We start from the raw sequence: 72,089 nt of genomic DNA on the forward strand, positions 1-72,089 counted from the left end.
AATGAGAGGGTTAACATATGAGGAACGTTTGTCTGCTCTTGGACTGTATTCCTTGGAGTTTAGAAGAATGAGGGGTGACCTCATAGAAACATTTCGAATGTTAAAAGGCATGGACAGAGTGGATGTGGCAAAGTTGTTTCCCATGATGGGGGAGTCTAGTACGAGAGGGCATGACTTCAGGATTGAAGGGTGCCCTTTCAGAACAGAAATGTGAAGAAATTTTTTTAGTCAGAGGGTGGTGAATCTATGGAATTTGTTGCCACGGGCAGCAGTGGAGGCCAAGTCATTGGGTGTATTTAAGGCAGAGATTGATAGGTATCTGAGTAGCCAGGGCATCAAAGGTTATGGTGAGAAGGCAGGGGAGTGGGACTAAATAGGAGAAAATGATCAGCTCATGATAAAATGGCGGAGCAGACTCGATGGGCCGAATAGCCTACTTCTGCTCCTTTGTCTTATGGTCTTCTTATGGTCTTAATCAGTGAATGTTTAGAAGGAGTTGTAAGTGTGCCACTTAAAGAATTTCTAAATGAAGTTGGGCTACATGGGTCTGGAGATAATATACTTGTGAATATTGAAGATGGTTTTCTATCCATTAACCAATCAGAATATATGGTCCAATTTTTTTGAATTGGTAGCCTGGAACCGGAGAGTGGATAATCATAGTGGTCGGAGTCACAGGTTTTCAATGAGCATTATTGGTTTAGAGTCATAGTTATACAACTTGGAAACAGGCCCTTCAACCCAAGTTGTCAATGCCCACCATGCTGGTCTCTACCTGAACTAGCCCCATTTGCCAGCGTTTAGCCTTTTCGTGTAATAATAACTGTCTCTACTACTTCTTCTGACATTCCACCCTCTGTGAGGCTACTCTCAAGTTGGAGGATCAGCACCTCATATTCTGTCTGGGTACCCGCCATCCTAATCTTGAACATCAAGTCCTCTACCTTCAGGTAATCTTCGCCCCCCCCACCCCGTTTCCTCTTCTTCCACTTCCCACTCTAGCTCTCCTCTTGCCTTTTCTCCTCACCTGCCTTTCATCTCCCTCAGTGCCTCTCCTTTCCTTTCTCCCGTGGTCCAGTCTCCTATCAGATTACTCCTTCGGCCCTTTGCCTTTTCCACCTATCACCTCCCAGCTTCTCCCTCCCCCATCCACCTACCTTCCCCCTCACTTAGCTTCACCTATCACCTTCTGGCTTGTATTCTAGCTTCTTCCCTGTTTCCAGTCCTGATGAAGGGTCTTGGCCCAAAATATCGACTGTTTAATAATTTCCACAGATGGCGCCTGACCCGCTGAGCTCCACCGACATCTTGGATGTGTTACTCTGGATTTCCAGCATCTGCAGAATCCCATGTGTTTAGCTGTATTTCCTTATTTTCTCCACCCTTGTTGCTACTTCTCATGCACGTAGGCCCATCAACATCCCCTTAATTATTTTTGCTATTAACCTACGCTAAGGTGTAATTTATAGTGACCAATTAACCTGTATGACTTTAGGATGTGGATGGAAACTGGAGCATCTACACGCTGACCATAGAGGAATGGACAGAACATACAAACACTGCACTTCCAGCACCTAAGGTCAGGATCATATTAGGGCCTGCAGAACTGAAGTCCGGCAGCAGACGTGGTTGGGGAATTGTCCCAGTGGCACAGCATCAATCTGCCTGCAGTTAATGTCAATGCATAATTTACAGAATAAAGCACATCATTTATTTAGAATATTTAATACTGTACTACCAAATATTGCTGCATACATCATCAATTCTCAGTTTTCCCTGTTTAGCTTACCCTGCTTTGTATAAGATGCTTTCAAATTGCTTTTAACTGTTTTCTCAATAATTAAGTTAGCTGCATCTGGACAGCGCGATTACACGCAATGCTGGAGGAACTCAACAAGTGAGGCAGCATCTATACAGGGGAATAAACTTGATGTGGGTCCAGACCCTTCATCCGTCCTGTACTTTGTGTATGTTGCACAAGATTTCCTGTATCTGAAATCTTCTGTGTTTGGCATAAACACAAAATGTGTACAAAAGTTCAAAATTCAACAGTAATTAATGGCATTTGGAACATTGCCACTGATATTACAGTCACAGTTGACTTGTAAAAGCAGTACACACAATGCAAAGATATTTCACCCACAATCTTTTTAATACATGATAGAAAAACCATTTAAAAATTACATTATATTGTCAACATAAAAGTTTCATTCTTGCTTACTGTTACAGAATATCAAATCATTATTTCAGTGCTGGTAAGCAAGTCAAACTAATTTTAATTTTTTTTAGAAAGTAATGTAGACAGAGCACAGACAGTAAAAGAAATAGCGCCTCAGTCAAAATACATCCTAAATTTTTCTCATAGTTGAGATAACAACCTTTCTTTTCAACTTCATACAACACTCCTTATAACCTTATGACTGAAGTCTAACCTAGTCATTCTAATGAAATTACAGTTGCATTCATGAAATGTAATACTTTGAGCATAGTCAAGCCATTTGAACAGTACAGCTCCAAAACTTATAACTCCCTAAGGTTTTGTGCTCCTTTCCTCTGCCGTGCTAAAATTTATTAAAAGTAATTGGCAATTACCTAGGCTATAACTAAATTGGCATTTATAATTATCTGTATAATGTGACCATTACAGTTTGTCTGGTAATTAAAAGGATTATTTTAATGAAAGAATAATCCAAATCAATAATACTAGTTAAGAGAACAAATTAACATACATTTTATCTTGACATTTACTTTGTTAGTACTGCAGGGAGAATATTCATCAGCAGTTTCAGAGCGATTCCTTTAGCCTTTACCCAGCTCTTCCATATTTCCCTTCATATATTTTTTTTCATTCAAGCATTTATCGAGACCTCTTTTGATGTAATTGTAGAATCTGTTTCTTAATATTTTGGGGTCTGCTTGAAAGTCCTTTACCTTCATGCTAGCCTTGAGTTCTTTGATTAATTTGAATTTGTGACTTGAGATTTTTCACCCATGCGATAAGGTTCTCTCTACATTTATTGAGCACATTTGCTGCTCTACTTTTATTTAACTAAACTGTTAAAGCATTTCTTTGCTGTGTTTTACAAACTCTTATACAGAGAAACAATTTCTATTACAATGAAACTTGAAAGGCAACATGTCTTTGATAGTTTTTCCTGTTGCATATTACTTTTACATAATGGGTAAAAATATTCATCAGATCACATCCGTGTAATTCTTAAAAAGGAAAGTACTTAATTTTAAATGAAATGCCAAGATATACTGTTATATTTGTCATAATAAAAATGGAATTTGGAGCCAGCATGTTCAAGAACATATCAAACTCTGAAGCAATACTTAGCTGACAGAAAACCCTGTACAAAAGGCACTTAAAAAAATTATTTTCGTCTAAATGTAATACACTTATTATTAAAATGATACAATCTCATAACTCAATTTGTAATTTCAAGCCCCTATAATTTCACCCATTGAACTGAAGAATAGCCTCTGAATCTACACTTCGTAATTTTCTGGCCTATATCTCGGTTTGTTGGGAGGTGCCAATGGAGCTCTTGTAGAAGAATGTGGAGAACTCCTGCCGTCATGCTCACTCAGGTCATCATCATGGTAGACTCCTCGGTAATCATTTTTTCTGGAATCTCGCTCTGATAGCTCCTCTTCCTCGTGCTGTGGATCGCTATAAAAACAGAAAATTAACCTTTAAGTCACAGTAAGAAATGTGCAGAATGTGAAAAGCTTGTTCACTGAGTTATTTATATTGGCAAGCTTCACATCTAGAGGGGAAAGGTCTTTTTTTTCAGGTGATAGCATCAATATTTGGATTCAAAGTATGTTCCCCTTTTTTGCTAATGAATCTACCACTTCCCATCTTGGTAAATTATAGGTCAGTTTAAAGACTGAATGAGTTGGTCTCCCCTGCAACAATGAAGCAGTAAAGGGCTCCAGAAGAATATTAAAAGCCTTTCAGTAACTTGAAATTCTGAAGCTTGTCTTTCCAATTGACTGCTGTGAGCTCCTGCTAGAAGCAAAACAATTAACTAATTCAACCTAAACTGGTGCAGATGAGAAAGCTACAGCAAAATAAAAGAATGAAACTATGCAAAACCAAAGCTGATTTGTTTTTCTTAAAGTATAGGGTAAAATGAGAAAAGCTGTCATCAAACCACCCACATCACTGACCCATGCATAAAGAATGTAAATGAGAGCAAAGTCAAAATAAATTTATTATTAAAGTACATACATGTCACTCTATACTAACTTGAGGTTCATTTTCTTGCATGCATTTACATGAAAATAAAATACAATAGAATTTATGAAAGCTACATAAACTGACAAATAACCAATGTACAAATTAGAAAATAAATAATACTAAGAACATGAGTTGTAGAGTCCTTGAAACTGAGTCTGTAGGTTATGGAATCAGTTCAAAGTGGGGATGGACGTGCAGATAAGGGAGTCGCGGAGGGACCGATCCCTGCAGAAAGTGGAGAGGGAAAGATGTGCTTAGTGGTGGGGTCCTGATCTCCATCCCCACTGATCTCCCACCTGGCACTTATCTCTGTAAGCGTAAGTGCTACACCTGTCCCTACATCTCATCTCTTGCAACCATTCAGGGCCCCAAACAGTCCTTCCAGGTGAGGCAACACTTCACTTGTGAGTTTGTTGGGGTCATCTATTGCATCCGGTGCGGCCGCCTCTACATCGGTGAAACCCAACACCGATTGGGGGACCGCTTCATTGAGCACCTCCACTCTGTCCGCCACACAGACAGGATCTCCCGGTCGCCACCCACTTCAACTCTACTTCCCATTCCCATTCAGATATGTCCATACATGGCCTCCTCTACTGCCATGATGAGGCTAAACTCAGGTTGAAGGTGCAACACCTCATATTCCGTCTAGGTAGTCTCCAGCCCCTTGGTATGAACATAGAATTCTCCAACTTCCGGTAGTTCCCTCCCCCTCCCTTCCTCTATCCCTATTTCACTCTGCCCCCTCCCCCAGCTCCCTCATGGTTCCGCCTCCTTCTTCTACTACCCATTGTTTTCAAGGGCTATGACGTCAATGCTTCCCCTCCCCCACCCCTTTGTCTTTCAAATTACTGGTCTTTCAACTGAAGCTACAAGCATTCTTCAAATCCTTCCCCATCTTTCATTCTTCAGTCCTGACGAAGGGTTCCAGCCCGAAACATCGACTCATCATTTCTAACTGATGCTGCCCGACCTGCTGAGTTCATCCAGCGTACTGAGTGTTGCTTTGATCACAGTACCTGCAGATTATTTTGTGTTTAAATGCCTCTGATCTGGCCCTCAGCAGATTGTAGATCTTATAGTTCATCCAGGTTTCTGATATGGTATATATGGATTTCTAGAGGGCCTTTGATACACACAAATGCACTGTTTGGCACACAACTGATAATGCATGACAAAAAATCCAAGAGAAAATCAATGTTGTACCACCGTTAGCTGAATCCTTCTAGAGGGAATTTCAGATATTTGACCTCAGGAGTCAAACCAGGACCAAAGAATGCAAGTTGTATAGTTCATTGAAAGCACTGTCACAGGTAGACGGGATGGTGAAAACATGTTTAGCACACTGACTTTCTGTTGTGTCCTAACAAAGCCAAAGAAAGCAGAGAAACTAACTGCACCTTCCACAGGCCATAGACTTTTTTGTACAAATTGCTTGTTGCAATACACTGAAATTAATTTCTAGAGAATACAAGACAAAACCTGGAGCTTTTGGCCAATCTGAAAGAAACCATGCTCATACTCTCCTTTTTACACAAATGAAAAAGAAATGATCTATTCACTAACTTTGTTCCTCTGGCTCCTTTCATTGAAAGTTGGTGAGATCTGGAAGGTAGAGGAGAGAGATCCTGAAGCTGTGAACAACATTTAAGTCAGGATAAAACCAAAAGATGCTGTATCATTCAGTGTGTAAAACAGCAGCCAAAGAGGGAGAAACAGGTAACTTAGCGGGCCAGTGACCTTTCCTTTCTGATTTGCTGTACCATGATATTTTGTTTATGATCAAGGGATGTATATGGCTGAGGACCACAGCAATACCAACAACAGGATTCCTGCTAAAACTTAACAGGGTCCACATTGTAGGGGCTCTGGGTGTAATTTGAACACACATGACTACCTAGAAACAGGACTTGCTACAGGCTCTCCAAATCTATCCAGCCATTCAGTAATTTATGCAAGATTTGCAATACAAAGTCATCCTAGTTCTGCCATTCAAATAAAGTTTGAAAATTTCAAAGTAAATTTATTGTCAAAGTATGTACATTACCATATACTACCTTGAGGTGAATCTCCTTGGAGGCATTTGCAGAAAAAAATACAATAGAATTTTATGAAAAACTATATACTGAAATGATACTGAAAACATAAGCTGTAAAGAGCCCTTGAAAGTGAGTCTGTAAGTTGTAGGATCAGTTCAGAGAAGAGATAAATGAAGTTATCCGCACCAGGCCAGGAGCCTGATGGTTGTAGGGTAATAACTGTTCCATAAGCCAGTGGTGTAGGACCCAAGTCTTCTGTACGTTCTGCCAGATGATGTTAGCAGGAAGAGATCATGGCCTGCGTGATGGGGCTTTGATGATGGATGCTCCTGTCTTGCAGCAGTGCTCCATGTAAATGTACTCACTGGTGAGCTTTGTCTATGATGCACTGGGCTATGTCTACATTCTGTAGCTTTTTTCCATTCTTGGGCATTGGTGTTTCCATACCAGGTCATAATGCAGCCAGTGAATAAACTCTCCACTGCATCTATAGCAGTTGTCAAAGTTTTTAGTGACATGCTAAATCTAGGCAAACCACTAACAAAGTAGAGGTGCTGTACTGCCTTATTTGTGATAATACTAATGTCCTGGTCCCAGGATAGATCCTCTGATATGATGATGCCAAGGAATTTAAAGCTACTGACTCGCTAAGCATGAAGAATATAAACAACAGTGACATCTGCCTGTCCAGGAAGATGTTCAAATTTCCATTGCATTTATTATAAAGAATATTATATTGTCAGCATTCAATTGTACTTACTTCATTTCATAATCTTCAGGCATTTTTTCTTCAGAACGGCAACAACAACAATAAACAATAATACCAAGGATAATCAAGGCAACAACTGCACCCCCAATAATTCCACCATAAAGTCCAATCTTCATTGATGCTAAAAATCAGAAGGAAAACTGTCAATTAAATACGCTATAACTTCAGTAAAGGCCTGTCAAAGAAACGTTGCTTGACTAACTTGAATCTCTTTTTAAGGATGTACCAAGGAGGGTCGGTAAAAGTACTGCACTTGATAAAATGCACATGGATTAATAGATCAAGGAAGTAGAACCCCAATGGATAAAGGGAAAGTGGCAATAGACTTTTAAAAAAATGGTTCAGTTGACACAGCAGTGGTAAAGGTTGATGGGAGATGTGAGGATTGGAGGAGGATGAGAATGGCTCAGTATCAGCTTCCTTAGTGTTTGTGGTTTAAAACAAACAAGTCAGGCAAAGGTAGGCAAACATGATACCAAAAGTGGTAATGTTGTCAAGAAAAAAAAGAATAAACCTTAGATGGTAAGTGCGGAGGATCTTGGAGTGTGTGTCTAGCGTAATGCTACTACAGCACCAGTGACCCGGGTTTAATTTCCACGTCTGTCTGTGAGGAGTTTGTACGTTCTCCCCGTGACTACGTGGGTTTCCTCCAGGTGCTCCTCCCACATTGCAAAGACGTATGGGTTAGTAGGTTAAATGGTCACATGGGTGTAATTGGGTGGCATAGGATTGTTGGCCCAGAAGGACCTGTTGGTATGCTGTTTCTCTAAATAAAAATTTTAAAAACCCCTTGGGGGATTAAAGCAACAATTAGGATATTTGGCTTTGTTGACAAAAGAGAAGGGAAAGAGTTGAATAGCACAAAGGCAGGTTCTCTGGCCTACCTAATTTGTGCCAGTCTCTCTGCCACGTGCACCCCATTTTCCTGCAATAAGCCATAGAAAAGTACAACACAGAAACAGACCCTTTGTCCCATCTAGTCTGTGCTGAACCATTTAAACTGCCTAGTCTCATTGACCTGCACCTGGACCATAATAACCATCCATATCCTACCATTCCGGTATCTATCCAAACTTTTCTTAAATGTTGAAGTAGAGCTTGCACGCACCACCTACACTGGCAGCTCATTCCACACCCTCACGAGGAAGTTTACCCTCGTTTTCATCTTAAACTTTTCACCTTTCACCCTTAACTCATGACCTCTAGTTGTAGTCCCACCCAACCTCAGTGGTAAAAGGCCTACTTGCATTTACCCTATCTATATCCCTCATCATTTTGTACACCTCTATCAAATCTCCCTTCAATCTTTTACGTTCCAAGAAATAAAGTCCTAACCTATTTAAGCAACACACATAAAAGTTGCTGGTGAACGCAGGAGGCCAGGCAGCATCTCTAGGAAGAGGTGCAGTCGACGTTTCAGGCCGAGACCCTTCGTCAGGACTAACTGAAGGAAGAGTGAGTAAGGGATTTGAAAGTTGGAGGGGGAGGGGGAGGGGGAGATCCAAAATGATAGGAGAAGACAGGAGGGGGAGGGATGGAGCCAAGAGCTGGACAGGTGATAGGCAAAAGGGATACGAGAGGATCATGGGACAGGAGGTCCAGGAAGAAAGACAAGGGGGGTTGGGGGGGGACCCAGAGGATGGGCAAGGGGTATATTCAGAGGGACAGAGGGAGAAAAAGGAGAGTGAGAGAAAGAATGTGTGTATAAAAATAAGTAACAGATGGGGTACGAGGGGGAGGTGGGGCATTAGCGGAAGTTAGAGAAGTCAATGTTCATGCCATCAGGTTGGAGGCTACCCAGACGGAATATAAGGTGTTGTTCCTCCAACCTGAGTGTGGCTTCATCTTTACAGTAGAGGAGGCCGTGGATAAACATGTCAGAATGGGAATGGGATGTGGAATTAACATGTGTGGCCATTGGGAGATCCTGCTTTCTCTGGCGGACAGAGCATAGATGTTCAGCAAAGTGGTCTCCCAGTCTGCGTCGGGTATCGCCAATATATAAAAGGCCACATCGGGAGCACCGGACGCAGTATATCACCCCAGTCGACTCACAGGTGAAGTGTTGCCTCACCTGGAAGGACTGTTTGGGGCCCTGAATGGTGGTAAGGGAGGAAGTGTAAGGGCATGTGTAGCACTTGTTCCGCTTACACGGATAAGTGCCAGGAGGGAGATCAGTGGGGAGGGATGGGGGGGACGAATGGACAAGGGAGTTGCGTAGGGAGAGATCTCTGTGGAAAGCAGAGAGGGGGGGGAGGGAAAGATGTGCTTAGTGGTGGGATCCCGTTGGAGGTGGCGGAAGTTACGGAGAATACTATGTTGGACCCGGAGGCTGGTGGGGTGGTAGGTATAACTCAGGTCCACCATCCCAACAATATCCCTGTAAATTTTCACAGTAGTCTTTCAAACTTATTTACATTTCTGCTGTAGGTAGGGAACCAAACCTGCACACAACACTCCAAGTTAAGTCTCACCAACATCTTTTACAACTTCAAAAGAACATCAAATCTCCTGTACTCAACACCTCGATTTATGAAAACCTATGTGCCTCAAGCTTTCTCTATGACCCATTCTATCTGTGACACCACTTTCAATGAATTATGGACCTGTATTCCCAGATCCCTTTGTTCCACCACACTCCTCGGTGCCCTACAGTTCACTGTGTTAGACCTACCCTGGTTGGTCCTACCGAAGTGCAAAACCTCGCACTTGTCTGCATTAAATTGTATCTGCCATTTCTCAGCCCATTGTTCCAGCTGGTCCAGATCCTGCTGCAACCTCTGATCGTCTTCCTTGCTGTTTACTACACCTACAATCTTGGTGTCATCCACAAATTTGCTGATCCAGCTAACATTATCATCCGGACCCTTGATGTAGATGACAAACAACAGACCCAGCACCGATCCCTGCGGTACTCTGCTAGTCACAGGCCTCCAGTCAGAGAGGCAATCGTCTACTACCACTCTCTGGCTTCTCCCACAAAACCAATGTCTAATTCTATTTAGATTATGAGAACACTCAGCCCTCTTTTATTGTCATTTAGAAATGCATACATGCATTAAGAAATGATACAATGTTTCTCCGGAGTGATATAGAAAACAGGACAAACTAAAGATTAACACTGACAGAACTACATAATTATAACATATAGTCACAGCAGTGCAAAGCAATACCATCATTTGATGAAGAACAAACCATGGGCACGGTAAATAAAGTCTCAAAAGTCCCCCAGTTGATCGACTCCTGAGTCCCCGATAGCAGGCGGCAAAAGGGAGAAACTCCCTGCCATAAACCTCCAGGCACCGTAAAGTTGCCCATGCCTTGGAAGCAGCCGACACTGAGTCCATCCATCCGAAAACTTCGAGCTTCCGACCAGCCTCCCGAGCGCCTTTGACATCACCCTGGCCGCTGAAACACGCAAAGAGGATTTCGGGGCCTTCTACTCCGGAGATTCCAGTTACCACACAGTAGCAGCAGCGAAGCAGGCATTTCAGAAGTTTTCCAGATGTTCCTCTGTACTCTCATGTCCATCTCCATCAAATCAGAACTGTGCACGGTCCCCTACTTGACAGATAACAGACATCACCACCGAAGTGGCCGCGCACGCTGCCGTCCCGTCGCCATCTTCTCCTCCTCCAACTTCTACTACCTTATCTTGAATGCCAAGCGACTGAACCTTCCTGACTAACCTCCTTGTGAGACCTTGTCAAATGCCCTGCTAAAATCCATGTAGACAACATCCACTGCCTTGCTTTCATTCACTCTCCTGGTAAATTCCTCAAAAAACTCCATAAGATTGGTTTGACATGACCTACCACACAAAAAGCCATGCTGGCTAGCTCTGATCAGTCCCTGTCTATCCAAATACACATATATCTTTTTAGATTAGATTAGATTATGAGGACACTCAGTCCTTGTCTATTGTCATTTAGAAACGCATGCATTAAAAAAATGATATAATGTTCCTCCAGAATGATATCACAAAAAAAGGACAAACTAAGACTAAAACTAACAAAACCACATAATTATAACATGTAGTTACAACAGTGCAAAGCAATACCATAATTTGATAAAGAGCAGACCATGGGCACGGTAAAAAAAAGTCTCAAAGTCCCAATCAACTCACGATAATCCCGGTAGCAGGCAGCAGAAGGGAGGAACTCCCCCTGCCATGAACCTTCAAGCGCCGACAACTTGCCGATGCATTGGAAGCACCCAACCACAGCTGACTCTGAGTCCATTCAAAAACTTCGAGCCTCTGATACAGCCTGCCGAGCACCATCCTCTGCCAAGCGCTTCGACTCCACCCCGGCCACTGAGCAACAAGCAAATCTGAGGACTCGGGGCCTTCTCCTCCGGAGATTCTAGACCACACAGTAACAGCAGCAGCGAAGCAGACATTTCAGAAGTTTCTCCCAATGTTCCTCCGTGCTCTCACGTCTGTCTCCATCAAATCAGGATTGTGCACGGCACCCTACTTGACAGATAACAGACATCACCACAGGAGTGGCCGCTGCGAGCTGCGTCGCGCCGCCATCTTCTTCTCCCGCCTCTGATTTCTTAGAATATCTTACAATAACTTTCCCACTGCTGATGTCAGGCTCATGGACCTATAATTTTCTGATTTATTTTTAGAGCCTTTCTTAAACAGCAGAACAATGGTGGCTATCCTCCAGTATCTCTCCTTTCGCTAAGGATGATTTAAGAATCTGTTAGAACCCCCGCAGTTTCTGCACTAGCTTCCCACGGGGTCCGAGGGAACACCTTGTCAGGCCCTGGGGATTTATCTGCCCTGATTTGCCTCAGGACAGCAAACACCTCCTCCTCTATAATCTGTAAAGGATCCATGAAGTTGATGCCGCTTTGCCTCACTTCTATAGACTCTGTATCTGTCTCCTGAGTGAATACAGATGCAAAGAATGTATTTAAGATCTCCCCAATCTCTTTTGACTTCACACATGGATTATCATTCAGATCTTCCTTTAGGGTTCTCCTTCATATTGTTTGCTTGGGCAACCTCATGCCTTCTTTTAGCCTTCCTGATTTCTTTCTTAAGTGTTCTCTTATATTTCATATACTCCATAAGCACCTCATTTGTTCCCTCTTGCCTACATCTGCTATACACCTCCTTTATTTTCTTAACCAGGGCCTCAATATGTCATGAAAACTAGGGTCCCCTACACCTGTTATCTTTACCTTTTATTCTGACAGCCACATCCAAGCTTTGTAGTCTCAAAATTTCACTTTTGAAGGCCTCCTACTTACCAAGTGCACCTTTGCAAGATAACAGACTGTTGTGTGTTCTGTAATATAGTCCCATTAACGTGGCCATACTTTTCTTATTCTTCCGTTCCACCCATAAAGCCTCACTAGTTGAGTTCTCCAGCCTGATCTGATGGAGGACAGGTGTGACATTTTCCCTGACAAGTAACACCACCCCTCCCCTTTTAATCCCTCCCGTTCTGTTGTGTCTAAAACAGGGGAACCCCGGAATACTGAGCTGCCAGTCCTGCCCCTCCTGCAACCAGTCTCACTAATGGCTACAATGTCATAATTCCACATGTTGATCCATGCCCTGAGCTCATCCGCCTTTCCTACAATACTTATTGCATTGAAATATACGCAGCTCAGAACATTAGATCCACCCTTTTGATTCCTGACTTTGTCTGAAGTCTTAACAACATCTGCCTCCACACCCACTCCACTATGCACTCTGGTTCCCATACCCCTACAACTCCATTTAACCCCACCCCACGCAGTGCAGCACCAGCAAACCTTCCCGCTAGGATGTTAGGCCCGTTCCAGTTCAGGTGCAAACTGTCTCTTCTGTACAGGTCCCACTTTTGCTGGAAAAGAGCCCAATCATGCAAAAGTCTGACAACGCCCTTCCTACACCAACTCCTTGGCAATATGATAAGCTGTATAATCTTATTCCTGGCCTCACTTATACGTGGCACAGATAGCAGTGTTGAGTTCACAACCCTGGAGCTCCTGTCCTTTGACTCCCTGAGCTCACTTTGCAGAACCTTGTCACTCTTCCTACCCATGTCATTGGTACCTACATGGACTACAACCTCTGGCTGCTCACCCTCCAGCTTAAGAATATTGAGGACTCCATCCAAGATGATTTGGACCCTGCCACCTAGGAGACAACATACCATCTGGGAATCTCGTTCTCGTCCACAGAACCTCTTTTCTGTTCCCCTAACTTACGAATCCCCTATCACCACAGCTCACCTCTTCACCCCCTTTCCCTTCTGAATCACAGAGTCAGACTCAGTGCCAGAGACCTGACCGCTGTGACTTCCCTCTACTATGTCATCCCTCCCACCGGTGATATACCTGTTATTGAGGGGGATGGCTATGGGGGTACGCTGCAAGGCCCATTTCATTTACCCCCTTTCCCCTTCCCCCTTCCTGACTATCACCTTGGCTGTAACGACCTCTCTATATGTCCTATCTATCACCCCCTCAGCCTACCAAATGATCCAGAGTTCATCCAGTTCCAACTCCAACTCCTTAACGCAGAGTGTTAAAAGCTGCAGCTGGATGCAGTCCTTGCAACTGTAGTCATCAGGGACGGTGGAGGTCTCCCTGCCTTTCCCCATCCCACAAGAGAAGCATTCAATTATCCTGCCTGGTATCCCTGCTTGGGATCACTTCCTTCTATCTCTTGCCTGTTTTAAGTGTCATGTTAGAACTGTTTAAAGCACTATCTGTGTCACAGCTAGAGCACTGTGTACAGTTTTGGTCACTAGACAATAGGATGGATAAGGCAGTATAAACGGTGAAGAGGAACTTTAAGGGTGTTATTAGCCTTTAGAAATTGTAGCTCTGAGGCAAGTCTAGCTAGGCCAGAATTATTTGGAACAAGGGAGTCTGAGGGAAGATGCAAATGGGAAGCCAAGACAACGTAAATAGGAAGATCTGATCTGCGTCAGCTGGGAGGTGAATGACTGTTTAACACAGATAGAAAATATTTAGTAGCAGGATTAAAAGGCATCTGGAATTTACTGCCAACAGGGATAATGGAGGTGGAAACCTTCAGGATATTTTTTTAAAAATGCCTGGCTGAGCCCTTGAGGAGCTGGGACACAAATAAGACTAAGAAATGACCACTGGGAACTGGGACCAACTAAAATCATACTTGGGCTGAATGGCTGCCTTACGTGTCTACCATTCAATGGTTGGTTCATCCCAGTAGCTTTGTTGAATGCATATCAGTATTAGAAATAAAAATCTTGAAAATAAAAGAGCTATACTTAACCTTGCATAATAAAATATTCAAGCCAAATGTAGAACAAATAAAATTAAACATACTCACTTCAGTCAGATACTTACGTGGCATTACTGCTAAGGTTATATTGCAGGTTGATTCTCTTATTTTATTTTTCGAGGTACAAATGAAGAAACCCGACGATGTGGCTGAAATATTTTTTAGTACTAAGCCATCTGCTTCTGAGGAATAAAATGAATACTTTTAAAATATGTAATTTATTAAAGTTAAGTACTTATCCCTCAATCACCTGGTTTCCTCCAATTATGTGAATTTGCTGACCATCTGACCATGAATCTCTTAAAATAAACCTGTGCTTAAAAATTAAAAGGCAAGTACATTTTCAAATGGTTTACTTGTTTAAATTATTAAATGCAACACACAATTAAATTATCAGATTGTCTTAGTTCATTTTCAGTTATTGCTGAATTCATATTCATAATTTGGAGCTTACTTTTGGAGATGAGCCAAATTTCAGTTGTATTGATTTAACAACACCAAGCTGCTATGCTTATATACATACAGGAACTTTGTTTAAGGATATTCTAGATCACTATCTGATTTTGCTGATTAATGGCAGCTTTTACAGAGTAAACTGCAACTAATTGTTAGCAGAAAATAAAGAAAACTGACTGTAATTTCAGGTATCATTTGGCCTCAAAGTGGAAGTACTATTTCTTCATGTTAAACAATTCAATTCAAGTAGAGGTATGTACCTCTACTGTTAAAAAGAGAAGTTTTAGAAGGGAGCAAGCCAGTTTTTCTACCAATTTACTAATGCCTAGGGGCTGAAGTGTAAATAGCAGAAATGAAGGAACCCATCAGTATAGGAAACTAATCTGCAGCCAAATTGAATTGATGTTATCTGTGAGCTCATTATTACTCAGAATGATTACTCTCATTGCGTTGCTATTGAAATAAAAATCAACACACTCTGGTAAGGACAGAACCAACATCTGTCAATTAGTCTGAATATATCCCACTTTCGATGAATGTTTACAAGTGCTACTAACCCTGGACGGATGTTTGAGGCAACTGCCTTAACTGATTCTGAGGACTGTAACTCTTCCAAGAGTAAACTGGTGCTGGTGATCCTTCCTTGGAGTGACAGGTCAGTTTAACTGTTTGTCCATATTCAGCTGTTCCCTCTATTGAACAAACTGGTGGCGATGGTGGTACTGCAAATCAAAGTCAGTAGGAGTCATTAAATTTCCCTTTTCAGAGGAATGAGGTCATGACAGTGTTAATATTCATACAGGATCATGGGAATGTGAAATTGCTGTCAATTTTTTGTGGAACAATATAGAACCGTTTACATTTTTACTGTGCCTTTTAATGTAGTAAACTGTCCCAACTTGTTTCACAAGAGTGTTCCAAAACAAATTTTGACGCAAAACTTGTATGCTACAGTAGGACAGGTGATAAAGAGGAGGGAGGGAGGGAGGGAGAAATGGAAAGAACAGAAAAGCATGGGGATTGAATATTCTCTCTGGTTTATTCAGCCACAGACATAACTGCCAATGACTGAGGCTGGAATGGTGATGCACAATGTAAGGAATACACATTTCTTGGAGTCTGGAAAGGCTGGCTGATGTTACAAACGTAGGGAATGCCAATGCCAAAGACAGATTTAAATATCATCTGTATTTGCAAATTTTACTGTCTTATCACTGTAGTTGCAATGGACATTTTTGCAGCATTTTCATATTTTTGTATGTATAATTTGTATTTGAAAGGATTTCAAAGTAGCCAGCATTTTGTTGTGTATATTTCAGATAATTTTAAATGTTCATGATTAACTATTGGAAGGAAATTTGCTGGTTTAGAGGCTAGCAGAAAGACAGAAAACATCATTTAGAATTTTATTCAGTTTTTAAAATAGATATGGTTTGCTTACAAGTATCACACGAATAAAAACACACAACATCTGAAGACAGAAAGTATTAAATTACACAGTAAGGCTTTGATTATAGCAAGGTAAAATTTTAACTTTTAGTATTCTATGACTATACTAACATCCCATACTAATAGAGTAGGAATTCTTATGGATGAAAACATAGCTAAAAGTGTTTTAGGACATTGAGCAATATCAGAAAGAGTACCCCTTGTTAGATTCAGAGGACAACCATTTGATTTAGCAATTAAATAGGTATATGCACCAACAACAGATGGAACAAATGAGGATAGAGATAAATTCTATGAAGAGTTTGAACAAGCAAAGAATGGATGCAAATCTCAAGATATTGTTATTGTCATGGGAGATCTAAACACTAAGGTAGGACAAGATGCTGATGGAAATACCATAGGAAAATTTGGACTAGGGGAAAGAAATGAAAGAGGTGAGAAATGGGTAGAATGGTGCAAGATGAATAATCAGGTCATTATGAATACCTACTTTAAAAACCATTCAAGATACCTGTGGACCTGGAAAAGTCCAGGTGATAACACTAGAAATTAAATTGACTTTATTGCTATAAACCAAAGATTTAGAAACTCAGTGACTCAATGCAAAACATATCCAGGTGCAGACTGTAATAGTGACCATAACCCAGTAGTATGTTATGTAAAAGTAAAACTTAAAAAACTAAAGAAGAAAAAACCTGAACAATCCCTTGACTACTTGCAATTAATTAAAGAAGAAAACTTAAGGCAAAAATTTACAATTGAAGTAAGGAATAGATTTCAAAGTCTAGAAATAGAATCTGTTGAAGATGATAGCAATCATGTAGAAATGAAATTTAACTCTCTGAAGGATGCCTTGGTAGAATCACCAAAGTCAGTGATTCATAAAAAAGAAAAAAGCACAAAGAATAAATGGCTGACAGATGAAATCAAAAATCTAATGGAAGAAAGGAGACGGAAGAAAGCAAATCCTATAGAATATAAGTCCTTAGATAAAAAAGTTAAAAGCTTATGTCAAAAAGCCAAAGAAGAATGGTTAAACCAGGAATGTGAGCAACTAGAAAGAATCCCTATTACTGATCCAAAAAAGGGTACATCAACAAATCAAGAATATCATTGGTAAAAAGCTCCTCCGTTCTTCAGGTGGATGTTCGAAAGCAAAGAACGGTACCATTATCATGGAAAAAGATGAGATTATGAACAGATGGACTGAGTATATTCAGGAATTGTTTGAAGACAATCGAGGCGAAAAACCAGAAATTAAGAAAAACATTGAAGGTCCAAGTATTTTAAAATCTGAAGTTCATAATGCAATAAATAAGATGAAGACAGGAAAGGCAGCAGGTCCTGATGAATTAGTAATAGAACAAATTATCGCCCTTGAAGATTATGGAATTGAAAAACTTACTGATATAATCAATGACGTTTATGAGACTGAACTAATACCAGAAGAGATAAAAACATCAGTATTTATCACTCTGGAGCAATAGAATGTGAATTACATAGGACCATAAGTTTAATGAGTCATATCACCAAGATACTTCTAAGAATTTTGATGACAAGAGCTAAAAGTAAGATACAAGCTGAAATAGGTAAAGAACAATGTGGTTTTGTGAGAGACAAAGGAACAAGAAGCGTAATATTGATGTTAAAGATACTATCAGAACGAGCTATTCAAGTGTTTTGTTTATTTTATTGACTACACAAAAGCATTTGATAAAGTGAAGCACAATAAGTTATTTGAAATATTACAGAAAACTCTAGATCTAGATTCGAAAGACCTTCACCTAATCAGAAATCTGTACTGGGAACAAACTGCCGCTGTAAGAATAGATGGAGAAGTGAGTCAATTCACGAAAATCAAGAGAGGCATTAGACAAGGGTGTGTTTTCTCCCCTGATTTATTTAATGTGTACAGTGAAACAATATTACAAAAAATAAGAGACATCTTGGGAATCAAAGTTGGTGGTGAAAACATCAATAATTTCAGGTATGCAGATGACACTGTGTTAATTGCAAGTACGGAGGAAGAACTATAAAACTTAATTGATATAGTTGTTGTAGAAAGTGCAAACATGGGTCTATCTATCAATTGCAAAAAGACAGAATGTATGGTGATGTCCAAAAAGAAGGAGAATCCTATCTGCAGGCTGAGAATAAACAGGAAAGACATAAAACAAGTACAGAACTTTTTGCTACTTAGGAAGCTGGGTGACATCAGATGGCAGGTGCGACTTGGACATCAAAAGAAGAATAGGGATGGCAAAAGACACCTTTATGAGAATGAAGAGTATACTGACCAATACTAAACTAGGCATGACAACCCACCTCAGAGTACTGAAATGTTACGTTTACCCAGTTATGTTATATGGCTCAGAATGTTGGACAATATCTAGTAACATGAGGAAACAAATTGAAGCAGCAGAGATGTGGTTTTTGAGGAGGATGCAAAGAATATCATGGATGAAATGAATATCTAACAAAGATGTCATGAACAGCAAACACAAAAAGAGAACTAACGTATGAGATCATGAAGAGGCAATGTAACTTCATTGGACTTGTGATTAGGGAAGAGGAGTTAGAATGCATGGTAATTATGGGAAAGATTGAAGGGAAGAAAGTAAGAGGAAGACAAAGACAAATGATGATGGGGACAGCAGCCAGAGAACTGGAAATGAATACCAGTGAATTGGTCCACTTGAGCCGAAACAGGAGTGTGTGGGCCATGGTAGTCAAAGCTCAAACTGGGCACGGCACATGATGATGATGATACTATGACTGAAAGTCTTCCTCGTTCCATTAATATTTTTAAAAAACTGAAAATGTTTGTACTGCATATGATTTACAGAAATGATTATGGTAATATAGTTGTCATTGGACCATCAGACGTAAGTACAGGTTTCAGGTGGGAATCAATCTGAGAGAGACCAGATTATAGTGAAATAAGTGGGGAAATGAGGCTTAGCTTCATGGGCTGAATAGCCTCCCACGTCATGAGAAATATGAGATATAGCAGCTAGAGAATTTGCATTCAAGTAATTAACCTTTTATTTTAAAATGTGTACTTCATGAAATCATTTGTCGTGAAAATTCACTTTGTTTCCTAATGCCTTCTAGGGAAAGAAATTGGCAATAGCTCACAGGAAAATTTAGATGCACCAATGACATTTGACTCTTAATTCCTTCCCTGGTAGTTAAGGTTGTAAACTGCATGCTGCATACCAGAAGTAAGTAGTTACAAACAGCAATCTGCAGTAGGCTCATTGCCTGGAAATAGAGGCCAGACAGTGAATTGCACACCTGTGTTACCTCGTCATAATGCACCAGTTACAAGCATCATTCATTTCTAGATCAGAGATTTCTGAAAGTTGCCATTGAAGACAACAATAATGCACAACTAGCTCAGAAACGTACGACTAGCCAACCAGGAATCCACAGCATGGGACAAAATGGGTGTTATTAAAAAGGAAGAACAAATTACGTAACAGTGCTTCAAACAATCTAGATTCTGCTAGTGAAAGGCTGTCCATTTTGTGGTGTTGCAACCATTTAAGTTGCTGTCAAGTGAGATGGGTCATGCAGAGTCTAACTAGACACATTTTCCAATCTTTGCAGTTTAGTTACACACAAGGTCACAAAACAGCATTTCTAAAACATAAAAATTGTCCAGCAATAATGATTCTCATTCTGAATTTAAAGATCTTCAGCACACTTAGCGAAATTACCTTAAAAAAAGTGCCAACATCGGTGACAAATGGCAACCTATGTTTCAGAACATAACCTTGATATTTTATTTAAAAAGAACACTAAAAGTGTAGAACATAAAGCTAGTAATGTCACATTAATACAAAGGAAACTGAACTTTGAATAGAAATTTTCTTAAATACCCTTACCCAAAACAATCACTTCTATTGTCTCTTTCCGGTTGCCTTCCAAGTCGAGAGGTGTTTTAACTTCAATCACATAGGGGCCACTGTCAGCCACTTGGACGTTCTTGATAATGATTGAACAATCATCTGTCTCGACATTCCCTGTAAAATTTACTCTGCCCGTGTACAGCTTTCCAATGCTGTAAAAACCACCGGAGAAGTATTGGACTACATCAATCTTAAAGAGAAGCACAATGCAACTTAGAATTGGCAATGTTCTGCATATTATTGCTAAAGTGGCAAATGCAGGATACTTGCTGTCATTTCAAACTGTAAGGATTGCTTTCCTCTTCAGTACCTTTTTAGTTCTCTCCCTTCAGCAACTGAAGATTACCAATTATTCTATCACAGTAACATGTGGGGATTTACATACATCTCATCCTGTACTAACACAATCTTCTAACAGGTTTACCTTAAACACAGGTCACAGTTTCAGGGTGAAATTAATAGGCTGGGTCTTGCTGACCAGGGGCTGGTAGTACACAAGCTGCCAGTGATCTCCTGCTCAAACGTCAGTTGGTCTCCAACTATTTTGTGCCTGCACAATGAAAAGCAGAAGGTGCTGGTGTGCTAGAACTCTTACTCCACTGCAGGACTCAGTCTAAAGGCAGGCACAAATGTCCTGAGCGTAGGGGCAGATGCAGAAATCTTGAATCAGAACCAGACTTAATATCACAGGCATATGTCGTGAAATTTGTTAACTTTATAGCAGCAGTACAATGCAATACATGATAAATATAGAGGAAAAACTGAATTTTAGATTATGAGGACATGCAGTCCTCTTTTATTGTCATTTAGTAATGCATGCATTAAGAAATGATACAATGTTTTTCCAGAATGATATCACGGAAACACATGACAAACCGACTCAAAAACCACATAATTATAACATGTAGTTACAACAGTGCAAAACAATACCGTAATTTGATAAGAACAGACCATGGCATGGTAAAAATCTCAAAGTCTCTCGAAAGTCCCGTCATCTCACGCAGATGGTAAACCTCCAGCGCCGCCAACTTGCCGATGCAGCATCCTGGAAGCATCCGACCACAGTCCGACTCCGAGTCCATCCGAAAACTCCGAGCCTCCGACCAGCTCTTCAACACCGAACACCGAGCACCGAGCACCATCTCTGCCAAACACTTCGACCCCGGCCCTGGCAACAGGCAATAAGCAAAGCTGAGGACTTGGGGCCCTCCCCTCCAGAGATTCTCGATCGCACAGTAGCAGTGGCAGCGAAGCAGGCATTTCAGAAGTTACTCCAGGTGTTCCTCCGTGCCTCTCACGTCTCTCTCCATCAAATCCGGATTGTGCACGGCCCCCTAGTTACACATAATCGATATCATTCGGAACAGCTGCGCATGCTGCGTCGCACCGCTATCTTCTCCTCCTGCCTCATAATTATGGTAATTATAAATATGTCTATTAAATAGTTAAAATAACTTGTGCAAAAATAACAGGTTAAAAAGGTAGTGAGGTAGTGTTCATGGGTTCAATGTCCACATAGAAATCAGATGGCAGAGGGGAAGAAGCTGTTTCTGAATCGCTGAGTGTGTGCCTTCAGGTTTTTGTATCTCCTTCCTGATGGTAACAGTGAGAAGAGAGCACGTCCTGGGTGCTGGAGGTCCTTAGGGAGAAAACTTAATTGTTTTATTTTTCTTAAATTTCAATATACTAGTATGTTCTGATTAATTAATAGTAATTGCAATGTATGTATTTTTTCATTTTGAAATAATTATTTACAAATTAACTATATCTGCTTGAACTGCTTTTTAAACATCTCAGATAATCAGACACTTAAGAACAATTTAAAAGGCTTTTTGACAACAGCTACTCCTCAAAAGGTATTCAACATCTTTTGGGATTGGAGCCTAAGGCTCACTTGCCACTCAAGAATGGCCCTACCTTTTGGGGTGCCAGACTAGCCTTCATGTGTATTGCCACCCAGAGTCCCAGATGGTAGGAGCAGTGACGGGTACACGGCAAGGTGGCGAGTATACACAGTGAGCACAACCTGGCCCATGTTTGTGTACAGTTTGAGATACAAAATATAAAGCCTTTGGAACATAACAGACTGTTTATACAAAATAAATACAACCAGGAAAATCCATAACAATTAAAAGCAATTGATATGAGGATTAATTAAAGCTAATTATAGGATAGTTTGTACTTAAAAGTATTCATGCCTTATGAATACAAATAAATATTTGGAAAAACGTGAAATGGCTGATTGGAGTTGAAAGAGAATCATAGCAGCATAAAAAGTGCTACCCATTTCCTGACACCTTTTCTGCCTAAAATTACTTTCATCACTAAATACAATAGTCAGTCCTCAACTCCTCAAGGTAACATTGCAGCTGACATATCACCTACAATTAAAATGGGTCAAATATTTCAGTCATATTTAATTTTTTTATTTTGGCGATACAGCATGGTGACAGGCCCTCACAGCCCAATGAGCCGGCTCCACCCCATTTCACCCATGTGACTACTTAACCTGTACAGCTTTGCATTGTGGGAAGAAACCAAATCACCTGGAAGAAACCCACAGAGTCACAGTAGAACAGCCTTCCCACAAGCACAAAAGGCACATATAAGATAGCATTAAACATGCAGTCACACAATAACTAATATATATATAGACACACACACACACACACACATTTACATATATAAATAAATAAATGTATAAGAAGAAGCAGTTCTCAGCAACCCGCAGATGCACACAATCCAGCTTGTCTTCCACCAAGCAAACACTGGAGAGCAGCACCAACAGCAAGGGCCAGTGCCAACCGAACATCACTGTGCCATCTCCTCTCCTGGGCTGCTGCAACAGGCATGCCTGTGGCTTGAGGCCTACAACTGAGGCCACGCTGCCCCCCTGATGTCCGTCTCACCAATAAACATGAGAAATGGACTTGCAATATCTTACATTACCAATGTCCAACAGAGTTTTGCCATCATGAGGGACGTGCTTATACCACAAGCATTGTTGAGAATTCTGACAAAGCAGAGCAGATGTTCCTGTTCACTAAACATATGGGAGTTTTCACTATGGAGCTGCTGGAAGGGCAGCAAGAGAGGGTCCTAGAGCAAGGAAGAGGGCTCCTAATGGAGAAGCAACCCACCCCAGAGGCAATAGTCATTAAGTTCTGCTACCTACCATGAACAGAGATACAGTCTCAAATTGCTCAGACTGTGGCAATGAAGATCCCAGTACCCTGAGTTTCCAGATCATTTTAGGCAGTGGCAGAAACAGACAACTTCATAGAGAGGAATTCATCTTGTTAAGTAGATAGCAACAGCTGGCACAGGCTCCTGATTTGGCCAGATAATGGGCTTTCTGATGGTTCAGGAAGTGGCAGACAACAATTAGCTCCATGTGTACTCAATAAAGGAACCCCAACATATTCATAGACAGGAAGGGGCATCACTTTGTGTGTGTAATTTATACCGGTTCCCTAAGGTTGTTAATAGTCAGGGTGGTAATGGGGACAAGCTCCCACTACTTGTTAAATGCTCCCAATGGCGTGCATCTCAAATAGCCTCTGTCAACCAAGTTCAGCTCCTGGCCCTCACATGTGTCTTAGCTACTAAGCCCGCCAGATCGTTTCTACTGACAGGAGAAGGGGCAAAGGTGGGTTACAGGCACCTTAAGACCAGTCCCTTCAGGTAGATGGGGCTTGTCAGCCATGGTTGGCAGCTCATCTAGGAGAAGGACAAGTCTGATCTCAAACCTCTGCTGCCTTCATGAGCAAGGCTTTCAGGAGTAAATCCTGAGGAAAAATCTGGAGCTGAAGTCCCTGAAGCAGTCCTACATTGAGTTCAGTGCTGACTGGCAACTCCTGTGACGCTGTTGGTGCCAAACTATGCTGGTCTCTGCCGTTCCTTTGGATTCATCAGCTGCGTAGAAAGGGGGAGCCTGTTGCGTGGGCAACAGCTTGCTCCTCATATCGAGGGTCTGGCTTGGGTATCTCAATATCCACAGTTGACCCTGACCAACGGATGGCCTCAATTTATGCCTGAGAAGTTCAAGGCCATGCACTTAGGATAACCAATTTGTCAGCTTCATTCAGCCGCCATGCTGGACTAATGGATGAGTTTTGTGGCGCAGGGATTATCACTCTGCCGTCTGCCTCCCTTAAAAGCTGACGAGTCCATGTATGGTAAGAGGCATGAAGCTACAAGGAACAAAGTGTGAACCAAGGGTTGTCAGTGGGGCGAAGGTAGGAAGGCAGATGAACATAACTTCCTCAAACCATATGATCAGAACCTACCTTGCACATACACCACAGAGCACCAGTGTTAACCATGACTCGTGTTATTGTTGTATTTGTAAATAGTAAGTGAATAAGTTTCAGTGCTCTAATGTGGCATCTGTGGTAATTTAGTGCACTTTTTGTTTGCATATGGAATGTACAGATGTATGTTATATGCTACAAAAACCCAATAAAGTACTGTGCAAAAGTCTGAGGCACATGTAAAGAGGTTCTGTAAAACGAAGAGGCTTTCAATAATAATGAAATGAAAAGTTTCTAAATATCAAAAAAAATTACTTTAAAGAGCAGTAAACAGTAAAAAAAAACTAAAATCAATATTTGGTGAAACCACCCTTTGCCTTTAAAACTGCATCAATTCTCTGAGGTATATTTTTTCGTGAAGTTTTATAAGAAACTCGGCTGTTAAGTTATTCCAAGCATCTTGGAGAACTTGCCACAGTTGTTCTGCAGGTTTTGACTGTATCGCTTGCTTCTATCTCTCTAGGTAATCCCAGACAGCCTCAAGCCTCAATGCTGTGATCAGGGCTTTGTGGAGGCCATACCATCTGAAACCATACAAAAATCTAGAGTGGCCCAGACTTTTACACAGTACTGTATTACAACATAGTCCAACTTCTATTGTCCATGCTGACCACTGTTGTGGTTATACCTTCTGCCTTCCTAGATTTAGTCTGGAAAATAAATTGACCATAACCTAGGGTGATGGGCATTTGATTTAGGGTTTGAGTTGAATAGTTAGAATAATGGTTAATTCAAAGAAAAATCTGGAACTCACAAGAGACTTTAGGTGCTGTTATCTGAAGCAAAAAATTAAACAGCCATAGAAACTCTTCTGTAGAGGGAAAGGAATTGACAGTGTTTTCAGAAACACAAGAGATTCTGCAGATGCTGGAAATCCAAAGCAGCACGCACAAAATTGCTGCAGGAACTCAGCAGGTCGGGCAGTGTCTATGGAAATGAATAAACAATCGACTTCTCAGGCTGGGACCCTCCATCAGAACTGAAAAGGAAGGGGAAGGTACCAAAATAAAAAGATGGGGGAGGGGAAGGAGGGCAAGCTAGAAGGTGATTGGCGATGCCAGGTGGGTGAGGGAAGGGAGATGAAGTAAGAAGCTGGGAGCTGATCGATAGAAAAAGCAAAAGGCTAGAAAAGAAGGAATTTGATAGGAGCGGAGAGTGGACCAGGGGAGAAAGGGAAGAGAGGAGGGACAGTGGGGGAGGTGACAGGCAGGTGAGGAGAAGAGGTGCGAGGCCAGAGTGGGGAATAGAAGAAGAGGGAAGGGGGAGGGGGGAAATAAACTACTGGAATGAGAAATCATGTTTGTGCTGGAGGCTACCTAGACTGAATATGAGATGTTGTGCTTCCACGCTGAGAGTGGCCTCATTGTGGCAGAAGAGGATGCCATAGACCGACATGTTGGAACAGGAAGAGGGATAGGAATTAAAATGGTTGCCCACCAGGAAATGTTTCATGGTGACCCTGCATCGGGACTGAGAGTAGAGAGGGAAGGTAGCATATGAAAAGGGTAGGGGGTGGGTCAGTCAGGGACCAGTAGATAACAGGTGGGCCGAAGAAATATGATAGGCAACTAGAACTGGGGAAGAGGGGGACACAGAGGATACAAGTGCTGCAATCTGATAAGCAAGGAATGTGATAATGGGAACATTTAGGAAAGAGATTAGCAGATGGAGCAAGAAGAGGGAGAGCAGTCAGTGTGTGAAGCATGTAGGTTGTAAGTAGATGAAACCAGGATGGGGGAAGGGGTGAAAAAGGGTGCTGGGGTAACTTGTTGCCCTCAATTACATTGGTTTGCTGACGTTACATTAATTACTATTAATTCTCAGTGCATGAAATTGGAAGATGAGTTCAACAACAGAGAAGGGGAACAGGGAATGAGCCCACCTGGGCAGCTGCCTGATATATTTTCCTGCAGCCAACAGAAGCTACTAACAAGTGGGTTTTTGAGTGGATTCCAATGATAGCTCTACAACACATGTTCCCAACCTTTTTTATGCCATGGACCAATACCAAGTCAAGTCAAGTTTATCGTCATTTAACTATGTCATGTATACTGTCAAATGAGACGTTTTTCCGAACCAGGGTGTAAAGCGCTGTAGTACACATAACACAGAATAACTTATAAAATTAAGGATGAAATCTACAGATGGATTACACATACCTGTAAATAAATAAACTAAAGTGCATAAATTAAATATTGTAAGGTACAGAGCAGATTAACCAGCAACATTTTGAATGCAATATGGCAGGGAGTTCAGAAACCTCATGGCCTGAGGGAAGAAACTATTTCTTCTCCTGGCCATTGTTTTTTTTTATGGATTCCAGTCTCTGCCCGATGGTAGAAAGTCAAAGGAGGTGCTGGATGGGTGGCAAGGATTCTTGATAATACTGAGGGCCTAGTATATGCAGCACTCCCGATAAATGTCCCTGATGGATTCTAGGGACTTTCGGCCTGACACTCGTCTGCTCCCACACCAGATGGAGGTGCAACTTCTCAGGATGCTCTCAATGGTGCTCATATAAATTGCATTTAAGATGGGGGGAAGGTAGGGTCGCCAACTTTCTCACTCCCAAATAAGGGACAAAAGTAGCAGTCAAATACGGGACAGTGTTTACCCCAAGAAAGACTACCATGACCATGAAGCCTTGTGCGGGCACCTATGCGCGCATGCAGGACGTGCGCATGCGTGAGCGTGCCGATTTTTTTCTACAAATCAGTTTTGGCTTAATCTTCCCGATTCTGATACACTGTACATACATTATTTCTGCTTTATATAGGCTGTGTATTTATCATATCATTCCTGCTTTTACTATATGTTAGTGTTATTTTAGGTTTTATGTGGTATTGGTATGATTTGGTAGGTTATTTTTTGGGTCTGGGAACGCTCAAAAAACTTTCTCATATAAATTAATAGTAATTGCTTCTGCGCTTTATGCCATTTCGGCTTACGAACGGTTTCATAGGAATATTCTACCTTAGTGGGGGAAATACGGGACAAGGGCGGTCCCGTCTGGGACAAACCAATTTAGCCCAATATACGGGATGTCCCGGCTAATACAGGACAGTTGACAACCCTAGGGGAAGGCCTCACTTTCCGGAATTTCCTTAAAAGTGGAGACGTTGCTGTTTCTTCTTGTTCAGGGAGGTGATATTAAGGGACCAGATGAGGTCATCCATGATGTGAACTCCCAGGAACTCTAAGTTTAGAGGAGCCATGTATTCGCAGAGGGGGATGGTTCATCTGCACCTTCCTGAAGTCCACAATGATTTTCTTTGTCTTCTCCATGTTCAGGCTGAGGCTATTCTCACATCAGCCCACCAGCCACTCCACCTCCTCTCTGGACTCTGACTCACCATTGTTGTTGATGAAGCCAACTACTGTTGTGTCGTCTGCAAACTTGACGACACAGTTTGAGTTCATTTCTGAGACACACGCATACGTCAGCAATGTGAACAGCAGTGGGCTGAGCACACAGCCCTGGGGAGAGCCAGTGCTCAGGGTAATGAGATTAGAGAACTTGCTGCCCACACAGACTGACTGTGGCCTTTGTGTTACAAAATCCAGGATCCAGTTGCCCAGCAAGGACAGTTTCCCAACCACTAAGCAAGGGGTCCATGGACCATAGGTTGGAAAGCCCTGCTCTACGAGCTGCTACTGTTAGACAGATTACCCATTTCTACCTGAATTTTGCACCAACATTTCAGCCTAATATTTTGTCAGGTAACCCTCTTCAAACCTAAAATGAACAGTATTTTCTAAATGGTAAATAATCTAAAAGCAGTTGTTCCAGAGTTATGCCTCCATAAATATAAATGATTAAAAGACAGGGACAGGTACAGAGCATCATTAAAATGTTAGAATGCTGGTCTTTGTATATGGAGAATGGGAGGTCAAGAGCTACAAGTTAGGCAAAATTTACACTAAACAGTGGTTAGACCACTCGGAGTACTGTGAAAAACATTGTGCACTACAGCTTAGGTAGGCTATGTATTGTCCTCACTCTACTTGTCAGCATGATTTACCAATACGAGACCTGGACTCTCTATTAAATTACAAGGTGTGGTCACCTAAGACAGTGCTTTATCCCCTGGAATTTATAAATTATCGATGACTGAATTGAAGATCAATGGGGAGCTGATAGAGAAGATAATTTACAGGGTTACAGTAAAATAAGAGGGGGAGTGACACTGATGGAACGGCTTGGATGGGAGCTGATGTTGACTGAATGCCCTTTGATGGTGCAATAAACATGTTAAAATTTTAAGATGTGAAGAGGAACTCAAGGCAGATAAAAATAACTTATTTCACTGGTTACAGAGTCTTAAACTGATGGGTGAGAGTTTGTGGCCACAGGTTGTGGAAACAGGTCTTTCCAGTGTTCAGAAACCACTTCTGCATGTGGAGAGTAGTGGTGACTTGAAGCCTTTCACAAATGGCACATAGTGCCAGGCAGATAATTAATTTCAAGTCTGAGATGATGGATTTTCATCAGCAAAGATATTTGAAAAACAATGTTCCCTTAAAATTTGTAATGGCCAGCGTACGCAGAAGTCTTGTGCTGTGCGTTTTTTTTGCCCAGAGACAACAACAATATGTGCGCACTGAATAATTTCTTCAATAAAAACAGTATAAGTAAGCCAGTTCTTCAATCTGCAGACAAATCATCACAAACTCCACGTTGTCAACACCGTCTGCATCAGAAACCGGAAAAGGAAATGTGATTGTGTACGATCGTGAAATATACCTAACATGCCAACGAGGTAGAGTGACAACCTCTTGTGTGCAGTTTAAATTCCTTTGTGTGCTATTACCAAAAGATGTGTGTGTCCACATACCTTAGAGGGAACATTGCTGAAAAATAAGACATGGGCTGGGTATACAAGTTAGGCCACAGACCCACCACAGTCTCACTAAGTGATGAAATAGGCTGTTGCCAATTCCTTTAAATGGAGGTAATAACTACCACTTTCGTGAGTAATTAATTTCAAAAACAACATGCTTACCAAGTCATCGTTTGATTCTCCTATTCGAATCCATTCAATGTTAAAATTCTCTCTCCTTGTTGTTATGCTTGTATATTTACATTCTAAATTTAAATCATCACCTTGAGCAATTTCCATTAGAGTCTGTGAAACACGAACTGTCATCGCATTTAAGGTTGGCAACACTGTAAATTAAAAAAAAGAATAAAAATCTTAGCAACATACATCAAAGTTGCTGGTGAACGCAGCAGGCCAAGCAGCATCTATAGGAAGAGGCGCAGTCGACGTTTCAGGCCGAGACCCTTCGTCAGGACTAACTGAAGGAAGAGTGAGTAAGGGATTTGAAAGCTGGAGGGGGAGGGGGAGATGCAAAAATCTTAGCAAACATTTTTAAGCAAACTGAATCTCTAAAACAACATCTGCCATTTTTCCAAATCATCTCCAGTTCACACAGAACACCCACAGCACAATCCTGATTAAAAATGGCTTCCATTAAAGCTGAATTTCATGTAGCAAGAAGAATGAGGGTTCCTCTCCGTGAGAAAGGCAACTCTTTTGAAAAACAATTGCATCTGAAATGGCAGACTTTCTCCAGCCAAGTGAAAATAAAGGAATTTCAGTGGAGCTTGAGAGTTGAAAGACGCGGTGTGATTTTGTCATTGCACCAATAGTTTGAGAGGTGAAAGTGGCCCCAAAATGATGAAGTGTGCAAAATGAAAGAGCAAGAGCCATAAAGAGGATTTTAGGCAATCATTAATCCAGTGACTAGGTTTTTGCAGTGGTAGCCATTCAGATTAGCTGCTAATTAGAATGAATGTCTAGTTTAAACTTGGTTTTAAAGGAGATTTACTGCCTATTTCGTTATTCTAACACAAGCTTAGTCCAGCGAACAATACCAAACAGAGGTGATTGTGCCCGCCAGCTCTACTTGTCATCAAGAGAATATTTTTGTTTTTAAAGAGTACATGAAAACACAGTCTGCAAAGAACATTTGGTACCTTTAATATGACAAATAAATAAAATTGCCTTGAAATTCCTCACATATTTCTTTTTTTTTTACAAAGAAGTCAAATTGCCTGATACTCTCTTTCCTCGTAAACTCAGAATTTCAAGTAAACAATACTTTTTTTTTGCATTACTATTCCCATCCCTCTGCTCAAGGGCATCACTTCTTACATTGCTGGGCTATGATTTCAATGGTGATGGTATCTAATCCAAAATGCAATTCTTTGTGAGCAGTGACTGAACTGAATCGTAGCTTTGTTTGAAACTCTCTTTTTTCTGCATCAATGTAGGGGTAATGAAAGATGAGCAGAATTAGAAACCTGGTTGATTCCATCTTCCCTGCCCTAACAGACAGCAGGTCTCAAAGAGACAAAATCCTAACGTTTCAAATGAAAAGCTGCTCTTGACTGGGCTAAATTTCTGTGACTCAAGGAAAATTTTGAATGGATAAGGCAAGTTTTATGTCACAGTGAATGGTTTATGTCGTTAGGGAATATGGATGTCATTCATATCCTGGGAAGTAGTTATCACATAAAAAGCTGGTAAAGAAAGCAAATAGTAGAAAGATCAAATTCAGAAAATCTCGAGGAAGACCAAGAGTCAAAACTTTCTGATTTCTGTAAAAAAAAAATTATTTAGGTTGACTCCAAGACATCGGAATCATTTAAGGAGCTATGCTGCTTCTGACTGTTAACTTGATGCAAGGGTTTATTTTGATATCAGAAGGTGATTTGATGTAAACAGTTTTGCTGTCATAAACCTTTTAAACATCCTCTCACTGTTGACAGGATCTGAAAAAAAACATCAAAACAATAGAATGGTTTCAAGGTTTATTTAATTTAAAGTATTGCACATTCTGAGAATTAAAATTTTATTTTAATAACCTCTAATGTAAATTGCAGCTAACTGACCTTGGTTTATATGCAGTACTTTGGAAAGCAGCTCATGGTGGAGGTCCCTTTACCATGCAATAAACGCTTTCTTCTTTGGCCAAAGAAATGCGAGCAGTGATATTTAATGATCAAGCAAGAGGACATTTTATGACAAACCTCAGCATGAAGTCATCAGTGATGCCCTCTCAGAAGCATAAAATTTAGCATGACCTGTATTCCTACAAAACATTTCCCTGCCCTCCACCTACCCTCTACCAAAAAATCTCACTACAATATCTTTAATCAATACAATGATTTTTTTTAATAAATTATCATTGATATGCTTAATAGATGACTTTCCCGCATTGTACTTAATAGTCAGAATTTGAAGGTGATTCCTTTTATGAATATCAGCCTTTTTGTTTTTTTCTGTAATATTAAATCATTGTTGAGTCAACAAAACTTTTATTTCCCACCATCCCACCTCCCAAAATACATCACTCAGAATCTTGTGGTTATCACCACTCATTGTTCCTGCTGAATGCCTCAATCAGTTTAATAAAAGGGTTCAGTTCTCCAATTCACAAATCGATTAAGGTCAACAGAATTAAAGTACATGAACAGAGTAACAGACACAAAGTGCTGGAGGAACACAGCAGCTCCGGCAGCATCTATGGAGGGGAATAAAGAGTCAATGTTTCAGGCCTAGACCCTTCATCAGGAGGGCCTTGTGTTAAAGTACGTGAAGCTGGTTGAAGGTCCCCAAACATCCTTTATCTTAAAGTATTTGTCCCATAAAGACCTGGTAATTGAAAAAAAAATTAGGATTGTATTCTTTTAAAGAGAAAATTAAATGGGAGATTTGGAAACGTTTTTAAAACCGTTAATATTTACATCCAGTGCTTCAGTTAGTGAGCTGTGATAGAGGAAAACCCTTACCAACAGACTGATACAAGTGAGTCATTAACAACTTTCAAAAGGGAAATGGAGAAAAACCTGGAAGATTTATTTTAAAGATGACTTTGGAGAATGAGCAAGGGACAAAGAAAAATGGACAGTTCTTACAAAGGAGTGAAACCATGCACAATCAATTATTCTTGGAGTAAAGAAGTTTGTGAGAGATTTGAAAGGACAAGGACAGGATCATGGCTGATTAAGGGAAATGTTTTTACTCCAAGAGTTCAAAGACCAATTATTTATCTCATGTAACACACATAAAAGTTGCTGCTGAACGCAGCAGGCCAGGCAGCATCTCTAGGAAGAGGTACAGTTGATGTTTTAGGCCGAGACCCTTCGTCAGAACTAAATGAAAGAACAGCTAGTAAAAGATTTGAAAGTGGGAGGGCTCCAATGAGTCAGTGTTACCAAATGTCCTCCCTCTTTTCCATAACAATTCTATAAATAACTTTTCACCGTACTGTATCATTTTTGATGATTGTAAAATCTAACTTGCAAACCATAAAAAAACACACCAATGTTGACAAAGTGATGATAAACAAGTTGCATTTTAATGCCATGTTCCTCATTTCTTGAAATAAAATTATAGCAATAAGGCTTGTTTGTATCTTACAAAATGCTATTACATAATCTTTCCACAGGTATCAGTCACGCCCAGTTTCTGGCATCATATACTCCTCTGACACTGAATTGTCCAAGTCAGAAGCAACAATAAGAAAATAGTAAAGAACTGTGGGAGTTCTGCAGTTGCACTACCCATGCAAGGGAAAAGACACAATCCTTTAATTTTTTGTGAAGGGAGACAGGATTGTTCTTACGTCCACCCATGAACACAAAAAATACAATCTTATTAATTAATCATTTATCCCTTTGTTCTTCATGGGATCTTGGTGAAAGGAAACAGCTGTATAGTATGCTCCTATGACAAAACAATCACAATACTATTTGACCATATAATTTTAGGGCATATTGTGGTGGTGAATGATGCCATTTAAGTGCAAGTTTTATTGGTATTTTACTTGCAGGTTCTGCTTCTTTTTTCTCAATTTTTTTGTGAACAAGATGGATTAAGAAGACAGTTACTAACTTTATAAATCATGTTTATGACCTATTTGGCTCAACAGTTAAGCCTTTGAATTATTAAATAATTTTAAATTACACGATTAATTCTTGCAACACACAGTCCAGATTTAACACAGAGACCCTTCAACGGGACTCCTGAAGGATCTAGGCCTTAAACCTGGACTGTACTCTTTTCCGTAGATGCTGTCTGGCCTGCTGAATTCCTCCAGCATTTTGTGTGTGTTGCTTGGACTTCCAGCATCTGTAGATTCTCTCTTGTTTTTGACTAATTCTTAGCCAATTAAGGAAATAGATGTTGTTAATTAATCAAAGCTTGTTTCTTCTAATGATAGCTGTGGTCAAGAATTGAGCTTTTTACACAAATTCAAGAGTATGGAGACAAGAATGAACGTAAAGGGGAACGATTTATCCATACATTCCTTTCAGAGGAAACGGGTCAGATAGCGTTTGATCGAGACTTCCACATTTATTTCAATAGGAATTTTTAAGTAACTGGAAACTACTGCTGGACGTGCATTCTGCAGAGTACCCAGTCCAATCAAATTCCACGTCCATCCCACGAAGTGCTGTGGTAATTGAAGAAAGCTCACTTATGGCAAAGGATTTTGAACTGCTACTAAATGTCTCCGATGACCTGATGTACTTAACAATTCAAAATAATTTTAATACATTTTCAAAAAGTTGAATAAGAAACTACTATAAATGCTGGGTGTTGGTTTAAAACATGAGGGAAATTTCAGAAGTCGTTTGTCTAGAACGCAGATTGTAGTTGCTGGAGTCTGGTGCAACAGACAATGCTAGAGGAACTGATGTGGCTTTTCGATCCAAAATGTGGAAATTTACTTCTCTCCCACACACGCTGCTCGTCCCCCGAGTTCCTCCAGCAGATTGTTTGTTGCGTCATTTACCTACACTCGCTTCTTCAAACAAATTGGTCAAGATCGATGCAGATATTCGGGGTCGTGCTAAGCGGGAGGATGACAGCGGCGGCGTCCGACTGCCTGGATGACTCTGACTCCGCGGTACAACACACACACATACATCTAGGCGGACAGAGCTCGGATTTATGGGTACAACAAAACACACAATTTGCATGAGGTAAATTATTCAGATGTCAAATTGAATACCATCTGAGTTAATTAAATGCAAGAATTTTCGAAGGCAATGACCTTTCAGTGCCCGGGGAACAGTTGAATGTTTAGTAAACATAAGGACAAAACATTACCAAATAGAAATAAAAACAGGAAGAGAACTAAGCCGCTTAGCCGCTCGAGCCTGTTCTGCTATAGTGAGATAAGGCTGAGCCAACTCCATATACCCACTTTTGCTAACATCAGTTAAATAAAATCAGCTTCCCAAGCATTAAAGGCATTCGTGCACAGCACTCCAATCTAGGAAACACTGACGAGCGTAGATTGAACCAAGTTCCCATCTGAAATATCCAGCTTAATTTGTTTTTATTGATCGTAGACTTTCCAACCTTCCAACTGCTCCCATACTAGTTAGTCACCCCTAACTTTCTAAGTTTCTATGAAGTGAAGAAGCCGGGTTTGTACTCTCTATCTTATGAGAATGGTCTAGTATGGAAAGGTCCAACAATGGGAGGCAAGACTGAGCGGCTAGAAATTGATATAAATATCGTGTGGCGTCTTGCCACTTTGAATGTTCTCTATAACCTGCTGAACTTCTGCAACAGCTCTCGAATTAGATTTGGGTCGCACTGGAGGGCAGGGAGAATGTCAACGAAATGTAATCTTAAACTATGGCATTAAAAACGAAACCTTTCTTTAGTTTATTTTTAAAGCGTCCTCAATAGTGCCTTTTTTTCCCATTCTAACCAGCGCAGCAAATTAGATCTTTCATGATGCGCGATTTCCTGATTCTTGATAAATTTAAGTCTTAGGTGCAGATGAACACACATACACTCTTTCTCTCTCTCACCCACGCACATACCAGGTGTGCTCCAGGGGAGAATTACACAATGGCAGCTTGCCGAAGGAGGAAGTAGTGTAGTCGAGTAGGGCAAATATTGTGTTCAAGTAAAATAAGGGATCATTTTTTAAATTGCGGGACGCGAAGGGGTCAAACTCACATCCGACAAGGTAGTAAGAAAAAAGTTGGGAGTGCATTGATAATTGTGCCGCGTAACGAAGGAATGCGGTTCAAGCTACCGGAGAGTCTGCTTTCAGGTATCGACGTGTGAGGTGTGTCCACCAGCGATTAGCCCTATGCGTTAGCCACAACTTACCAGACACCAACGATAGGACAACTGCAACTAGCATTCTTCAACTGACTCGTTGGGATCCAAAGAAATTTGTTTAAAAAAGCGACCTTTCCAAAGGCGAACGTAAACCTGCGCCGTTCGTCAGATAACTTGCGCCGGTACGGTGTTCCGCTCCAAACAGTTTTACCCGGAAGACTGAATCACTGAAGCACCTCAACCCTCCCTTATTGTGATTGGGCTCAACGGCGCAGAGGAAAACACAGTTTAGCATATGTTGCTGTCTCTGTGGTTCTTACTATAACCACCGTTCTAGCCACAACTCCCATCTGTCAAGAATTGAAAATAAACTGAAATGTTTTGGTCTTGGTGGTGTGAGCTCTGAGGTTTATATAAATTTATTAGTAAACGAATAAGGCAGGAAAATATTTTCATTTGGTTAGATCCACGAGAAGGATAGGTGCCTACCTGTAAAGTAGATGTTGTGATCAGGAAAGTGCATCAGTATATAGAAACATAGAAAACCTATAGCACAAAACAGGCCCTTTGGCCCACCAAGTTGTGCAGAGCATGTCGTGACCTTAGAACGGCCTGGGCTTACCATAGCCCTCTATTTTTCTAAGCTTCATGTACCTATCCAGGAATCTCTTAAAAGACCCTATCGTTTCCGCCTCCACCACCACCGCCGGTAGCCCATTCCATGCACTCACCACATTCTGTGTAAAAAAAACGTACCCCTGACATCCTCTCTGTACCTACTTCCAAGCACCTTAAAACTCTTCCCTCTCGTGTTATCCATTTCATCTCTGGGAAAAAGCCTCTAACTATCCACACGATCAATGCCTCTCATCATTTTATATGCCTCTTATCAGATCACCTTTCATTCTCCATCGCTCCAAGGAAAAAAGGCCAAGTTCACTCAACCAATTCTCAAAAGGCATGCTCCCCAATCCAGGCAACATCCTTGTAAATCTCCTCTGCACCCTTTCTATGGTTTCCACATCCTTCCTGTAGTGAGGTGACCAGAACTGAGCACAGTACTCCAAGTGGGGTCTGACCAGGGTTCTATATAGCTGCAACATTACCTCTCAGCTCTTAAACTCAATCCCACGATTGATGAAGGCCAATGCACCATATGCCTTCTTAACCACAGAGTCAACCTGCGTAGCAGCTTTGAGTGTCCTATGGACTCGGACCCCAAGATCCCTCTGATCACCCACACTGCAAAGAGTCTTACCATTAATACTATATTCTTTCATCATATTTGACCTACCAAAATGAACTACCTCACACTTATCTGGATTGAACTCCATCTGCCACTTCTCAGCCCAGTTTTGCATCCTATCAATGTCCCGCTGTAACTTCTGACAGCCCTCCACTTTATCCACAACACCCCAACCTTTGTGTCATCAGCAAATATACTAACCCATCCCTCCACTTCCTCATCCAGGTCATTTACAAAAATCACAAAGAGTAGGGGTCCCAGAACAGATCCCTGAGGCACACCACTGGTCATCAGCCTCCATGCAGAATATGACCCATCTACAACCACTCTTTGCCTTTTGTGGGCAAGCCATTTCTGGATCCACAAAGCAATGTCCCCTTGGATCCCATGCCTCCTTACTTTCTCAATAACCCTTGCATGGGGTACCTTATCAAATGCCTTGGTGAAATCCATGTACACTACATCTACGGCTCTACCTTCATCAATGTGCTTAGTCACATCCTCAAAAAATTCCATCAGGTTCGTAAGGCACGACCTGCCTTTGACAAAGCCATGCTGACTATTCCTAATCATATTATGTCTCTCCAAATGTTCATAAATCCTGCCTCTCAGGATCTCCTCCATCAACTTACCAACCACTGAAGTAAGACACACTGGTCTATAATTTCCTGGGTTATCTCTACTCCCTTTCTTGAATAAGGGAACAACATCCCCAACCATCCAGTCTTCTGGAATCTCTCCCATCCTTATTGATGATGCGAAGATCATTGCCAGATGCTCAGCAATCTCCTCCCTTGGTTCCCACAGTAGCCTGGGGTACATCCCGTCTGGTCCCAGTGACTTATCCAACTTGGTGCTTTCCAAAAGCTCCAGCACATCCTCTTCCTGAATATCTACATGCTCAAGCTTTTCAGTCCACTGCAAATCATCTCTACAATCACCAAGATCCTTTTCCATAGTGAAGCAAAGTATTCATTAAGTACCTCTGCTATTTCCTCCAGTTCCATACACACTCTCTCCACTGTCACACTTGATTGGTCCTATTCTCTCACGTCTTATCCTCTTGTTCTTCACTTACTTGTAGAATGCCTTAGGGTTTTCCTTAACCCTGCCCGCCAAGGCCTTCTCATGGCCCCTTCTGGCCCTCCTAGTTTCATTCTTAAGCTCCTTCCTGCAAGCCTCATAATCTTCAAGATTCATATCATTACCTAGTTTATTGAACCTTTCGTAAGCTCTTCTTTTCTTCTTGACTAGATTTACAACACCATGGATCGTGTACTCTACCATCCTTTCCATGTCTCATTGGAACGTACCTACTCAGAACCTCATGAAAACATCCCCTGAACATTTGCCACATTTCTTCTGTACGTTTCCCTGAGAACCTATGTACTAAGGCATCTCTCGAATTTTTACAGATATGCTTTAGAATACATCTCAGCCTGATATGGCAACATCTCTGCTCTGGACTGATGGAATATGCAGATACTAATTACCTTAAGAGTAGGTAATGGAGGCAGCAGTTAGGGCAGTTGAGTACTCCGTTTGCAGTATGTGGGAAGTCAGGGTAAGCACAATCGTCCCTGATGACTACACCTGTGAAAGGTGCATCCAGCTGCAGCTCCTAACAAACCGAGTTAGGGAACTGCAGCTGGAGCTGGATGAACTTTGGATCATTCGGGAGGCAGAGGCAGAAATAAACAGGAGTTACAGGGAGATAGTCACCCCTAAGAGTCAGGAGACAGGTAGCAGGGTGACTGTCAGGAGAGGGAAGGGGAATAGACAGAATGAGCAGAGCACCCCTGTGGCCGTTCCCACCAATAATAAGTACATCGTTTTGGATACTGATGATGGGGACGACCTACCAGGGACAAGTTGCAGTGGTTGCGCCTCTGGCACCAAGATGGGACCCTCAACTCAGAAGGGAAGGAGGGAAAAGAGGAGAGCAGTAGTGATAGGGGACTCAATAGTTAGGGGGACAAATAAGAGGTTCTGTGGAAGAGATCGAGAATCCCGGATGATATGTTGCCTCCCTGCTGCCAAGGTCACAATAACTCGGATCGAGTTCTCAGTATTCTCAAGAGGGAGGGTGAGCAGCCGGATGTCATGGTCCAAGTAGGGACCAATGACATGGGTAGGAAGAGTGAGGAGGTCCTGAAAGGTGAGATTAGGGAGTTAGGTGCCAAGGTAAAGGACAGGACCTCCAGGATGGCAATCTCAGGATTGCTACCAGTGCCATGTGCAGGCGGGTTTAGAAATAGTAAGATAGTGCAGATCAACACGTGGCTGAAGACATGGTGCAGGAGGAAGGGCTTCAGATTTATAGATAATTGGGCAGTTTTCCAGGGAAGGTGGGACCTGTTCCGGCTGGACAGTTTACACCTGAACTGGAGGGGGACAAATATTCTTGCAGGTAGGTTTGCTAGAGAAGATCTGGTGGATTTAAACTAGATACAAGGGGGTAGGGGAACCAGAGTGTAGGAACGGATGTAGGAGAGAAGGAAGAAAAAGAAAATAGTAAAGTTGTTTGCACCATTAGTGATAAACAGAGAGTAAGAGGTGGAAAATTTCTTAAATGCATTTATTTTAATGCTAGGAGCATTATAAGATAGGTGGATGAGCTTAAAGCATGGATTGATACCTGGAAGTATGATGTGGTAGCTAATTGTGAAACATGGTTACAGGAAGGGTGTGATTGGCAACTAAATTTTCCTGGATTTAATTGCTTCAGGTGTGATAGAATCGGAGGGATAAGAGGGGGAGGTGTTGCATTGCTTGTCAGAGAAAATATTACAGCAGTGCTCTGGCAGGATAGATTAGAGGGCTCGTCTAGGGAGGCTATTTGGGTGGAATTGAGGAATGGGAAAGGTGTAGTAACACTTATGGGGGTGTATTATAGACCACCAAATGGAGAGCGAGAATTGGCGGTACAAATTTGTAAGGAGATAGCAGATATTTTTAGTAAGCACAAGGTTATGATTGTGGGAGATTTTAATTTTCCACACATAGACTGGGAAGCCCATACTGTAAAAGGGATGGATGGTTTGGAGTTTGTAAAATGTGTGCAGGATAGTTTTTTGCAGCAATACATAGAGGTACCAACTAGAGAAGGGTAAGTGTTGGATCTCCTGTTAGGAAATGAAATAGGTCAGGTGACAGAGGTTTGGTTTGGGGAGCACTTCGGGTCCAGTGATCACAATGCCATTAGTTTCAATATAATATGGAGAAGGATAGGTCTGGACCCAGGGTTGAGATTTTTGATTGGAGAAAGGCTAACTTAAAGGAGACATGAAAGGATTTAGAAGGAGTGGATTGGGACAATTTGTTTTATGGGAAGAATGTAATAGAGAAATGGAGGTCATTTAAAGGTGAAATTTTGAGGGTACAGAATCGTTATGTTCCTGTTAGGTTGAAAGGAAAGGTTAAAAGGTTGAGAGAGCCATGGTTTTCAAGGGATACTGGAAACTTGGTTCAGAAAAAGAGATACCTACAATAAATATAGGCAGCATGGAGTAAATGAGGTGCTCGAGGAATATAAAGAATGCAAAAAGAATCTTAAGAAAGAAATTAGAAAAGCTAAAAGAAGATATGAGGTTGCTTTGGCAAGTAAGGTGAAAATAAATTCCAAGGGTTTCTACAGTTATATTAATAGCAAAAGGATAGTGAGGGATAAAATTGGTCCCTTAGAGAATCAGAATGGACAGCTATGTGTGGAGCCAAAAGAGATGGGGGAGATTCTGAACAATTTCTTTTCTTCGGTATTCACTAAGGAGAAGGATTTTGAACTGTGTAAGATAAGGGAAACAGGTAGGGAAGTTATGGAAACTATGACGATTAAAGAAGAGGAAGTACTGGAGCTTTTAAAGAATATAAAAGTGGATAAGTCTCCTGACAGGATATTCCCTAGGACCTTGAGGGAAGTTAGTGTGGAAATAGCAGGGGCCCTGACAGAAATATTTCAAATGTCATTAGAAACGGAGATGGTGCCAGAGTATTGGCGTATTGCTCATGTTGTTCCATTGTTTAAAAATGGTTCTCAGAGTAAACCTAGCAATTATCAGCCTGTGAGTTTGACGTCAGTGATGGAAAGTATTCTTAGAGGATGTATATATCTGGTAGACAGGATCTGATTAGGAACAGCCAACATGGATTTGTGCGTGGAAGGTCATGTTTGACAAATCTTATTGAATTTTTTGAAGAGGTTGCTAGGAAATTTGACGAGGGTAAAGCGGTGGATGTTTTCTATATGGACTTCAGTAAGGTCTTTGACAAGGTTCCACACAGAAGGTTAGTTAGGAAGGTTCATTCGTTAGGAATTAATATTGAAGTAGTAAAATGGATTCAGCAGTGGCTAGATGGGAGACGCCAGAGAGTGGTGGTGGATAACTGTTTGTCAGATTGGAGTGCAGTGACTAGTGGTGTGCCTCAGGGATCTGTACTGGGTCCAGTGTTGTTTGTCATATACGTTAATGATCTGGACGATGGGGTGGTAAATTGGATGAGTAAGTATGCAGATGATACTAATATAGGTGGAGTTGTGGATAATGAAGTAGGTTTTTAAAGCTTGCAGAGAGATTTAGGCCAGTTAGAAGAGTGGGCTGAAAGATGGCAGATGGAGTTTAATGCTGATAAACATGAAGTGCTACATTTTGGTAGGACTAATCAAAATAGGACATTCATGGTAAATGCTAGGGAATTTAAAAATGCAGTAGAACAGAGGGATCTAGGAATAATGGTGCATAGTTCCCTGAAGGTGGAATCTCATGTGCATAGGGTGGCGAAGAAAGCTTTTGATATACTGGCCTTTATAAATCAGAGCATTGAGTATAGGAGTCGGGATGTAATATTGAAATTGTACAAGGCATTGGTGAGGCCAAATTTGGAGTATTGTGTACAGTTTTGGTCACTAAATTATAGGAAAAATGTCAACAAAATAGAGAGAGTACAGAGAAGATTTACTAGAATGTTACCTTGAGTTTTATCTCCTAAGTTACAGAGAAATGTTGAACAAGTTGGGTCTTTATTCTTTGGAATGTAGAAGGTTGAGGGGGGACTTGATAGAGGTATTTAAGATTATGAGGGGTATAGATAGAGTTGACGTGGTTAGGCTGTTTCCATTGAGAGCGGGGGAGATACAAACAAGAGGACATGAGTTGAGAGTTAAAGGGCAAAAGTTTAGGGGTAACATGAGGGGGAACTTCTTTACTCAGAGAGTGGTAGCCGTGTGGAACGAGCTTCCAGCAGAAGTGGTTGAGACAGGTTCAATGTTGTCGTTTAAAGTTAAATTGGGTAGCTATATGGACAGGAAAGGAATGGAAGGTTATGGGCTGAGTGCAGGTCAGTGGGACTAGGTAAGAGTAAGAGTTCAGCACGGACTAGAAGGGCCGAGATGGCCCGTTTCCATGCTGTAATTGTTATATGGTTATATGGTTATACTGGTAAACACAGCCCAGTCTGTCATAGGCTCATCACTTCCTTCCACCTCCTCCAAGGATGCCTGCCACCCTGGCCATTCCTGTGCTCTCTTCTACCTTCTAGGAAAAGTTACAGAAGTTTGAAAGTTTGGATGACCTGACTGAGGAACAGCTTCTTCCCCACTGCTATCAGACTTATAAATCAGACACCTCTTTCACATTTCCCTTAAAGTGGTGATGCTGCTATATCCTCAATTCTGACTTTCTCAGCAATTCCATTATTGACACTTCAGCATTATTTTATATAATACTTCAGACTGCACTGCTGTCCTCACAACATTCCACTGGTTTTCAGGTATTTATTATTACCATGTGATTGTTTATTCTTTAAGTTTCATACGAGTTTTGTTGCACTCTGATGTATATGACAATAAATTAATCTCATCTAGGCCTGGCCAGTTCACCTAACATGGGTACTATTTAAATCTAGGCCTCAAGACTTGTAATTTGGTATGAGTGAAACAACAGTGAATGAAATGTAGAAATAGTGGAAATTAATTGTACGCTAACATGTCTTAAGTAATGACTAATAAAGACTGTGTTGTGCTAAGCCTTGGTTTGAGAGTTTCTTTGATCAACATGTCAGCTGATCAATGGGTGGGACCAGGGTTGTTACAGTGATGATTTGTAGATGATTGTCAATACTGTATGTTATTGAGGAAATTCCCTGTAGGCAGACATAAACAAAGGGACACAGGATGCTGAGAAATATGGAGGTGTATGCAATGACCAGCTGGTGAGGGGGAGATTGTGGAGAATTGTGTAATATTGTTGATGGCTAATGAGAACAAAACTGATCAGTTCTGAATTAACAGCGAGATACCTATTGACTCCAGAAGCCGGTAACTCACCCAGATAGAGGAAAAAATCTTATACATGGCCTAGTAATAACAACATAAAGGCCACGTTCAGATGGGTTGGGTTGGGTTGGGATAGGATGGAGAATTACAGTGACAGGCACAGGAAGCTCAAGCATACCTCTGCAGACTACAAGCAATAGCTTAACGGACAGTCACTAAATTTGTATGTGGAAGTGAGACCACATTGTCAGCACTGAATGCAATCTACTAGTTTGGAAGAAGTGCAAGAAAGATTTTCCAGCTTTTCTTGATTTTATTTTTTTGATTTCCAGCGGCTGCAATTTCTCTGATTCCTTGCCTAGCTAATCTCACCTTATAACTTTAATTCTCCAGTCCTGACAATAACCTTCTATATCTCCCCCATATCCCCCATGTGCTCCCATATCCTTCCTGTTGTGTAGGATCAGAACCATGTGCTTCCCTCCAGCTATTGATTCCTAATGCTTTATGCCATTCTGCTTTAATGGCCCAGCTTTTACATGTTTTGTCTCAGCCAATAAGTAGCTAACATTCCTTTGCAGCTAACATAAGCACTTGAAGTGCTACCTTCAGACACTCCAAGAAACATCATGCTTCCCAAGAAAACTGCTCCTCTAAAGTTCTTAGCACCTTGCTATTTATTAATATTTCCTCATCCTGTTCACCTTAATCAAATGCCCTACCTTGCAATCCTCCTGGCTGGACTCTGTTTACTACCTTTGTGAGCAGTTTCACGTGGCCTAGGAAATATATAATGTTTTTAATGGTTTCTCATTTCATTACTTCTATCTATCTGAGCTACTTTTAAATATTTCACTCTCAGCTTTGAACATAGCCATGTGATCAGAAACAGGCGACTTGTATCAGAATAATAAAGGGTTTAAAATATAAGGGTGAATTTGGAGATGGGCCACAGCTGTGATCTCCTTCAATGGCAGAAACAGGCTTGGAAGTGGCAAATAGACTCCCCTGTTCCAGGTTCTAAAATTCAACATCTGCCCTTCACTTGATATGCTGAGCTCTATCATCCTGCTTCCGTACAAAATGGTAATCTTACTTAAAATGTTGGGAAATACAGATGCAGTGTTGTGACCCTTTCATGTTTAAACATGCTGGGGATGGGAGTGATTTATTGCAAGAAGCAAAGTTTCTGATGGCCACCTGGTGGCAGGCACAATTTACCAGGAGCATATTACTATACATATTCCATCTTTAGAAACACTGACACACTTTGTTGTTCAACTTTTGCTTTAATAAGTTAGTATTCTCTCAGCCAATTACCTTCATTGTAATTGGTAATAAGTCCAGAAATAATATTGACAAAAATAATTCAAACCTACTTAAAAACAAGGATGTAAATATGGATGCACAAAGAGACTGCAGATACCGGAAAGCTGAAGCAGTGCATGGGAAAGCCGGAGGAATCCAGCGAGTCAAGCAGCATTTGTGCAGGGAATTGAACAGTCAACATTTAATGTCAAGACCCTCCTTCAGGCCCGTCCCAATGAAGAGTCTTGACCCGAAATATCAGCTGTCCATTTCCCTCCTCAGATGCTGCCTGACCTAATTCATTCCTCCAACTCCTGATAATTTGGATAGTTCTAATTTATAAACCATCCATTTACAGAATATCAACTTAATAGAGTTATAACAGTGATCACATTTATTTGATTGCAGTAGAGTTTGAACTGAAAAATTATATCCTAATTCTATTACTTCCTTTAAAGTTTCATTAGTTAAGGACCTGAACACTATTCCCATTGGTCACAGTTTCTCCAGAACACCAGTCCCAAAGTGTACAGTTGTAGTCCCTCTGCATGGGGTGACTGCTTTATGATTAATCATAGGATGGCCAAAAGAGAGAGATTTTACTGTCTCAGGTTTATAATAAAGTGTGTCTGTTTCTCCAAAGGAAAATTGTCACTGATGTTACAGATTTATGGGTTTTCAAGCTTTTCTGATGTCAGAACTATAAGACACTAATTTATTCCACCCCCCCCCCCCCACACGCAATTGTAAATTTAAATTTCGGATAGAATGATTCAATCTTTGGCTGTCTGCTTTGCTCAAGTTTTCCAGCTGCCTGTCTGCTCAACCAAACTCTCATTTCTCCACATAACCTCAGTCTCCTTCACTCGATTCCTTTCCCTCACTGCAGGCTCAACCCTCACTCTCCACATATGCCTCACACAAATTTGGAGCAAATTTGGCACATTGAATCAAATGTAAGGCAAATATGAGGCCAGGTTTCTATTTACCCTAACCAAACACATCCATAAACCAATCTCTCCTTGCCCTTACTAGAACCACTCCACCTCACCACCTCCAACAGTATGTGAGGAGTTCCACAAGATCCTTGACTCTGAGACCAAAACAATTAGTTTAACTGCTCCTGCCACATGCCTCTTTCCCTCCTGCCCAAACCAAGCTTGCTGCAAGATCCCCACACTCACACTTTCTTCTACTTCTTTTCTTGTGTAGAGAAAGCATCTTGCCCTTTGCTGAACACCCCATTCCATGCATGCTAACATTGTAAATGGGTCCTTTTCTTGTGCCATGATCCTTGCATGTTCACAGCTGGGTCACTCCTCCTCAAAATGCTCACCTCTAAAGTGTTGCTAGTCCATCCACATACATCCACATCTGCCTTCTCACGCACCTTGATTTCTCTGCAAGCCTTGACAGGCTTGACCAACGGTCCTAGCCCAATGTTCCTGCTCTGCTCTTCAGCTGGGTCTCACCTATCCAAACATACCAGTCACAATCTGCTGTCAGTCCCTCTGGAAGATCCCTGAAGCTCAGTCACTGGACCCCTTACACTCTCAGCAAAATATTACTCATTAGTGGCATCATCTGTGGACACAGCATTAAGATTCATATCACATTGAGTGATAATGGGAAAAATCGAATCCCTCCCATTGTAATCCACTGTCCTGACAAAATCCACTCCCAAGGCTCATTTTCAAGTGCATCATATCTGTCTTGTGCTTGTTTACTTAGAGTGCATCATAAAACCATTCAAAGACCCTGGCAAGTGGGATTCCATTTTCTGTTTTAATAAAATTCTATCCCAATTTATTAAGGAAGGATCTTTGTGAACAATTCATTTTAATAAGCCTGCAACTTTCTTTTTCTGCTTAAAAAGTAAGATTGTTATGCACAATAGGCAGATATGGAGTAGAATATGCTGCATACTCTTTTAACAAGATAATACCTCAAATTAGGAAGCTTTTTTAATGACTATTTGCTTAGTGGTGTCCAGTAGAAAGTATTTGCAGTAATTTCTTCAGCATTCATTTGGTATGTGGCTATTCCCACGGAAGTTTTTTTCTCTCATTATAGCCATGGAATCTAAATGTCAGAGTCACTAATAATCATGACAGTACTATCTTTGCTCTTGTGCTTTTCCCCTTGTTATACCCGTTTTTAATTAACACCTTTTTTTACCTTTACCATTTTGTTTCCCTTATTCATCACCACATCCTAGTCGTTATCTCTAATGTAGTATGAAAGATGATGTTGAATATGAACAAGACAGTAGCAATGCTTGAGGTGGCTGCCTGTAACAATGTAACAGAGCTGCCAACACTGGGTAGTAAAAGTGAATTTCTTTGCACAGTCCATAAATCGACTGTAAAATTCAGCTTTCCATTGTACTTCGAAAGAACCAAACCTTTCTGAATGGAAGGCTGTGACTGTCAGAAATGGTAAAGTGGGACCCAGCAAGTCCACAAACAAGAGAAAATCTGCAGATGCTGGAAACCCGAGCAGCACACACGATATGCTGGAGGAACTCAGCAAATCAGGCAGCCTCTATGGAAAAGAGTAAAACTGAGGTTTCAGGCCAAAACCCTCTGGCAGGACTCAGCAAGTCCAGCTGGTTGGGGTATTTGTTCAGAAGGCTGGCATTACAATGTTAGATAAATGAGGGCTCCAATCTGTCTGAAGTTTAAAAATATCGACATATTCTACTGATGATTTTACAGTTAACATGGGTTTGGCACAGTTCAACAGAAGCTGGGAAGTTTACAACTTTTAACTTCTTCACTCAAAATTGTTACCAGTAATATGATACAAATCTGTCAATCAGCTGACATGGTCAGACAGGAAAGGAGAATATTGTATGCCCAGGGAGAGGGTTGCAGAAACAGGCTTAGATCAAGGGGAAGTGGGATGGTACCTTTAGTTGATATGTCTCAGCCATTGGCTTGTTGCATTTAAGACAGACTCTACAGGTAGGATAAGGGTTGCATTCAGCCAGAAAGTTACTGCAATCAGGCAGGACGTGCATTCACCAATCACCACCGAATGTTAGCTGGTGACCACTGAGATGGGGACTGCACTGTTCATTCACTAGAAATCGTGTTGCATTTGATCATGTTGATGTGGTAGCTATTAACTTTTGGAAGGCATTAAGATGCCACACACAAGAGGCATGTCTTCACGATTTGAAGCCATGGAATAAAAGGGGCAGCAGCAATATGGGTGGAAAATTGGCCAAATAGCAGGAAACAATAATTTGACAGAGGACAATCTCCAGAAGTGCAGTTGATACAAAATGAGCAGGCATGGAGACCTATGAGCGTGATAGTAACAGACTTCAAGGGTTGGTGGTATGGGAGGAAAAGTGATGGATGAAATTTTATGTTGGAAGTTTGATATGTTAGAACTTGTTAGGATGATTGAGGAAAGGGGTATAAACTAGATGGCAGAGTTCAAGGAGGGTTACAATAATAGTGAAGTGTGAGCATTGTTTGTTGAAGGTTACAGGGCAGGTTTAGAAAAGAATTAAGTAGCATGGGGGATACTGAGCTGTATAAATGTAGGCATTAGCTGTAAGGGCAAGAAAGTTATTATGCATTTTTATAAGAAACTGGCTCTACCACAACAGGAATACTGTGCCCAGTTCTGGGCACCACACTTCAGAAGAGAATGCAGATGATATTAATAATAATGACTTTAGAGATGAAGAACTGTGGTTAAATATATAGACTAGAGAAACTGGATTTGTTCTTGGAACAAAGCAGGTAGCAAGGAGATTGGATAGAGGTAACCATAGTCACAAATGGGATAGAAGATGCTGTTTGCAGAGGTCAAGACATCTAGAGTTAGGGGATATAAAATGAGACTGACAAGCAAGAGAGCCCGAAGTAACACGAGGAAAACTCCTTTTGCCTGTAAGTTGTCTGTGTTATGAATGCTATGCTAGGATTTGTAGTGGTCCACATCCAATTGTAAAATTGAAAAGAGAGCTGGATAAGCATCAGGGAGGCGGGAATTTTCGGATCAAAGGGCAAAGGTGAGGGGAGCGTGACTACAGGATTGATAGAGCCAACATGGAGTTGATAGAATAAAAGATCTCCTTCCATGCTGTAACCATTCTGTAATTCTGTGAAAGCTTAAATTCCTCCCTGTGCAAATCAGACCAAAAGTATATGCATGTTCTTTTATCCAAGAAAAAAAGAATTAATGTTAAAACAAGAAAGCCACCCCTTTAAAAACATGTTCCACCTGACAACCGAACATCTGCGATGTGTACTAAAGATTATTGGCATACAGTCATCTGAAAAGCTACTCTTTCTTTCCTTAGGTTACTGGATAAATAATGAATAAACTGTGAAAAGGGTCTGATTGGAACATGGTGGATTAATGAAACATTCATCTGAAATGTACAAATAATGCTCTGCTCCCATGAGTCATTAAAGAACTTCACTTCACATATAAAGGAAATCAAGTTCTGCAAGTACAAACACGTGTTGTAACAATCCTAAACAACAAATGTGAGAGGTGTGGCAAAAGGATCAGCTTGTAGGTTCAAACAGTACGGACCTGAACTGTCAGAACTGCATAGGATTAAAGTCAGCTTGAACTAATTACTTCCTTTATTGCAAGTTTTAAGACCATACTGTTTCATAAACAAAATTTTATCACCACAGGATCTGTAGCATTAGTCCTGCATAATAGGATACCCTCCCAAATGTCTTGTTTTTATTGTACTGGATTTCTATGGAAATCTTTGGAATATGTTCCTTTGATTAAAAACCCAGTGCAATGCATTTGGTGGATACAACTCCTGGAGATCCTCAGCAGTTTGGCAATATCTATGGAAAGAGGTAGGTTTAACATTACAAGCCAATGATCTTCATTTCTAAATGCATTGTTATTATCATTATCGTTATTTGCCGCAAGCGCCTGGGCATCAGCCAGGTAGGACAGCAAGAAGAGTTTAAAAGGAGACAGCTTTATAGAGCCGGTGACAGAGTAGAGACAGACAGAGTAGGAAGGCTTTGGCTCACAGGCCTTCAACAATAGCGGGTTGAGACCAGGTAGGTTATCTGTGTAGAATACAGACAGGAAGTATGTGTGTGAAACCGGTTTTCTATGCTCGGTGTCAGATGTGGGAGGTCCTGGAGACTCCCAGCTTCCTGTACGGCCATATCTGTGCCAGGTGTGTTGAGTTGCAGCTCCTTAGGGACTGCATTAGGGAACTGGAGATGCAGCTCGATGACCTCTGTCTGGTCAGGGAAAGTGATGAGGTGATAGAGAGGAGCTATAGGCAGGTAGTCACACCGGGTCGCGAGACAGATAAGTGCGTTACAGTCAGTAGAGGAAAGGGGAGGAGTCAGAGGCTGGAGAGTACCCCTGTGGCTGCCCCCCTTGACAATAAGTACTCCTGCTTGAGTACTGTTGGGGGGGGATAGTTTTCCTGGCCCCACATCTGGCACAGAGTCTGGCCCTGTGGCTCAGAAGGGTAGGGAAAGGAAGAGGAAGGCAGTAGTGATAGGGGACTCTATAATTAGGGGGTCAGACGTGCGATTCTGTGGACAGAGGAAAGAAACACGGATGGTAGTTTGCCTCCCAGATGTCAGGGTCTGGGATGTTTCTGATCGTATCCGCGATATCCTGAAATGGGAAGAAGACAGCCAGAGGTCGTGGTACATATTGGTACCAACGGCATCGGTAAGAAAATGGAGGAGGTTCTGAAAGCAGACTACAGGGAATTAGGAAGGAAGTTGAGAAGCAGGACCATAAAGGTAGTAATCTCGGGATTACTGCCTGTGCCATGTGACAGTGAGTTTAGGAATGGAATGAGGTGGGGAAGAAATGCGTGACTGAGGGACTGGAGCAGGGGGCAGGGATTCAGATTTCTGGATCACTGGGACCTCTTTTGGGGCAGGAGTGACCTGTACAAAAAGGATAGGTTGCACTTGAATCTGAGGGGGACCAATATCCTGGCAGGGAGATTTGCTAAGCCATTTGGGGAGAGTTTAAACTAGATTTGCTGGGGGGTGGGAACCGAACTGAAGAGACGGAGGAAGGGGTGGTTGGTTCACAAATCAAGAAAGCTTGTAGACAGTGTGAGAGAGAGGATAGGCAGGTGCTAGAGAAGGGATGCGCTGAGACTGATAGTTAGAGATGTGTCTATTTTAATGCAAGTGGCATCATGAACAAAGCGGATGAGCTTAGAGCGCTGATCAGTACTTGGAGGTATGATGTTGTGGCCATTACTTGGATGGTGCAGGGGCAGGAATGGTTATTTTGAGTGCCGGGCTTTAGATGTTTCAGAAAGGACAGGGAGGGAGGCAAAAGAGGTGGGGGTGTGGCACCGCTAATCAGAGATAGTCTCACAGCTGCAGAAAAGGAGGAAGTTGTGGCGGGATCAACACGTTTTGTGTTGCAGGAAGTATAGGATACAGAGAGAGATGATGAGAAATAAATTAAGGGAAACAACAGGAATTCTGCAGATGCTGGAAATTCAAGCAACATACATCAAAGTTGCTGGTGAACGCAGCAGGCCAAGCAGCATCTATAGGAAGAGGCGCAGTCGACGTTTCAGGCCGAGACCCTTCGTCAGGACTAACTGAAGGAAGAGTGAGTAAGGGATTTGAAAGCTGGAGGGGGAGGGGGAGATGCAAAATGATAGGAGAAGACAGGAGGGGGAGGGATAGAGCCGAGAGCTGGACAGGTGATAGGCAAAAGTGGATACGAGAGGATCATGGGACAGGAGGTCCGGGAAGAAAGACGGTGGGGGGGTGACCCAGAGGATGGGCAAGAGGTATATTCAGAGGGACAGAGGGAGAAAAAGGAGAGTGAGAGAAAGAATGTGTGCATAAAAATGAGTAACAGCTGGGGTACGAGGGGGAGGTGGGGCCTAGCGGAAGTTAGAGAAGTCAATGTTCATGCCATCAGGTTGGAGGCTACCCAGATGGAATATAAGGTGTTGTTCCTCCAACCTGAGTGTGGCTTCATCTTTACAGTAGAGGAGGCCGTGGATAGACATGTCAGAATGGGAATGCAGGAATTCACATTAAAAGGGTTGCTGGGCATGGGTGAGAGAGCACAAGTCCGGGTATTTTTTAGCGTTTTTAAGGGGTACAGGGGTTTTTTATAGAATATGATGAATAAACAGGAATAGGATACTAGGATGGTCAAAGATGGGAGGGTGAAGTGTAGGTTTGTGTGTGTGTGTGAGATTGGGTGAAGGGATTTAGAATGTATGTCTAGTGCACATTCTGGAGCAGAGGGTGGCGGTAATGCACCATTAAGCTGGATGCCAACTGCCATAAAACAAGATACAGACAGACAGACAGGGATCATCTGCGGAGTCTCTGTGGGTGGAAGTTGGAAACAGGAAGGGGTCAATAACTCTACTGCAGCGGTCCCCAACCACTGAGCCACAAAGCATGTGCTACCGGGCTGCGAGGAAACGATATGATCTGGCGATATGGGTCAGCTGCACTTTTCCTCATTCCCTGTCATGCACTGTTGAACTTTAATGCACTCGAAGTCATTACCCGCGCGTCATCCATGTCAGCGCGGGAAGAAGATCAACTCCTCAAGCTTGCAAATGACAGTGGGCTGAAAAGTATGTTTGACATAACATTTCTGCCGGCATTCTGGATCAAAGTCAAGGCTAAATATCCTGAGATAGCCACGAAAGCACTGAAAACGTTGCTTCCATTTCCAACATATCTCTGCAATGAATGCAATGAAAACTAAATTGCGGAATAAACTGGACATAAGGAACCTCCTTTGAGTATCGCTGTCTCCCATTACCCCTCAATGGGACCGTGTTGTTGCAGGGAAACAAACCCAGGGCTCCCACCGATTCAGCGATATTGGTGTGTTGCAATGATTTTATATGTTCATACGAGGAAAATATGTGCTGTGTGTTTAATATCCAAACGTTACTTAAAATGTTATGATGCTATTGACTTATAAGTGACAATTGACTTATCACTATATTCATGCGAGGAAAATATGCAGTGTGTGTTTAATATTAAATTCGTTAGATAAACCCTTTTAGAAACGAAATTGACTGTTTAGCCACTTATCACCTATATTCCGGTTGTGATTAACACCCACCCCCCGAAAAGAACCACCAAAAACGATTTGTAGAAAAAAATCGGCACGTACACGCATGAACAAGTTACGCATGCGCACTGGTGCCCGCGCAAGGCTACATGGTCATGGTAGTCTTTTTCAGGATAAACAACGTATTTGACTGCTACTCATGTCCATTGACAACCCTACCCGCCCCCCCCCCCCGGGTTGTCCGGTCCGCAAGAATATTGTCAATAATAAACCAGTCCGCAGTGCAAACAGGGTTGGGGACCCCTGCTCTACTGGGTGTTTTTTATAGACCACCAAACAGTAATAACTGTACTTGACCTGGTATTGGGAAATGAACCTGGTCAGGTGTCAGGTCTCTCAGTAGCAGAGCATTTTGGAGATAGTGATCACAATTCTATCTCCTTTACCATAGCATTAGAGAGGGATAGGAACAGACAAGTGAGGAAAACATTTATTGGAGAAAGAGGAAATATGAGACTATCAGGCAGGAACTGGGAAGCATAAATTGGAAACAGATGTTCTCAGGGAAATGTACAGAAGAAATGTGGCAAATGCTCAGAGAATATTTGCATGGAGTTCTGCATAGGTACATTCCAATGAGACAGGGGAAGGATGGTAGGGTATAGGAACCGGTGTGTAGAAAGACTGTTGAAAATCTAGTCAAGACGAAAAGAAGAGCCTACGAAAGGTTCAAAAAAAGTAGGTAATGATAGAGATCTAGAAGATTATAAGGCAAGCAGGAAGGAGCTTAAGAATGAAATTAGGAGAGCCAGAAGGGGCCATGAGAAGGCCTTGTCAGACAGGATTAAGGAGAACCCCAAGGCATTCTGCAAGTATGTGAAGAGCAAGAGGATAAGACATGAGAGAATAGGACCAATCAAGTGTGACAGTGGAAAAGTGTGTATGGAGATACTTTGCTACATTATTCACTATGGAAAAAGATCTTGGCAACTGTAGGGATGACTTACAGTGGACTGAAAAGCTTGAGTATGTAGATATTAAGGAAAAGGATGTGCTGGAGCTTTTGGAAAGCATCAAGTTGGATAAGTCACCGGGACTGGGCGAGATGTACCCCAGGCTACTGTGAGAGGTGAGGGTGGAGATTGCTGAGCCTCTGGTGATGATCTTTACATCATCAATGGGGATGGGAGAGGTTCCGGAGGATTGGACGGTTGAGAATGTTGTTCCCTTATTCAAGAAAGGGAATAGAAGTAGCCCAGGAAATTATAGACCAGTAAGTCCTACTTCAGTGGTTGGTAAGTTGATGGAGAAGATCCTGAGAGGCAGGGTTTATGAACATTTGTAGAGGCATAATATGATTAGGAATAGTCAGCATGGCTTTGTCAAAGGCAGGTCATGCCTTACAAGCCCAATAGAATTTTTTGAGGATGTGACTAAACACATTGATAAAGGTAGAGTAGTAGATGTAGTATATATGGATTTCAGCAAGGCATTTGATAAGGTACCCCATGCAAAGCCTATTGAGAAAGTAAGGAGGCATGGGATCCAAGGGGATGTTGCTTTGCGGATCCAGAACTGACTTTCACACAGAAGGCAAAGAGTAGTTGTAGATGGGTTATATTCTGCATGGAGGTCAGTCACCAGTGGTGTGCCTCAGGGATCTGTTTTGGGACTCCTACTCTTTATGATTTTTATCAACGACCTGGATGAAGAAGTGGAGGGATGGGTTAGTAAATTTGCTGATGACACAAAGGTTGGGGTGTTGTGGATAAAGTGGAGGGCTGTCAGAGGTTACAGCGGGACATTGATAGGATGCAAAACTGGGCTGAGAAGTGGCAGATGGAGTTCGATCCAGATAAGTGTGAGGTGGTTCATTTTGGTAGGTCAAATATGATGGCAGAATATAGCACTGATGGTAAGACTCTTGACAGTGTGGAGGATCAGAGGGATCTTGGGGTCCGAGTCCATAGGCCACTCAAAGCTGCTGAGCAGGTTGACTCTGGCTAAGAAAGCATACAGTGCATTGGCCTTCATCAATCGTGGGACTGAGTTTAAGAGCCAAGAGGTACTGTGCAGCTATATAGGACCCTGGTCAGACCCCACTTGGAGTACCGTGCTCATTTCTGGTCACTTCATTACAGGAAGGATGTGGAAACCATAGAAAGGGTGTAGAGGAGATTTACAAAAATGTTGTTTGGATTAGGGAGCATGCCTTCTGAGAATAGGTTGAGTGAACTCGGCCTTTTCTCCTCGGAGCGACGGAGGATGAGAGGTGACCTGATAGAGGTGTATAAGATGATGAGAGGCATTGATTGTGTGGAGAGTCAGAGACTTTTTCCCAGGGCTGAAATGGCTAGCACAAGAGGGAACAGTTTTAAGGTGCTTGGAAGTAGGTACAGAGGAGATGTCAGGGGTAAGTTTTTTTACACAGAGAGCGGTGAGTGCGTGGAATGGGCTGCCGGCGACAGTGGTGGAGGTGGATACAATAGGGTCTTTTAAGAGACTCCTGGATAGGTGCCTCGAGCTTAGTAAAATAGAGGGCAATGGGTAACCCGAGGTAATTTCTAAAGCAAGGACTTGTTCGGCACAGCTTTCGGGCTGAAGGACCTGTATTGTGTTGTAGGTTTTCTATGTTTCCAGCACAGTCTCGGGGACACTCAATTTCATTCAGCACCTGTTAATAAAAAAATTCAGGTTATAAAAATGTTTAGCTTTTCTCTTAATAGTCAGAGAGCTACAAGTATACAAACGAACTTCCTGAGGTCAAGTGAAGCTCCATTTACCCTGTTTCCTCCCACAGAGTAGGCAGATTTTCTGACCCGAGAGCTGGAAAATCCATTGGAGATTCTTTCTATTGTATGAGGGTCTGTAAAGTTTTGATCCTTTGGGGGCTGCTCAGTCAAGGGCATCCCCAGGTCTTGGTGGGATATCTGACCTGTGAAATCTGCAGTCTGAAATTGTAAATCCTTGAAATAAATTGCTGAGAGCGTTTTGCAGTAATTTTATTTCTGAAATTATGTTACCCTGTTATATTTGGAGACACAGTGCAATAACAGACCCTTGCAATAAAACCATTTCTATTTATGTTGTTTTGTTTCTCTCAACCCCTATACCTATGAAAGAGAAATCTGAAATGGAGAGACCTTTATCCTCTTTACACAGCACTGTCAGTAAGAGCTGCTGAGGCATAGAGTCATAATGAGCAGCTCCATATGATCTCAATTGTGCCAGCTGTACACCATTGGTTAACATTTAAGTTCTACCTCATTGGTATGGCATTGAAAATGGTGCTTTATCTCTTCCTATTGTTTTACTGTTCACTCTCAGGCTGAGAGTGTTGCTGAGTTTGGTTTGATGCATTGGAGTGACTAAGAATTAACCACCAGCTGTGAATAGTGGGTTTCCTTCTCTCAAGGCCTCACACTTCGATTAGATGCTAACCTTAATTTGGTCACTTTTTTGAGAGCAGCCAGTTCATTGGGGCTATATTAATGTTACATTCAGGACATTTACCCATCTGATTCGTTTTAAGTTCTTTCTTTTGTCACTTCAAAGTTTTCTCAGGTCCTTAAGCGAATGGAAATACCCTTCAATTTAGATTTCCTAGTTCATTTGCCATTTAGAAGTTTAAAAAATGGATAGAATTTAGCTACTAAGCTGTGACTCCCATGAATCAACGTCTACTAATTCAGGAGAGCTAGAAGTTGTTTAAAACAAGATACAATAAAATGAGCTGGAAGAGTGAATGTAAACATACATTTTGATATCAACAACAAATTATTAATCTGCATGTGCAACTAGCCTTTCTACTATCTCCCTTTTATCAGCGTTTATCCTGTCCAGGATCTCAGTAATATGATCTCTTGCTGAGACTCTAGTAGTGTCAACTTCCTTGGTGAAGGCTGCAATAATGTATTTACCTAGTATCTCCACAGGCCTCTTACTCCAGAGACAGATTTCTTTTTTGATCCTTGATTTGACCAAACACTCCTCTTTTCTTGTTCTCAACCCTATATTGTATTTTTTTATGTGTTGTCAGTCTTTTCCCTTGTGTTTTTGTCAATCTTACATCGCTATTTTTAACTTAATTTAATCAGCCTGCTGTTGACAATCTGATATCTGTTATGTAGTCATTTTCTCTCCCTGACGTTATTCCTTCTCTTTTAGGACATCACCTGAGCATGAGTTTTGATTTCATTACTCCCTCATGGACATACATGTAGACTGTCATGGAAACAACTGTATTTTAATGGCCCCTCATTTTTCCATTGCAGTTTTCCCTCCCAAGCTTTGATTCTGGTTTACTTGAGCTGGGTCTGTTTTCCTCTCTTTGAAAACAACCCCTCTCCAAGTAACACACCCAAAATGCGGGAGGAACACAGCAGGCCGGGCAGCATCTATGGAAAAGAGTAAACAGTCGGCGTTTTGGGTCGAGACCCTTTGTCAGGATCCTTCATGAGTTCTGATAAAGGGTCTTGGCCCGAGATGTCAACTGATTACTCTTTTCCCTCAGCATTTTGTGCGTGTTGCTTGAATTTCCAGCATGTACAGATTTTCTCTTGTTTGTGCCTCTCCAATTAACATTTATTAAGCAAGCTCACCACATGGACATGACATTAAAATCACAGGAGGCATTCAACTACAATGCCCATCCATCTAGTTTGGATGCAGGTTTGATGAATACAGTGCTATGGACCTTTGCTTTCAGTAGAAAATGACCTTTGGTACAGGGTATATCATACCCTATACTCCAATGGATCAAAATATTTGCATCCAAAAGCTAAGAGATGTGGATCTCCCTATGGTTCCTAATTAGGTCAGTAATACTGATAATTGATAGCTGAATAAATGACAGGGTGAAAAGATATCTCGTTACGTCAATTAAACCATTACATTCTTTGCCTTTGCCTGGATGAAAACTTTTAGCAGAACAAATATAAACCGGATTAAAAGATGTGATTATGTTTCATTTGACCTGTGATAGGATATATATTTGGAAATTACAATATGTATTTTAGCAGCTGAGGGTATTAGTGTAGTGTAGGCTTATATTCCAATCTTCATCTTATAGTGATAATGCTTAATCTACATGGGTGAGCACAGCTGTTTTGAAATGGGCATTAGAAAAATCTGCTGGGAAGAATAAACTGAATTACTGCTAAACCCGCTGCAGTACTAGTCTTGTTGACACTTGTGGTGCAAACCTCACCGATTATGAGGAAGGATCAATCTCATGCTTTCCCGGTGAAGGTGACAAATAAAATCTTTTTGGGCTTCCAGCTGGGCACAGATATCGATTTTAACCAATGTTTCGATGACGAACTCTGCCGTCTTCATCAGGAATGACGCCTGGGCATGACTAATCTTGGTGGTATGTTTACCCCATCGTCCATCCCTCCTCATCCAATCAGTTTTCTGTTGTGCCACCTTTTTTACAATTGAATTCTAGTTCTTATTTAGTGAGACCTTCACCTTCATTAAATTTCTTTCTCTCTAGTTTTATTTCAATGGCTTCCCTTAGCAGGCTGTCCCAAAAGCCATTGGTGCGACACAATAGTTTTGTGTCATTGAAGTCAATCCTATGGCTATTGCAAATGCAATGTTCTGCTACTGCCAATTTCTCCAGGCAACCCAAACAGATATACCTCCAATGCTCTTTACTGCAGGTTTCCATAGTGCGTCCAGTCTGGCTGATATCTCCGCTCCACATTCACAGAGAATCTTGTAAACACCAGCCGTCCTGAGTCTCAGGTCATCTTTGATCCACATAAGCTGTGATTTGAGCTTCCTTACAGGTTTGTGGATGGTATTAATCCAGTATTTCTTCAGAATCCTGGTGATCCTTCCAGAAACCGTGGAAATATAGGCAGTAGTGATGGGTTCCTCCTCATTGTTTTTCCTTCAGCCCTTCTAAGGCCCACTGATTTCCTTCACCTTGTAGCCATTCTGTAGGAGCGTTCTGCGTAATTGTCTTAATTCGCCATGGAGACTCACCAAGTCCAAAATAGTCTTTGCACAGTTGATCAAAGTAGAAAGAACTGCTCTACATTGGGAGGCATGATGATGGCTGTTATTGCTCAAATTACAGCTTATGCGTGTCAAAGATGGCCTGGGACTCGTGATGGCTCTAGGTATTCCCCTTTCCTTCCATATTCCTTCAGCTTTCCTCTGCACCCCTCATACAAATTCTTCTCCCTCCTGCCATCTGGCAAAAGGCACCAAAGTATTCGGGCTCTCACGACCAGACTATGTAATAGTTTCTTCCCCCAAGCCATCAGACTCCTCAATACCCAGAGCCCGGACTGACACCAACCTACTGCCCTCTACTATGTCTATTGTCTTGTTTATTATTTATTGTAATGCCTGCACTGTTTTGTGCACTTTATGCTGTCCTGGGTAGGTCTGTAGTATAGTGTAGTTTTGTGTTGTTTTTGTATTGTTTCATGTAGCACCATGGTCCTGAAAAACATTGTCTCATTTTTACTGTGTACTGTACCAGCAGTTATGGTTGAAATGACAATAAAAAGTGACTTGACTTGACTTGATATTCCAAAGACATACCGGTTAGTAGGTTAACTGGTGATTGTAAATTGTCCTGTGATTGGGCTAGGATTAAATTGGGGGATTGCTGGGCCAAGCAGCTTGAAGGGCTGGAAGGACCAACTTCACACTGTATGTCAAAAAAATAAATACAATAAAAATTGCTTGTGTTGGCAGGTGCATGGGTGTTGCATACGAAAGGCTTTACTACAAAAAAAAACAACACATTATCAAAATTTGATAGAGACCATGAAAATAGGGGATTTTGTGCTTTCTAATAAATTAATCCAAAACCTGTAACCTCAAGGCTGTCTGGTTTCCTGAGAGATGGTCTTGGCAACCTGGTGAAGTGTGTTTCCCAGGGCAATGAATATTAATGTGACCAAGTGGGAAATCTTCTATTGTGCTTTCCAGTAATAAAACATTAAAATACAAAAATCAGCTATAAATTGGAATTACAATTCTTCAAGTAACTTCAGTCCTTTAAAAACTGATTTTTTTTCAATTCTGCAAAATGTGCAGAAAATATTGTAGTGCTGACAGTGAGTTATGGTGTTCTATTTACAATCCATAACTCACAGCTCCTTCCATATGTGAAATATTGATTTGGTGTACAGTGAAATTATCCATCATGTCCATAGAATAAGGGCATTTTTTGCACTCTCTCTGCTACATTCTAATTCTTCATATTATTGCAGAACTCTGATAATCCCTATCAAATCGCTGCAGAAGATTTTAATTCTGTGTAGCATACAATGAAATACTGCTTTGGACTGTTCTCAGTGCATGCTGCTGACGTGTTTTTTCTGCCACTGATGTGAAACCTTACAGGAATCAGGCCCAAATCGAATAACTGAGCCCAGCCTGCGTGCAGAGCCGTGGTTCCTGGCCAATGGCCAGAGTGGGATGATCCCAGACTGCAGGTGAAGCTCAGAGCATGTATTAAATTTCAAAGATTTGCTGAGAACAATGTGACAGATTTCAGAGGGCAGTCATAGACTTTTTCTACATTCTCTGAAGAAGGCTGGAGACCTGTTACATTGGATATAGTGGCAAGGATTTGAAATCTTTACATATTGGATTTATTTTACTCATTAAAGTATAAAACATAAATATTAGTGAAATTATAATCATCATCTGCTGTTGAAGATCGTTATGATTTCTAGAATTTTTGTTATTGCGCTGAGGTTGAGAGGATTGAGAGCCTCGTGTTCCTGGGAGTGAACATCACCAATAATCTGTCCTGGTCCACGTAAATACCAAGAAACCTCACCAATGCCTCTACTTCCTCAGAAGGCTAAGGACATTGGACATGCCCCTGTTAACCCTTACCAATTTTTATTGACGCACCATTGAAGGAATAGAGTGCATTCTGTCTGGAAGCATTGCAGCTCGGTGTGGCAACTGCTCCGCCCATGACGGTAAGAAACTGCAAAGAGTGATACTCAGCACATCCCAGAAACCAGACGCCCCTTCATGGACAAACAAGGGAAATCTTCAGAAGCTGGAAATCCGAGCAACACACACAAAATGCTGGAGGAACTCAGCAGGCCAGGTAGCATCTATGGGAAAAAGTACAGTCGACGTTTTGGGCCAAGATGTCAACTGTACACTTTTCCATAGATGCTGCCTAGTCTGCTGAGCTCCTCCAGCATTTTGTGTGTGTTGCTCGGATTTCCAGCTTCTGCAGATTTCCTCTTGTTTGTGATTGAATCGGGGGATTGCTGGGCGCACACCTCAACGGGCCGGTAGGGCGATTCCACGCTAAATTAATAAATAATCCTTGATGATGAAAGCTTTGATATCATTACATTGGCAGGTAAGTTTGTGTACACTGCAAGTTACGCTATCAACAGGTACAAATATCAACTAGGAATGCAAAGGTGAAATGTTGGCCTTCACTGCAAAAAGGATTTGAGTACAAGGGAAAGGCATCTTACTGTACCATATAGGTATCTTGTCGATATTCTACTGGGAGTGATGTGTACAGGTCTGGTTGCCCTTCCAAATGATGAATATACTTGTGAAGGAGAGAGCAACAAGGATACACCAATTGTTTTATGGCATCAGGTTCAAAGTTCAAAGCAAATTTATCATCGAAGTTTTGGAGATTAAGCTGAGTGGGCCTATGCTTTCTGCAATTTAGAAAAATGGGAGGTAATCTCATTAAGACATGGAAAATTTTTAATCAGGCTTTTTGGGGAAGATACACGGATGATGTCTCCCCTTGCTGGGGTATTCAGAAACAGCTGTCATAGTCTCAAAATAAGGAGTCAGTTCCTTTAGATTGATAGGAGAAAAATTCCTTCATTGTGAAAATCATGAATTTCCCAGACAGCTATGGAGACTCAAATGTTGAGTATATTCAGGACATGGGTTGATAGAGTTTTATATATTTAGGGAATGAGGGATTAAGGATTTTAATGCAGGAAGTAAAGGGTCAGCCATGGTATGAAATACTGAGAAGGCAGCAGGGGCTAAATAGTCGACTCCTCATTATTACTGTTGTTTTGTTTTTATGCTCTTGTTGCTAATCACAAAGATGGTAATTTGAGTACATAAGTCTTTTGTACTCAATTGCCAAATAAAAATTGTATAAGGACAAATCAACATCAGTGTAGGGAAAAACACCCCCTTGACTTAATCTGCCTGATACCTGACAACCTTAGACAATATTGGCTCAATTTATTCAAAATTCTTGACAACTGGTTGTTTCTGAATCACAGTGCACAAACCATCAATGACAAGGCCTGTTCATTATTAAACTGTAAATATCTTAAAAATTAAAAAAGGAAGAGATGTTCTCCTTCTACAAAGAACAGGGTGTTCCTTCCTCCACCATTGATGCTGCCCTCACCTGCATCTCCTCCATTTCCTGGACATCCGGGCTCACCACATCTTCCGCCACCTTAACAGGGATAGAGTTCCTCATGTCTTCATCTACTACCCCGTCCAACACATCATTCTCCATTACTTCTGCTGTCTTCAACGGGACCCTACTACCAAACACAACTTACCTCTCCCCAACTCTCTGTTTTCCACATGGATTGTTCATTCCACGATTCTCTCGTCCATTTGTCCCTCCCCAGTAATCTTCCTCCTGGCACATATTCCTACATGGGACTGAAATGCTATGCCTGCCCATTTACCTCCTCCCTTACCTCCATTCAGTGCCCCTAACAGTCCTTTCAGGTGAGGTAACACTTCACCTGTGAGTCTTTGGGGTCATCTATTGCACCTGGTGCTCCCAATGTGGCCTCCTCTAATTGGTGAAACCCAACATAAATTGGGGAACTGCTTTGTCAAGCATCTCTGCTCCATCTGCTAAAAACAGAATTTCCGGGTCACCAATTATTTTAATTCCTCTCCCCATTCCTGTTCTGACATGTCAGTCCAAGGCCTCCTCTTTTGCCACGATGAGGCCAGTCTCAGGTTGGAGGAGCAACACCTCATATTCTGTCTATGTAGCCTCTAACCTGATGAGTGAACATTGATTTCTCCCTCTAGTATTTTTCCCTCCCCCTCCCCTCTTCTTTTCCTCATTCTGGACTCTTACCTCTTCTCCTCACTTGCCTATCACCTCCCCCGGTGCCCCTTTTTCTTCTCTTTCTCCCATGGTCCTATCAGATTCCTTCCTCTCCAGCCCTTTACCTTCCCCACCCACCTGGCCTCACCTATCACCTTTTGGCTTGTCCTCCTTCTCCTCTTCCCACTTTTTAAATTCTGGAGTTTTCCCTCTTTCTCTCCAGTCCTGAAGAAGTGTCTCAGTGTGAAACATCAACTGCTTATTCATTTCCATAGATGCTGCCTGACCTGCTGAGTTCCTCCAGAATTTCGTGTGTGTTGCAAAGAAGAAAGGTGGAGGTTATTTTCAGGGAAACACAAGGGTGGAAGGCCCTTTGGAATTTAGTGAATGATCTATATTCATGGTGAGAAATTTGGCTGCAAATCCTGTCTACACTGCAATAAAAAAACAGATTGATCAAAATGATTTTCTGTTTTGTGGAAGTTACCCATTCAGCAATGATTACTGAGGGAGCAAACAGAAATTCATTGAAATCAATCCTCTCCGAATTTTTAATCTGGGAATGAAAATGAGGGTAAATGGAGATATTCTTGTTTCCGAATTATTACTGAGAGCACCGAGTCTCAACAACTTGCATTTCAATGGCACATATTGAGTCACTTGAGGGCGGTAAAGAGTCCAACAGATGCTTTAGGAGCCATAATTAACTCCTCAGTGAAAACACTGGGATTTCAAAAAACGGTTATTATTCAGAATAGATTTCGGAAATGAGTTTCATAAACTGCAGCAGATTCTCACCTCAGAAAGGAATGGGGTGTGTGTGTGTGTGTGTGTGTGTGTGTGTGTGTGTGTGTGTGTGTGTGTGTTTGTGTGTGTGAGAGAGACACATGGAATTATAGGTAATGTATTTACAGGAATTGAGAATTGTGTAATCTCTTCATTGCTGTTTCTGTAACAATTTTGTTTGACCAGTCAGGGTCATTAGTCCTGAGCTGAACCACTGAACCTGGAGGACCAGTGGACCACTCTTAGTCCGGCCTCTACCCTTTGACCTTTTTGGCGTGGGTGACCCTGCCAAAAGCCAAAGTATAAAAGCCAACATAGCTCTCTGGGTCATTAAGGCACACAAGCCTCCAAACTATGACAAGGTTGTGGTCTTCTTGGAGGTCAGTGAGAATGCACCTGGAATATTGTGTACAGTCTCAGTTTCCTTACATAATAAAGTGAATAGTTACCACAGAGGAGAGAAATGGACTGGTTTTTGGGAAGAGGCCATATGATGAGAGATTGAATAGATTGGGACTGTATTACCTAGAGTTTAGAAGAATGAGAGGACATCTCAAAGGTAACAAGATTCTTAAAGGACTTGACAAGCTGAATGTAGGGAGGGTGCTTTCCCTGACTGGGGACTTTGGGACTAGAAAGCAGAGTTTAAGAACACAAAGAGATTTCTTCTCTGGGAGGGTGGTGGACGTTTGGAATTCTCTACCCTGGAGGGCTGTGGAAGATCAGTCATTATGTTTATTCAGAACAGAGACGGATTAACTTCTGTTCATTTGGAGAATTAAAGGATATGGGGACTAATGAATGACGAAGCAGGCTCAAATGTCATTGGGCCCAGTCCTGCTGCTATTTTTTGTGTTCTTAACCCCAATTGTTCTTGAAAAGATATAGATGAGACACGTTCTGTTCTGCTGAAGGTGCCTCCACAATTCTGTTGTGTAGTGAGTTCCAGTTTTCAGACTCAGTAATGACTAAGTAACAGTGATACTTTCAATGCTAGGAATGGAGAAAATTTGCAGTCTTGCATCCTTCAAGGCCCATATAATTGGTGGTAGGAATTTTGGACCGAAGGTAGCCTGGGTAGGTTAATTGCCATGGATCTTGTAGACACAACAGCCACTGAAGCTTGTAATCTGGTCCATCACCGTGAGCGAAATTAACACTGAACAGGGAAGTAATGTTTTGCCCCCTGCCTGTTTTTAAAAGGTGTCAGGTTTCTGAATGTGTTCTAAGAATTTGTTCAGGTTAATAGACAGGGCACTCTTTATGCATTGCTGCCTTTAATCAGATTATCTCCCATACCTAAGGAGAAAGAGGCCTGTCAAATGGTGGGGCTGGTAATTTGGGGTGTGGGGGTGAGGGAAATCAGGGGGCTGTGGCAGATTATGGCATCACTGACCAGAAGTTCACACACCTTTTAGTGTTACATGATTGAAGTATGTTTTTTTTCTGGAGTATAAGACGACAATAGCTATTTCTAGCCTGCTTTGTGTCATTCTGGACTTTGATCAAACACTTCCCTTCCAGCTCTGATGTGATTTCTGCCTCTGGGCTGTAAGGAACAACATCATTCCCCTTGTTCCCCTTCTTTCAGTGTATTACAGAGAACCGAGATCACATCCCAGGAGCAACCACCATTACATAGTGACTGGACTGATTTCCTTACTTTTAGCTCCACCACCAGACTGTGACAATCTTCACACCAGTCTCAACCCCAAACTGCTGAACTCCCATTCTCCCAGGCCTTGATCCACCAAGGCCCATGGCCAAACCCTCCAACCTCACAGGCTACTATCAACCACGGCCCCCGAAGGAAAACTCAACCTCTCTACCTCTACACTAACCCCATCAATTACCACCCTACGAAGCATGGGCACTGAACTCTCAACCCTTCCCCAGCAACCACCCTAGAGAAACAGAGACCCTACATCCCTTCTGTCTCCAAAATGTCATTTTCCTTGCACCGTGTTCAAATAAGCATCCCAGACTGAAATACAGACCCATTGATTCTCTGTGGTCTGTTCTATAGCGTACAGCTGTGAGAATGAAACCTTGGGTTGTCCACACATCTCTAGCAATGTTACAGCCCGAAGATGAGCATCGTCGGTGCATGATTAATACCTACTTGTCACTGTAATCAGCGGTAGTACAAGCCTAGCCTCTGAATCTGATATAGAATTGTGAATCCATCTTCAGTCTTTTCATTATACTTCAGGATATTGCAAATTCAACCCGAGTGTTTGCTGATGAAATGGAGCTGAAAAATGATATATAACTTATCATTCTGATAGAATTAAATTGAATAAAACATTCTAAGTCCAGCATTTTGTTTTTTTTAATTTGCAGCTGGTGTAAATGTTCAGTAGGTACTGGAGTTTGGGGTATAAACTATAACAGATATTTATTCTTATGTTCACGATGCACCTTGATTAGTTTTCAGTGGAAGATAACCCTTCCTCTTAGAACTGACAGACCGAAGGTGCTGAGATGAAACTGTCACCTATAGAACACAAAGTAAACCAAGTAAAGCTTGGGCCAGGAAGGATTCATTGGTAATTACTGTCACAGATCGTCAATGAGTTCACAGGCTTCAAACACACTCTGAAGCATTTTGGTTGAATGTAGCAAATAAAACATTCTATTCCCTGCTGTGGAACATCAAATAACATACCTTCAATGTGCTGTCTTCCAAGTTGCATTTCCCACCCCACTTCAAGCGATTGGATTGAATCTTTTTCTGACTATACCCTTCTAATAGAAGTGGAACAGAAATAGGATGCGGCAGAACTGACCATGATTTAGAGAACAGCAAAGAGGAACAAAGAGAGAGCCAGCAGGGAGGGGTTATAGGTGACCCCCAATTCATCAATGGTGTCTCGCTCAAGAGTCATTGGGCAAATCAGGCAGTCAGAGAGATGTCCTTCCAAAACAATACAGAATGATCACAGGAAAAAAGAGGAAGGTATTGAAGGAATATTCAGAGCGTTTCCTAATTTTCCTTGAGACGGATCTGCTTGTAGTAGAAATTCTATCTCTCAATGTAAAGGGTTCTCCAACTACAGCCCCAAGGTCAGAAGTTACGGTGTATTGTGGAGGTGTGGCAATTTTCAATAATTCAATAGTTCCATTTAATATGAGACAATGTATATAATATACAACCTGAAATTCTTACTCTCTGCAGACATCCTCGAAACAGAAGGGAAAAAACCCCAAATGATGAATGACAGGAAAAGAGATGTAAGAACCCCAAAGCCCCGTGCCCCCTCCCACGCACAAGCTGCAGCAAGGAGCAGGAACCACTCCTCCTCGCCTCCGTCCACTTATTTTAGCACAAAGCATCAGCATTCCCACCACCCACCATGCCAGCAACAGCAAAGACATCAAAGAGAGATCACAATCTACAGTCCATCAGAAACTAACTGTTCACTCCAACATTTCGACTTCTAACAGGCACCCTACCCTCTCTCTCAGTAACAAGGGAGAGACAAATATCACTCTTCCACAGTAACAGAGGAGACAATAGTTGCTATTACGATGTTACAGTCCATCTGAAGCATTGCTTTTTATCTCAAGTTCTCCAACTTGAGAATCAGTATATCGATTACCGAGCGCAGAGCCCTCCGACAGCCACCCTCGCTGCCTTCGATGTCCTAGCTCCCGCTACGCTTCAGTACGTGACACCAGCAAGAATTCGTGTCCACAGGGCCAAGCAGGCCCTGAAGTTGCCCAAATTCAGGCCGATCCTGGACACACCAAATGCGGGTGATCAGCAAGCTCCAAGAATGGGAAAACACTATTGTGTAGAACTGCAGTTTTTGAGTGTTGTTGTAGACTAAGGAACACGATAGGACCCCAACCACCCTGAAAAGGAAAACAGAGACATTAGAATAGGAAGAATTTAACTGTTTCACTGACGAGCTGGGAAAAGTCGCCTGCTGGTGCCATCTTTAGCACCATTGTTGTACTGTAGAATATATAGTTTTAGCAAGTGTTTATTTTAACCACTATACCAACTTCTGGCACCATTCATAAATCTGCCCTGGTGCTGTGTTAAGATGATTAATGGAACCCAGAACACTACTAGTCCTTAATCAGGCTGTGTTGTCTTGAAGCTTCTGGGATGGCGGTGGCTTGTGGCTCTCGCCTTAGCCCCCCTCATCCCCTTCTGTATGCTGGAGCATCATTGCAAGTGCATAGATTTTCTGGATGTATACCGCCACATCTGTAGAACAACCAAAGGACCTGGTAGAAAGGTTAACAGCTGTGAGTCTGCAGTATCATTGTCAAGGTCCAACCATTTTACTGCTGCTGCATTCAAGTACCCATTGACGAGCAGAAAAGAAAGACTGCTGCCAACGGACCCGACACACCCACTGAGATGCTGCAGTGATCTATCTACATGTTTCCCCAAGTCTCTGTCTGTCAGGATCATTTATCTCTTCTCGCCTGCTCCAGTCTTTCCCTCTAAACGTCACAGCATTGTCTTTTTGCACACCATCGTTCTCCAATCCCCCAAAGAGAGTTCCTTCTTTAATCCACTGTTCAGCTTTCCGTTTAACTCCATGACCATGTGGTCTGTACACACCAGCTGTGTGTTGAAAAAGGCACAACTGCATCTCTTTCACCTCAGACGGTTGAAGAAGTTTGGTATGGGCCCCAAAATCCTAAGAACCTTCTACAGGGGCACAATTGAGAGCATCCTGACTGGTTGCATCACTGCCTGGTATGGGAACTGTACTTCCCTCAATCGCAGGACTCTGCAGAGAGTGGTGTGGATAGCCCAGCTCATCTGTAGATGTGAACTTCCCAACTTCCCATGATTCAGGACACTTACAAGGACTGGTGTGTAAAAAGGGCCCGTAGGATCACTGTGGACCCAAGCCATCCCAACCACAATCTATTCCAGTTGCTACCATCCAGGAAGCGGTACTGCAGCATAAAAGCCAGGATCAACAGGCTCTGGGACAGCTTCTTCCACCAGGCCATCAGACTGATGAACTCCCGCTGATCTGTCTGTACTCTATATTACACTGACTGTACTATTTATTATAAATTACTATGATTGCACATTTGGATAGAGATGTAACGTTAAGATTTTTACTCCTCATGTATGTGAAGGATGTAAGAGATAAAGTCAATTCACTTTGAGACATTTTATGTTAAAATGCTGACGTTTGTAGTTTTGCCATAATTAAAATAAAATAAGCACAATTTTTAAATTCAAGACAATTTTGACCATTCAATATTCCTCATTCTTTCTCATAGAGTCACAAAGAAGTACAGCACAGAAACAGGCCCTTCGGCCCATCTAGCCCATGCCAAAACCATTTAAACTGGTAACTCCCATCAACCTGCACCCAGACCATAGCCCTTCATACCCCTACCATCCACGTGCCTATCCAAACTTCTCTTAAACTTTGAAATCAAACCCGTATGGACCACTTGTGCTGACAACTCTTTCCACACTCTCACGACCCTCTTAGTGCAGAAGTTTCCCCTCATGTTTTCCTTAAACTTTTCACCCTTCACCCTCAAGCCATGACCTCTGGTTGTAGTCCCATCCAACCTCAGTGGAAAAAAGCCTGCTTGCACTTACCCTATCTATACCCCTCATAATGTTACATACTCTATCGAATCTCCTCTCAATTTTCTATATTCTAATGAATACAGTCCTAATCTATTCAATCTTTCCTTATAACGCAGGTCCTCCAGAGCCGGCAGTATCTTTGTAAATCTTCCCTCTATTCCTTCAAATTTGTTTACATCTTTCCTGTAGGTAGGTGGCCTAAACTGCACACAATCCTCCAAATTAGGCCTCACCAATGTCTTGTACAACTCCAAAATAATTCTCGTCTTCTGTACTCAGTGCATTGATTTGCGAAGGCCAATGTGCCAAAAGCTTTCTTTACAACTTTATCGACCTGTTACGTCACTTTCAATGAATTATGTACTTGTATTCCCAAATCCCTTTGTTCTACCACTCTCACCTGTGCCCTACCGTTCACTGTGTAAGACCTACCCTGGTTGATCCTACTGAAGTGAAAAACCTCGCACTTGTCTGCATTAAGTTCCATCTGCCATTTTTCAGCTCATTTCTCCAGCTGGTGCAGATCCCTCCACAAGCCATGATAGCCTTCCTCACTCTCCACCACACCCCCAGTCTTGGTGTCATCCGCAAATTTGCTGATCCAGTTAAACACGTTATCGTCCAGATCACAAGTCTCCAGTTAGGGAGACAACCATCTACTACCACTCTCTGGCTTCTCCCACAAAGCCAATGTCTAATCCAATTTACTACCTCATCCTGAATGCCAAGCAACTGATCCTTCTTGAAGAACCTTCCATGGCGACCTTGTCAAATGCCTTACTAAAGTCATGTGGACTTCATCCACTGCCTTGCCTTCATCCATTTTTCTGGTAACCTCCTTGAAAAACTCTATAAGATTGGTTAGACATGACCTACCATGCAAGAAGCCATGCTGACTATCCTTAATCAGTCCCTGTCGATCCAAATACTTATACATTCCATCCCTTAGAATACCTTCCGATAACTTTCCCACAACTGATGTCAGGCTCATTGGCCTGTAATTTCCAGGTTTCTGTTTAGAAACAATTTTAAACAGTGGAACAACATTAGCTATCCTCCAGTCCTGTGGTACCTCTCCTGTCACTAAGGATGTTTTAAATATCTCTGCTAGGGCCTCGGCAATTTCTGCACTTGCCTCCTGTAGGGTCAGAGGGAACACTTTGTCAGACCCTGGGGAATTGTCCATCCTGACTTTCTTCAGGGTAGAAAACACCTCCTCCATGAAATTGATGCCACTTTGCCTCACTTCTATAGACTCTGTATCGGTCTCCCGAGTAAATGCAGATGCATAGAATTTATTTAAGATATGCTTCGTCTGTTTTGGCACCACGCACGGATTACCATTCTGGTTTCAGAAGACGTTTTGCTTTTAATATACCTGTAGAATCCCTTAGGATTCTCCTTCACCTTGTCTGCTAGAGAAACCTCATGCCTGTTTTTAACCTTCCTGATTTCTTTCTTAAGTGTTCTCTTGCATTTCCTGTACTCCATAAGCACCTCATTTGTCCCTATTTGCCCACACCTGCTATACACCTCCTTTTCTTCTCTAAACCAGGGCCTCAATATCTCTTAAAAACCAAGGTTCCCTACACTTGTTTCCTTTACCTTTTATTCTGACAGGCACATACAAGCTTTGTACCCTCAAAATTTAATTTTTGAAGACCTTCTCACTTTCCAAATACACCTTTGCCAGAAAACAGCTTGTCCCAATCCACACTTACCAGATCATTTCTGATACAATCAAAATTTGTTCTTTTTCCAACGTGGATTCTCAGCTGGCAGACCAGACCTATCTTTTTGCATATTTACTTTGAAGCTAATGGCATTGTGGTCACTGAATGCAATGTGTTCCCCCACACAAACCTGCCCTGTCCTACCCTTTCATTGAGACTCATGAATGAAACTTTGCTGAACACATTTGACAACCTCTGTCCTATCTAGCCCTTTTACAGTATGGGATTCCCAGTCAATATTTGGAAATTTAAAATAACAACCTTAGGTTTCTAGCAACAGTGTGCAATCGCTTTAAAAATTTGTTCCTCTAAATCCTGGACTGTTGGGTGGTCTGCAATATATCCCCTTAATGTGTTCATACCTTTCTTATTTCTCAGTTCCACCCATAAAGCCTCACTAGTCGTTCTCCAGTCTGTCCTGATGAAGCACTCATCATCGTCATCGGGTGCCGTGCCCAGATTGAGCTTTGACTGCCATGGCCCACACATTCCTGTTTCAGGTCAAGTGGATCAATTCATTGGTATTCACTTCCAGTTCTCTGGCTGCTGTCTCCATCATTATTTGTCTTTGTCTTACTCTTGCTTTCTTCCCTTCAATCTTTCCCATAAATACCGTGCATTCTAACTCCTCTTCCCTAATCACTTGTCCAGTGAGGTTACGTTGCCTTTTCATGATCTCATACATTATTTCTCTTTTGTGTTTGCTCTGTTCATGACATCCTCGTTAGATATTCGTTTCATCCATGATACTCTTTGCAACCTCCTCAAAAACCACATCTCTACTGCTTCAATTCGTTTCCTCATGTTACTAGATACTGTCCAATATTCTGAGCCATATAACATAACTGGATAAACGTAACATTTCAGTACTCTGAGGCGGGTTGTCATGCCTAGTTTAGTATTGGTCAGTATACTCTTCATTCTCATAAAGGTGTCTTTTGCCATCCCTATTCTTCTTTTGATGTCCATGTCACACCTGCCATCTGATGTCACCCAGCTTCCTAAGTAGCAAAAGTTCTGTACTTGTTTTATGTTTTCCCCATTTATTCTCAGCTTGCAGATAGGATTCTCCTTCTTTTTGGATATGACCATACATTCTGTCTTTTTGCAATTGATTGATAGACCCATTTTTGCACTTTCTTCAACAACTATATCAATTAAGCTTTGTAGTTCTTCCTCCGTACTTGCAATTAACACAGTGTCATCTGCATATCTGAAATTATTGATGAAGCAATGCTGTGACAGTTTCCCTGACTAGTAACGCCTTCCCACTCTGTCACATCTAAAACAACGGAACCCCGGAATAACTAAATCTCACTAATTGCAACGACGTCATAATTCCGGGTGTTGATCCATGCCCTGAGTTCATCTGTGTATATTTCTTACTTTGAAATATACGCAGCTCAGGACACTAGTCACACTATGCTCAACCTTTTGATTTTTAACTTTATCTGGGGTCTTGCCAACACCTGCCTCCATAACTTC

General features: G+C 41.7%; 1 protein-coding gene across 1 annotated transcript; it reads right to left on the reverse strand.

Moving 5' to 3' along the window:
- Positions 1-2,140: 2,140 nt before the first annotated feature.
- Positions 2,141-35,769, reverse strand: LOC134347949 (cell surface A33 antigen-like). Its single transcript, XM_063050618.1, has 7 exons — positions 35,613-35,769; positions 29,469-29,632; positions 20,129-20,342; positions 15,347-15,511; positions 14,399-14,515; positions 7,049-7,178; positions 2,141-3,676 (listed from the first exon to the last, which is right to left on the reverse strand). Exons 1-7 carry the CDS (start codon positions 35,644-35,646, stop codon positions 3,493-3,495), a joined length of 1,008 nt encoding a protein of 335 aa, XP_062906688.1. The 5' UTR covers positions 35,647-35,769; the 3' UTR covers positions 2,141-3,492.
- Positions 35,770-72,089: the final 36,320 nt, after the last annotated feature.

The sequence above is a fragment of the Mobula hypostoma genome, chromosome 6 (assembly GCF_963921235.1).
Source record: "Mobula hypostoma chromosome 6, sMobHyp1.1, whole genome shotgun sequence".
Lineage (NCBI taxonomy): Eukaryota > Metazoa > Chordata > Chondrichthyes > Myliobatiformes > Myliobatidae > Mobula > Mobula hypostoma.

Coding starts and splice junctions, on each gene's coding strand:
- LOC134347949 (XM_063050618.1), bottom strand. CDS start 35,646: ATGCTAGTTGCAGTTGTCCTATCGTTGGTGTCTG. Junction 15,512..20,128: donor AATAGAAGTGATTGTTTTGG/GTAAGGGTATTT, acceptor TTTGATTTGCAG/TACCACCATCGCCACCAGTT. Junction 3,677..7,048: donor CCTGAAGATTATGAAATGAA/GTAAGTACAATT, acceptor CTGTTTTTATAG/CGATCCACAGCACGAGGAAG.